Source organism: Elaeis guineensis, chromosome 4 (assembly GCF_000442705.2).
Source record: "Elaeis guineensis isolate ETL-2024a chromosome 4, EG11, whole genome shotgun sequence".
NCBI lineage: Eukaryota > Viridiplantae > Streptophyta > Magnoliopsida > Arecales > Arecaceae > Elaeis > Elaeis guineensis.
Window position 1 is genome coordinate 132424391 of NC_025996.2, and position 72089 is coordinate 132496479.

Genomic DNA, 72089 nt, shown 5'->3' on the forward strand with positions numbered 1-72089 from the left:
AAACAGTTTTTCTTCTCTTTAATTGGCATCAGAGTAGGTTTTGATATATGGATGCATATCTAAATTTTTTTGAATTATTTATATATTGTACATAATTAAAATTTTTGTTAAATATTAAATCTAATTTAAATCTATTTAAATAAAATTTTTAATTTGATTTTGATTGGATTAGATGATCCTAATCAATGATTGATTAAGGTTGTTATAAGATTGTAATAACAGAATTTTGTTGTTGCTGAATTTTGATAGAATAATAACATGAATTAAAATTTATTTTAAATTTATTTTAATAAAATTTTAATATTATTATTTTTATTAAGAAGTAAAATTTATTTCAGATCTAAATTGGATCTATTTTGATGGATATTTAGATCTGAATATTAATAAAATTTAGCACTATACCAAAATAGATTTAACCAAAAATTTAATCCTTATACATCCAAATTTATATCTAATTAATTTTTTATTTGATATCAGATCTAAAATTAATATTTTATTATCAGTGTAAGATATGTTTTAGATCTGATATGATGTATATGATATATCAAATTTAGTTAGATTAGATGAAAAATATGATTGACAAGATTAAGGATATATTCATGACATAAATTATTTTATCAAAATTGTATATTGATGTGATTGCATATAAAATTAGATTTCAGATCTTAGTAGCCTAATACTTGGATTGATGAGATCATCAAATCGTTTGATCATAAAAAATCGAAGAGATTGATTTCTCTCTCTTACCTATTCAATAAGTTCTCTTATGACATGTAAGGTGTCATTGTGATCTGATTTTATGAAGAAGAAAAATGAATAAATTTTTATAAATTATTTTAATCATAAATATATTTAAAATAAATTTAAAATAATTTATAATTTATTATAATAAGATAAATTCAGATATAAAATTATTTTAGAATCTAAATAGTATGTTACTTAAGATGTAATCGATATTGATCTAAAAATTATCATGATGCATGAGATGTATATACGAAGTTTAAATCATATCTATATATATTTAATTATTAAATATATTATAAAAATTTATTTTTTTAAATTGAAACATATGGTCTACTTCATCTGAAATCCTGATAGAATAGTTCTACAGACTGAAACATATGTTTTACACAATTTTAAATTAAGTTTGAAAGATCTAGATTTGAGAATCGAAGATCATTAAGATACCACATAAATTGATGGACAAAGGATTAGCTTGAATCAGATCCTTCTAATGGGTTAGATCTAGGGTTAGAAACACATATAGACCAAATAGAGAAATTGATTAAATCTAATTAAGTGTTGAATTAGATTAGGTCAAAATTTTTCTAAATCAACATCAATAGTTGAAGTTTGATCAAGTCCATGTGTTTGACCCTAATAAATGGACCATGATCATGGCTCCATGGTTGAGCCTGAATCTTCTGATGGATCAAATCGAAACTAATTAATCAGTTGGTGTCTAAGGTAAGTTTGACAGTTTTGATCAAGTAGTTTTTAATTGGGAGCTACTCATCTAGATGCATCTACGATGAGTTAATGGTACATCTCTCCCACTGATCTCACTTACCTGACCGACATGGTAGATTATGTTTTGATTAGATCACTAGTCGATTCGTACTGACCCATGCGATCAGAGTTAATCTATATGATTGATTTAGGTATCTTTAGACTAGCTTGTATCTAATCCTTTACATGACTTAGTGAAGTCAGTGGGAGGATTTACAACTTGCAGATCAACTTTTTTTCTTATTTTCAGATTAATAAAATCAAATTCTTTACATTATTAGGTCTATAAAATGATACAGTTATAGGAATAACTTGTGCATAGCCTCTCATTAAGGTACGTGATAATGAGTCCAATATTCCACATAAACATTGGAGGTGCCACATACCTAGCATCTATTACGTATTGAAATTATCATCCATCATATAACCATCATGATATACTTTCAGATCAATGCTTAGGTTGGTCGAGCCACACTCGGATCTAGATATCCATTTGTTGGTTGTACTTGATGTTGTCATATTAATGGTTAGACCTAATCAAAATTTTCAGTGGAGGCGCCACACGCCTGCTGAAGGGATGCTTGGGGCAACACCTAATTGCTAGAAGTTATTTGGAGAAATAATTAGTTATGAACCTACCCATAGATGCACTAAGGTTGGCCAAGCCACACTCAGATTCGAATACAGTCTATGTGGATTCTAGTACCCGTTAAAAAATTAATGTAATTCTTCGAGTTGGAGGTAGAGGCTACCAATTTGTTAAAATAGTGAGAGAATCTTTAGACTAAAGTCTATGTCTTTAGGATTAAAAAATAATTTATATACTAATAGGTTTGTATTTTTTTTAGTTATGGCCAACATATTGTCCCTCCGTATGCTGTTGGATAGTGACAAGCTCATCAAACCTAACTTCGATAGCTGGTATCGAAAGTTAAAGATCGTCTTGGAGCACGAGAGGATTCTATACGTCTTTACGGATGAGGCACCTGAAGAACCTACTACCAACGCTCCTCGTATCGCAAGAGATACTTACGTGAAGTGGCTCAATAATCGAACGACTGTGCGTTGTATGATGAAGGCAGCTATGAACGACGAGCTTAGCTGTAAATTCGAGGATGCGCAGCCTCAGCAGATCATTCAAATGTTGAATGAGTCCTTCGGCACCCCTGAGGATATGAAGAGACACAAAACCTCTTGCGCAGTGTTCAATACCTGTATGCGAGAGAGGGCTTCAGTCATCGATCATGTATTGTACATGATTGAGCAGATTGAATACCTAAGCAAACTTAACTTTTCGTTGTATGAACAGTTAGACAAGGATGCTATCCTCAACTCACTATCGAAATCCTACCTATCCTTTCTCAGTCATTACAGAATGATAAAGCCTGCAGTGAACTATCATGGTTTGCTAGGGTTACTGCAAACTTTTGAGAATGACCACTAGCTCCAGAAGGAGCCAGTGAATTTAGTAGGAGGTTATCTGCAGGTCGTCGATTTTCTAGGAGAGGAAAAGAAGAAGAAGGTGCAGAAATTCCATGCCGTCAATCCTAAGCAGAGTAAATCATCAAAAGTTGATAAGAGCCAGGCAAAATACTTCTTTTGTAAGAAGCTGGATCATTGAAAGAGGAATTATCCTACTTACATAGACACCCTTGATCCAAATAGACCTAAGAACAAGAGAAAGAAGCAAATGATTGCTTCACAAGGTACCTATATGATAACTCCTTGTAATTTCTCTATTTGTGATATCACTATCTGGATATTGGATATTGAAAGTTTGATTAATATATGCAATTCGTTGTAGGAATTGCAGATAGGTAGAAAGTTTCGAGAGGACGAGCGGTTCCTAAATATTAGATATGGAAGTCTTGTTTCAATTTTAATTTTAAAAATTTTGCAGTTTATCTTCGAGTCCAGTAGTGTTATGTTAGATGATTGTCATTATTGTCTCTCCTTTCTGATGAATATTATCTCTGTAGGTCTTTTGGATAAATTTGGTTTCAAATTTATAATAAAAGATGATTTTTGTGATGTCATTATGAATAATACTATAATTATGCATGGACAATTAAAACATGACATATATATAATATCATGGTCTATTGGTGTAATGTATACATACAGTAAATATCCTAAATTAGATAATATCAGTGAATACTGCCTTTGACATTATAGACTTGGTCATGTAAACAATAGTAGAATTGACAGGCTGGTCAAGGAACGTATCCTTGAGATAGATGATTATGAATCATTGCCAACCTGTGAATCTTATCTGCTTGGTAAGATGATTAAGTTATCTTTTAAGAAAAAAAGTGAAAGAGCCAACGATGTCCTAGGTCTAATACATACTGATGTATGCGGATCTATGAACATAAATACTAAAGGAGGATACTACTATTTTATTAAATTTGTAGATGACCTATCAAGGTATGGATATGTCTAGTTTATGAAACATAAGTCAGAATTATTTGAAATATTTAAACGATTTCATACTGAAGTAGAGAAACAGATTGAAAAGAGTATTAAATTTTTTTGATCAGATCAAAGAGGTGAATTCCTTACCAATGACTTTCTGACATATCTAGAAGAGAATAAGATTCTCTCACAGTAGACCCCTCCTGGAATACCACAACATAATGGGGTATTTGAAAGAAGGAATCAAACCTTGTTAAACATGGTTCGATCCATGATAGACTTTATGAGTCTGCTAATCTCTTTTTGGAGATATGCTCTAAAAATTGCTTGCTACATTTTAAATAAGATGCCGAGCAAGTTTGTCGATAAAATTTCATATGAGATATAGACTGGGCGTAAGCCGATGCTCTCACACCTTAGGGTCTGGGGGTGTCTAGCTTATGTTAAGTATTTAAAGATAGATAAGCTTGGATTTAAGTTTGATAAATGCTTATTCGTAGGGTACCCAAAGAAAACTAAAGGATACTACTTCTATCTCACTGCAGAATAAAAGATGTTTGTCAGCAACAGGACAGTCTTTTTGAAAAAGAAGTTCTTTAGAGGAGTTAATACCTGTAAAATTGAACTTGATGAAGTTCAAGAAGTTGAAGGACTGACACACACAGAATTGGATTTGATTGGAGAATCAAATCTAGAGCAAGTAGAGGCACCATTAAGGAGATCCGGTAGAGTACTGTATCAGCCAGATAGATACTATGGTTTCTTGATCTAGAACGATGATCCCATTGAACTTGATGAGAATGATGAGGATCTGATCACCTATATGGGGGCCATGCAAAGGCCCGACTCCCAGAAATGACTTGAGGCCATGAAGTCCGAGATGGAGTCCAAGAAGATCAATAATGTATGGACACTAGTTATCCACCCGAAGGGATAAAATCTATAAGGTGTAAATAGATTTTCAAAAAAAAAGAGGAGTAGATGGAAAGGTAGAGACCTATAAAGCCAGTCTAATTACTATGGGTTACTGTCAATGTTATGGTATTGACTATGACGAGACGTTCTCTCCTATGGCAATGCTCAATTCCATCCAGTTTATGCTTGCTATAGCTACACACTTATTATAAGATCTGGCAAATGGATGTTAAAATCACTTTTTTTAATGAAGAGCTGGAAGAAGAGGTGTATGTGATACAGTCCGAAGGGTTCACATCCACAGATGAGTCGAAAGTGCGCAAGCTGAATAGGTCTATTTATAGATTTAAGCAGGCGTCTAGGAGTTGGAACATACGTTTTGATGAGGCGATCAAAACGTATGGCATTGTTAGGAATGGAGAAGAACCTTGTATCTACTAGTGGGCCATCAATTCTGTAGTCATTTTTCTTGTACTATATGTGGATGATATACTATTATTGAGAAATGACATCTCAACCTTGTAGAGTGTGAAGCTATGGTTATCATCACAGTTTTCCATGAAAGATTTGAGAGAAGCATCCTACATCCTAAAGATGAAGATCTATAAGGATAGATCTAGAAGGTTGCTTAGAGTATCCCAATCTACATACATCGATACCATGTTGAAGCAGTTCAACATGAATAATTTTAAGAGAGGCTATCTTCTGATAGACCAAGAAGTTACTCTCTCCAAGAAAGATTGTCCGACAACTCCTGAGGAGAGAGAGCATATGAGTAGAATATCATATGCTTCAGCAGTGGGATCTATTATGTACGCTATGACGTATACGAGATCGGATATGGCCAATTCACTAGGGGTAATGAGTAGGTACCAGTCTGATCTGGGTGAGAACTACTGAAAGATTGTGAAAGTGATCCTTAAGTATTTGAGAAATACTAAAGACCAATAGTTTATCTATGGAGACACCGACTTGAAACTTGTGGGATATACTGATTTCAGTTTTCAGTCAAATTGTGATGACAGCAGAAGCGTGTCAGGCTACGTATTTATTTTGAATGGAGGCGCTGTTTGCTGGAAGAGTTTCAAACAACATACTGTAGTCAATTCTGTATACAAAGTGAAATATAATTCTGCATCGGATGCTGCAAAGGAGGCAGTGTGGTTGCAAAACTTCATCACCCAGCTAGGAGTTACACCTATTGATGGCTCTGTCCTGCTGTACTATGACAGCTCCAGTGCCATAGCTCAGACAAAAAAATCAAAATCACACCAGCGCACCAAGCATATTCTGCACCGCTATCATTTGGTATGAGAGATCGTAAATCGAAGTTATGTCGAGCTTGAGAAGATCGATGAAAAGAAAAATCTAGCTGACTCCTTTACTAAAGCTCTCGAGATCAAAGAGTTTGATAACTTCAAATAGAAGATGGGTATAAGATACTGTCCTGATTAGCTTTAGTCTAAATGGGAGTTATTAAAAATTATATCCTAAAATTAATTGTGTGACGATTGAGTTTCTCTTTGTATATGAATTATTGATAAATGAATAAAAATTATTTTGATATTTTTCATCACAAAAGTTATATTTTTCTTATAGAACTCTTGTGTTGTGATGAAATCCTTAGAATTATATTAGTGAATGATATGTCATTATAGGATGATGATGTTTATCGAGTGGAGGTCATTGTGTGCCATATAGATTGGTTGTTCTCTTAATCAAGGAGTGTGATGACACTGGTATGGCATACAGATGAGATATAGGAGTACATCGTCATTAAATAAGTGACTCACTTGTTGAGCATTCTGCTGTCAAGAGCTACTCGTGAAGCATACGAACATAAGTATCCCTCTGATGTGAGATCACCATAATGACTTGTAAGCAATTCACTGTGCTTTGATTCTGGACTATCTAGATTTTTAGTGCAATGACGGAAGGCTACTGGGTATAGTCAAGTACTTATGAAGTCTATGTGTGGATTAAGATGGGATTGACCCCTCCAGATTATAGGAGCTGATGTATCACTATATTTCAATTTAGTAAAATCTTGACTGGGATAATCCATGAGATGGATTTGAAAGGTTGAAATACAATGTGGATGGAATACTCTCGGTTGATAGTTAACCTAAGATCATCCTAAAGCATTCAAGATCAAAGAGATAAATTATATGGTAACCATGTGCATAGATTTTGAAATATTTTTTTGCGATAGTTTGACCTATCTGGATGTCGAAAATTATTGCTAAATGGTATCTCGAGTAGTGCAGAAATTAGTTTCTGTGTAACTGGCTTAGTGTTTGAACCTATAGAGTCACGCACACAAGTCAGACACCGTAGAAAAGTATTAGCCTATATTTATAATATCCAATTTGAAAGTACTTGATTTGATTGAACATATAAACTAACTTGATTGAGAATTAAGTTATGGGTCAAACGAGATAGAAGAGTTGACTATGTCTAGTTAGCACTACATATGAGGTTCAGGTTCAATCCTGAGGATGAACAGTTTTTGATTTATGATCTATGGAGCCTATGAGAGATTGAATTTAAGTCATAATTAATTTTATATTAGATCTGATTTAATTAGACTTAATTAGGTTTAAAATTTTAAGTTAGACTTGATTCTAAAGTCCTAAAGAGTTTAGGATTGACAGTCTTTCGAAATTATTTCGAACCAGCTTTAACTTAGATTCGAATCGGACCCTTTTGGATGAGATATTAAGAATCCTACTTGCACTAAAATTCTCTCCTTTCTTGAGCTGACCAACACCTGGCATGGTGCTGGTTGTGGGCATCCCATGTGGGTGTGGAATTAGGTGCATTATGGGCACCATCACCATTGTGGACACCATATGTGATCGCAATTCTATCTCATGTAGGAGTTCTTTTTTGAGTATTGGACTGATTCAAAATATATTTAAATTAGGAGTCCTATACTTATTGAATCATGAAAATTATCTATAAATAAAGAAGGCCTCTACCTATGGATGCATAGCAATTAAATCAAATTGAGAGAACAGAGAAAGAGAGAGAGAGGCATGAGAAGGGGGGTCCCCTTTCCTTCTCCTTGGTGTCTCCCTTGTTGTTGCCCATCCTCTCCTTGCCGTGGGGCCTACCTTGGGTGTCCTCCCTGCTGGTGTGAGGCATTACACCAGTTTCTTTCCTCTCTCATTTGGTTGGGTTGCGAAGGTGATTTGATCGAAGTTTATCTCGATTTTCTGCATTGTCTGACGCACATGCGAAGTAGAAGATCTGCACTTTCAGATCTTCGCAAAAATTGATTCCAGATTTTTAGAGATTTGATCTCCTATTTTGCTACTATCCAAATAAAGATTTGATCCTTATTCATATAGATTTGTAGAAAATTTTTAGATACAATCCTGATTGTCCGAAGAGAAATAGTTTCCCTTCCCTTCAAGAGGAAGGTGAGAGAAAGAGAGAAGAGAGAGAAAATCTCTCTCTCCTTTTTTTTTCTTCTTTTTTTTTTCTTCTTTCTTGCAGAATGGGAGTCCTTCTCTTTCCCCTTATTTCTTGGAACGAGGAAGCTTCTCCCCAATGGTGGTAGTGATCGGAGATGCAAGCCATGGAGATGCAGTCGGAAGATCACTGACCGATGGTTGGTGGTGATGACCATCATCAAAAATCAAGAAAAATAGACAGTAGTAAAGAAAAAATAGAGGAATCAATCCAAGCCACCTTTTTGACAAAATCCGATGGTTTGTTGATCGAAATCTAAGACTTAGTGGTTAAGGAACGTATGGAGAAGGACAAATCAATAGATTTGGGAATTTTTACCTTTTTTTCTATCGATATTTGGCCCCAATTTCTGATGAATTTGAGAAGAAAAGATGGGTTTCTTTCAACAAAAATAGTAGCTGATGGTGGGGGTTTCATTAGGGACTGGGTCCATTTAAATAGAGGTGGAGGGGGAAGGAGTTAGACTCCCTTCCGCCCTCAATTCCGGCTCCAATCAGGAGTCCAATAGAAGAGAAGACGGGAGTCTTCTCTCTATTTTGTTTTATTTTTTTAGGAATGCTTTAAGATTCATGTAACTGGATTTTGCTAAATTAGGGTATTATAGTTTGGTTGATGCTGTAATTGATAGGTTGGGATTATATTTGGCTGCAATTGAATTGTAGGCATACAAAATAAGTGTTTGGATGTTTATAATTTGTAATTATAGATTGTATTTCAATGAAAAAAATATTCCAAAACTTATTACTACAACTATAACCAAATTTAGATGTAATTATGATAAATTTTATAATTGAAAAATCCCTTAGGAAGTGTCCATCTCACCACTCTAACCACATCCTTTCTTCTTCTCCATGGTGTCCTTGTAATCAAAATAGTAACAATATTATTATAGTTTACTACTAAATTAATATAATATTATGTTATTATAAAAGTAATATTAATATCATATTTTTATAATAGTAATAATATATTTTATTGTTATTATGTAATAACATTGTTATTTTCCAAATATTTACTATTATATATAATTTGTATTACTGTATTATAATATTAGAATACATTACTTTTGTACTAATAATATATTAGTATACTATATATGTTAATATGTCTATTATCATAATATCTAATTGTTTGATATTTATAAATTAGTATAGAAATTATTCTTATACTAATCTAATAACAATTTAATAGTAACATTATTTTTATTATATTTTTAAAAATAACATGATAAATATTATATGTGATTCACTATTTCTCAATGGGTAATTAACTTTACCGGCTCAATTATAAGATATTGTATCTTTTTCCATATCAAACAACCAAATGGGTGTAACTATGTATGTAGTTTCCAATTACCATATAACTACTAGACAAGGTCTCCTTTTACAACTATAATTTCATTTATAAGCAATTGAATTCTAGCATGTAATTGGATTAGAGGCAACCAAACAAGCACTAAATAGATCCGACTTTTCTAAGGGATATATCCATTGGATAATAGAATGAAACTTCTTTGACACACTATTCCCTTTTATCCTCTTGCAAGTTTATAGAAGCACGGTTGATTTGATCCCTCTTAACTCAAGTTCCTAGGATCTTATTTTTCTTTATGATAAGTTCTATTATCCAAAATAATGATTACATATCTATTGTTATTTATTTTTTATGCTACTTATTAATAGAATTTGGATATTACTTATATGAGGACAAATATGGAAGAAGGTGACAAGTAAAGAAAAAGGTCACTTTTTTTTAGGTTGGACAATATGCCCTTCTAATGTTAAGTTGCCATATTAGCATTGTAATTTTAGAAAATTCTGAAAATTCAAAAAAAACATTATTATAAAATTTTATTATACAAGGTGCTGAATCATGATAACAAGCAATATAATTTGTATATTATAGTAGATTAGCACATTTGCACTATCTTTATAGATTTGTAGATGTCAAGAGAAAAATTTCATAGTTTGGCACAATATACTTGATATCCTTCTAGTTGATTACTTGAATTTTCACATATATCTTCTTTACCTTTTGAGTTCCTATAACTAAGAGAATAGTTTTAAATGAGTATTTAGATAAATTTAAATTTATAATTGTAGGTGAATAAATTGTTTACTTTCTAGAATTGGATTCATATCAAATTTATCAACTATAGTGATAAAATACATCTTAAATATGATAGTAGGTCAAAGAATTACATTTTTTTGCCATGCTTAAAAATAATAAAATAGAGAAGGAATGCGTTGCAGAAAAATTTGAAACACAATTCCAACTAATAAAGCGGACCCACATTGTTTGGTGATATCATCTATTTCTACGCCAAAAGATATTGTTATATATGACCATCAATTTTAAAGCATCACAATAGAATCATTTGGTGCCTACTTTTCATGCACCAAACTTGCAAATCCATCAATCTCTATTATTTTAAATTTAGGAGATGCAACATTAAAGGATGCTTGGAGCTCAGCATGGAGATTACTTACTTTGATAATAATTATTATTTTAATGGCTACAAGTAAATTCATTTGGGTATTGCAAAAAGTAATTCAAACTAAAATATCCATGTGCACTTACAATTTCAAGGATGAAAACTTATGATGTGATATACAGATAGCTTCAATGATATTGGCACAGCCAGCACATATAAATTAATGATCCCATCAGATTAAAATCTCTTGAAATAATCACGAAAATAATTATAAACTATTTGAAGATTTTTAATTTTATTATGAACTCCAATTTAGTACAATCAGATCATCAAATTTTTAAATAAATTCAATTCAGACTCTGAGTATAGATTTTATTTCACTGTCATTATAGAATGATCACATAAGTTCATGTGACATACTTATGTGGTAGAAGGGGCTTATGTGGATAAGATTTTCTTCCCCATTTATGCCCATCTTCATTTAGGATATCTCTTTTCGAAGACTAAATATTCGTGATGCTTGTTAGAGTGGTGGTTTGCCAGTTGGCAAGAAGTGGCATTATGCAGTGACTAGTCCTCCATTTTTATGATGAAAGTAATTTCTTATCTTGTATTAGGGGTATTAGGGTTTAACTTAGATCTATTTTATAATCTATAATTCTTTTATTCTGAAAAGAAACAATAAAGATTGACGTAATATCAAATATAACTAGTGATTTTGAGTAGAAAGTGACCCAAAAAAGTCTGTTTTTGTTATATTTGTATATGGTCCCAATGCATTATTGGAGCTTTGTTATCTCACACGGAATATGGTTCCAAGATGTTTTTTGTGTGCAGTCCCAAAGCTTTGTTAAATCTTTTTCTATATCATAATGTGGTCCTAAGTTGTCTCTATATCATAATGTGGTCCTAAGTATTCAATAAAATAGAATCTCAATTTGTCGTCTCCATGTGGTCGCACATCTATGTTAAAGCTTTATTATTTAATGGTTACCATTATCATCTCTCTATTATTGTCTTGCTAAGGCATCTACTTTTTTGGAAATAAGGAAGGAACCCCATTTTATTTTCAGCAATATATCTTACTGCAACAAGAGAGGATACTTTACTATAATAAGATAGTTTACCTTAGTGAAGTAAGATAAGCAAGATAACGATCATCTTACTTCATAGACATAGATTTTTACTATTAATAAACTCTCTGTTAATAGCTAATCTATTTTGAAAAAACTCTATGTCTACGGTAGAGATTTTGATCATAATTTTTTCTTAATAATTTCATTTCAGTTATAAGCATTTTCATATATCATGCAGAATGGATTGTGTAATTATTATTGTGCATCATGGTGGCAAGTTTATCAACAAGAGTGGATGAATGGAACATATTGAAGGGATGTGCTTATTATGATATCCATGATACAGAAAGCTGATGCTATGAGAAGTCACAAGATATGGCAGAGAAGTTATGTATGAATAAGGTTGTAAGGTTTTTTTGTAGGGTTTATATTCTTAATAACAAATAAGGAATGAGGCTAGTATATAAAGATGGTTAGCTTAAAGAAATGATACAGCTTGCATTGGATACAAGAGAGTATCTCCATATTTATATTGAGCACAAAGAGCCAGTCAATAAAGCAGTCATAGAGAAAACAAGGACTAAAAATCTTGTTAAAAAGATTAGTGAGAAGCAAAGTCGGTAACTAAATGAGAAATGAAAGAATTGGTCAGCAAGTAGTAAAAGACAAAGGCAGGAAAGTAGTTATTGAGTAAAGTCAGCAAGTAGTGATAAGTAAAAGAAAAAGAAAGTACTAGTTAGATCTAGAGGTCAAAGGATTATTGAGTAATTTTTCGAGGATGAAGAGTACACCCCATATAGTGATAGTGAAGAGGAAAAGAGTGATGACAGCTATTATACAATTGATGAGCTATTAGTTGATGATGAGTTGATAGCTACAAGAGACAAACTGAAGGAAGCAAGAGAAGAGAATAAGAAAAAGGATGATGAGGTGCAAAGAAAGCAACCACCATCTATGGATAAGATTATAGGACCAAGCATTGCTCTTCTATTGGATAAAGTTGAAGAGTAGAATGGGTATGATAGTGACTATCATGATTCATCTAAATTTGATATGCCTAAATCAAGTTCTGACCATGAGATTGGTGAGCTTGCAAGGAGGAAGAGGTGGGTTCATTTTAACCCTAAAACTGACATACAGGATGTTAGATTTTATAAAGGTATGATATTCAATACCATAGAACAATTTAAAGATGATGTGATTAAGTGTAGTATAATACAAAGGTATGATGTGAGGTTTATCAAGAACGTGGCTACTAAAGTAGAGGTAAAATATACATTCAACAGTTGTCCATTCAAACTATGATATTTTTACAAAAAAAAATATTGATAAATTTTAAATTAAGATTTATATTAATGATCATAAATGTGCAAGAAGTTACAAGAACAGTCAAATGATAGCTAGGTTGATTATAAGAGAATTTCAAGAAAAGCTTAAAGTATGTCCTGATTACAAGCCTAAGGAGATCGAGCATAATATTAGGATAAGATTTTAAGTTAATGTAAGTGTGACTAAATGTTAGAAGATAAGACAAATGACTTTGGAGACTATTAGAGGGCCTCATAACAAACATTATAGTAGACAACCTGATTACTGTGAAGAGATCCAAAGGAGCAATAAGGGCATAACAAAAATCATGAAGGTTGAGAGGTCTATTGATGGGTTAGAATTTTAGAGATTATATATTGGTTTTGAAGCTCTTAGAAAAGGCTTTTTGGCAGTCTATAGGTAGCAGGCTCATATTTGGACTTGATGGATATTTTTTGGAATGGATTTGTAGAAAATAGTGTAGAAAATCCGGCAAATTCTTTGTGCACCGTGGGTGGTGTAGAAAATCCGACATGGAGCACACCACCTTGTCTGACTGATCTATATAGTCACCACTTTTTAATACATATTTAATATTTGTAAATCGACTTTTTTATTTAAAAATTTTGTATGACGAAAATATTCTGTCCAAAAAAATATAGTTTTTATCTACAGAATATCATAATATAATGCAAGATGTCATAATATGCACGGGATGTCATAATCTTTTTCAAAGAATAGGGGTATTTTCATCATTCAAAATTTAAAAAAAAAAAAAAAAACTGCAGGCATTAAATGTGCATTGAAAAGTGGTTGGACAAAAATGCTCCTTCTATATTATGATATCCTAGATCATGTTATGACATCTTGGGCTATAATACGCCATAGGATATCATATTTTTTTAAAAAGATAAGGATATTTTCATCATATAAAATTTTTAAACGAAAAAGCCGATCTGTTGGTATTAAATGTGTATTGAAAAGCGGTGACTACGTAGACCAATCGGACAAGATGACGTACTCCATATTGGATTTTCTACACCGTCGGTGGTGCATAAAGAATTTCTCTTTTAATACCTAGGCCTCAAGTTCTCTTATATGGAGAAACCCAAGAGAGTAGAAAGATCCTAACAGTCGATCAATGCCATTAAGGCCCATTATCATGATTTAATAATGGCATCCCAAACATCAAAACCCATTAACAAGAGTCCAGCAGCTTTGAAGGGTCAGAAACTCTTTGTGCACCATGGGCGGTATAAAAAATTCAACATAGAGTACATCGATTTATATAATTGGTCTACATAGCTACTGTTTTCTAATGTATATTTAATATCTACAGTTCTGCTTTTTTATTTAAAAATTTTGAATGGTAAAAATATCTCTATTTTTTGAAAAAAATTATGACATCTTATAGTATATTATGACATCTACGTTAAAATATGACTTTCTGTATGTAGAATATCATAATATGGAAGGAATATTTTTATCCAATTAGTTTCCAACATGCATTTAATGCCTACAATTCTGCTTTTTCATTTAAAAATTTTGAATATCGAAAATATCCCTACTTTTTAGAAAATATTATGATATCTTATAGTATATTATGATATCCCGCGTCAAAATTATGACTTCCTGCATATAGGATGTCATAATATGAATATAAGATGTCGTAATGTTTTTCAAAGAGCAAGGATATTTTCATCATTCAAAATTTTTAAATAAAAAAATAAAACTGCAGGCATTAAATATGTATTTGAAAATAGTAGCTATATAGATCAATCACATAAAATGATGCATTTCATATCGAATTTTCTATACCGCTCACGGTGCACAAAGAATTTCTCTTGATGGGTCACACTGGGCCAGTAAACTTTATTGGGCTCACCGAGCTCCAATAATGGCTAGACAAAATCAGAAAGAAACAAAATATCAACAATTATTAAAGATGATAAGATATTAAAGTGATTAAATATCAAGTCAATACAGTCACAAGTAAAAGATAGGGTCTCAGGCTGGTAAACTCAAAGTTAAACCCAAATGAGCACATGCACTCGCACCAATTGATGATATTAGCGATGATACCAAATCTTGGAGCCCTTTTGATCCACCAGAAGACCTACAAAACATGGGGATAAAGTTAGGCATCTACCGTATAAATTCGGGTTAGATTTGGTTACCTCTAAACCCAATCTGAGCTTACTATAAGATCAGGTTGACTTGTGAATCAACACCACCCCAAGTAATGTTAATGTCAGTCCAGTCTAACTAAAATTAGGCATAACCCAGTCTAAGTTAAAACCTTGACCAAGCTATCAGCTTGTTCTGTTTGAATGCCCAACACAAACAAAACTTGCATTTTTGCCAACTTAGATCTTGGATGACTCATTTTTCTTTCGTGGGCATCAAAATCCAAAGCAGAACTGGATTTTTTTATGTAGGTTGACAGGCTTGGTTGGCATCCTGGACAGGACAAAGAAATTTGAGGCTAATTTCAATGTTCTCTTTGGACATACCAAAATTTTGACTCTCTAGATCCCGAAGCCATGTCTAAATCATATATTTAGGCCAAACTGGGTATAAGATGACTGAACTTTATTGAGTTATTAAAAAGATGATACCGCTCAAGTTTTTTTTGCAAGTAGGTTGATGTCAAATTGTGGCACCTTGCTAATTATGACTAATCAATTGTGATTTTACTCTTTGAAAGTGCAAAAGACAGTATGAGTTATGGTCCCTTCAGTTAATGTCTCATGCTCATAAATCTACAGAAACCGTAGTGATCTAGGATCTCAGCTAGTAAAACTAGCTAAAAGATTACTACTTGAGGTCCATGGCCCTGTTTGATCCTAAAACATCCCAAATACTTTGGATTTTTTTTTTTTTTTTTTGGTTGAGAAATGCTTTGGGGTCTTTGGCCTTATTAATTAAATACCCCAATACATCACCAATGATTATTGAGCCTTCTTAAGTATCCAAGACCTAAGCTATGCAGGACTAAATAGATGTGCATTTGCAAATCTTCTATTTAAGTCCTAATATTTTTCTAAAAAAGACATCTAATCACAAACACGGGGATCATAGATGCTGTTCTGTATCCACACGAGCTATAGACCAAGTCACTATGATACTATTTCTAATGGTTCAAGATCTCACAAAAAATAAATAGCCGTAATTATAAAATTGGGATCTTTGCCCCTACTCAAGTGTCCGAAACCTCACTAATGCACACCCATGTGGGACTAAATACATGCCCACATGAGCCGCCATAAGACTATACAAGCATATAATTCTTTATAGCAGCGTATATTTGTATATTGTTATTTCGTTACTTTCTTACTATGGACATTCAGTGGTAATTAAAATGGTCAAAGAATGAAAATGAGAAGCACCATAGAAGGGGGATGAGTGAGAGAGGGAGAGAGAGAAATGGAGGTCCATTTTCTGTCAAGAAAGTATGCAATCCCTCTTTATTAGGAAATGGAGCAACCAACATTAAATTGCCCTAACTTTCAGTGGGCTGGAGCATTGGCACAAAAGAAAGAAGCCCAAGCATCTTCAGTGCTGCCCTTCCCTTTCTTTCCCATGTGGTTTGCTTTGTTCCTCGTGTGGCATTCAGTTCTTCCTCTATGTTTACCCCAAGTCTTTTCCATTGTTTCTTAACAGTGGGGAACCTGTAATGGCTTTAGTACACCTAAATGCTATTTCATTGATTATTTTTTTTTTTTTAAGAACAAGTAGGAATTAGCAACAACAAACATTAAATGGTGCTCTAAGGCCCAGCATACAATCAAAACAACAATATTATCGGCGTCTATTTAGGATCATGGGTCTACCTTCCGCATGGTAATTGCACATCTTACAATTTTAAGAAAAGTTTAGGTTTAGCGAAGTTAAAGAAGTTGGTTTTAGGACATGGATTTCAATGCCTAGGGTAAAGCTAATAGTGTACTCTTGGAGGTGATGCCCATTTTAGTCCTGAGTGATGCTAGCTACCCGAAAGTTCTTGCCATGAAAGTTTCCTTTATTTGGTCGTTTCACCCTTAACACAGTAGGTTAATGATGTAGGGCATTCACTCAAAGAGATCAAAGAGGCATGGACCAGTCAAATAGTCAAGGCAGTGCAAAATAAGGATGGCAATTTAATCAGTCCCATCAGAAAACCAACCTAACCTAACCCTAATGGAGTGGGCCGGTTTTCGTTTGACCCATAGTGGATTTGGAGTGGGTGCAATAATGGTAAAACGCACTCCAAACCTAATCTAGATATATATAACTTGTCAATATGACTTAAATTTTGAATATTTTCATGAGCCTGAATTATGACCCAAGAACCGACATTGCAATCTGAATGGTATATTTTGTAAGGTTTGTGGTGGTAGCGACCTGGGCCGAAGCCCACCATTGATCTTGTTAGGAGATGCGGGGGACAACGCCCCCACGATACGGATCAGTATAAATATTATATTTTTTATCAATCTCGATAGTTTTTATGAGAGATTTGGAAAATCACATTAGGACTAAGGTTTGGAGAGTTCTGAGTGATTGTATCTCTCTCTTTTCATTATATTAGAATTTGTTTCTCGTGTCTTGCCTGTGGACATAGGCTTTACAATCGAATTATGTAAATCTTGTATTCATTTTTCTTCTTTTCTCTATTCTGTATGATTGCATGAGTTTGTGTGCCTTATTTTGTGCCTGTTATGACATAACTCTTCACAAATCATTTTCTCTATTTCGCTCTGGTCACTCCAGTTGTGAAAAAAACTGAATATATGAGATTACATTCCATGATGCTCAGTTGTTTGTTTTTTTAGTTGATTATTTTTCTTAGTTTAATGATTATTTAATTTTTTAAAGAATCATAATTTTATTTGTATTTTCTAATATTGTTGAAAATTTAGTTTGTTATATTCTATATCTTCAATTCTTATTTTATTTAATGCTATATGAAGTACTAATATTTATTTTTATATTTTTTTATTTATTTAATTTATATAGAAAAAAAATTTCAATTTCATCTAACTAAATCCATTTAACCTACCTCATCTAACTCCCGCCATCGCACCTCGCCTCAAGATGCGCATGGGGCATGCAAGTAAGAGTAATGGTCTATCCAACTCATATACCCGAGCTGTTACAAGACGATCACGTCGTCGTGGAGGCTAAGAAATTTTAATCTTTTAAAATGTTATTATTATGGTATGCCTTGGCTGGTTTTTTGCTTCATCAAAAAAAAAAAAAAACAAAAAAAAGGAAAAACGGTGCATATCGTATTTGATCGGTAGCAACGGCACCAACAACACCAACAATAGTACGTAATAGCGGCAAGAACAGCAACAACGAACAAAATCACTTAAGAGATAGATATATATATATATATATATATATTAAAATAAGATAATTGATTCGCATAGTGAATACCTGCAGGCAGTATTTATTTATAAATATGCTAATGCCCACAGCCTTGACCGTAATAGACTGCAAGGTTTAAGCGAAGGGCCTTTGGTCACGGCAAGCCAAGTTCGGTCCAGGGTCCACTCCAAGCATCCCACAGTACCTCTTGTAAAACCCAACACGGTCCTTTGCTCCAGGGGTGCCGGTCCCCTTACCACATTCCAGTCCCCCGTTGATGATGTTGGTGATGACACCAAATCCTGGAGCTCTTCCAGCAGCTCGGTCAGCAGCCGATTGTTGGTGATCACATCATGGCATGAAGGCTTTGGCCCTTGTGGGGTCATCCAAAACCATATGGCAGTCTTGAACGAGATGACTGGGTCTTTGTCCACCAATCCTGGATGGCTGAGGAGGTCCTCATTAATGGCTCTCCCAGCTGGACCATAGTTGTAGTTACTGCAAACATTGGAGTCCAAAAACCAACGAAAGAGTCAGCAATTGGATGCTAATAGTTGTTACCATCCAAAGTACATCTACTTAAGTTAAATGGATGCTTGATAAATACATCAATGAAGGACCGAATTGCATCCTGACAGCTAAATCTCAAGAATTTTAGGGATGCCAATAATCACTTTTTAGATAAGGACTGCAATTGGGCTAGAATAGGCATGATTCAAATCCAACATCAGCCATACCGATCGATACTATATCATATCAAATGTGCCATATCATAGAGGCATGCAGTCTCATACCATACCGATATCAGCACATCTTACTATCTCATATTGTACTGTATATCGATATTGTAATGGAATGATATTAGTATGGGGTTTAATACCAAGACAATGAATCTTGAATAGGTTAGATATAGGTTAAGTCGAACATCTATTGATCCAAATTTAGCCTGTTTATCAAATAGATCAAAAAATCAAGACACGAACCTGGCCGTTTTATTAAGGGTTCATTCAAATATTTCTATAGAATTGGACTACAAATCCTATAGAAATCGGGCTTAGCCCATTCAGCACATATGTGCTAAACTATGCATACAGATCGTGTCTATATAATATGAGACCCGGTCATATCCATGTCACCTGGATCTCTTCTGGTCTATTTATGTAGGGTGGAAAAAGATTTGGTGAGGTCATTATTTTCTTTCTCCATAGGATTCGGGTTCATCCCTTAATGAAATTTTTTTGTGAATATGGTGATCGAAATGGGTAATGTCTTCCTGCATTTTTGTGAATCCTATGGGCTTCCACGGGATTATTGCAAACAAATCCTAAATAAGTAATCTAACATAACTTATAACGGGTTGAATCAACTTAAATAGATTAAACAAGTTAAGCACTGGAATCCCTATTCTTAAAAGGTTTGTACAGTAGTTCATAGCAAAAAGGAGGAGGAGGGTCACGATAATATCGTGAAGATCTTAGGATGCAAGATCCTGTGCATGGCTTTAGTTTTTTTTTTTGGCCTCCTTCCCAAACTAACCATCCAAAAGATGAGAAAACAAGCAGGGTAGCGAAGGATCCATGCAAACCCTCATCAGGTGGCTAATCGAACTTACTAGGAAATTTGCATGGGTCCACGGCCGTAGTACTTTCTACCGGGAACACATGGCCATTTTGCACCGGCCGGAGTGCTTTCGTCGCAGAAGTTGTTCCCCCGATCATTCTCCTTTTTTTTGCAGTATCCCCAAGCGTAGGGGCCATCTGGTGCAGTTGCCCAACCCCCTGCATTAATATAAATCATCATCCAAAGAGGCATTGAAAATAACATTGAGATTTAGACAAGGTAGTTTGAAAGACATTTGTTATATATACATCTATTCTTGTGTTAAAGATATAATTAATCTCACTCATTTGCAAATTGACTTGGGAGATGAAGCATGTCCATGTCTTTGTTTCAACGAAGTGCTTGCTCCGAAGGTCTCTTCTTTTATGGTACTTGGACAAGAGGGCAGGGGTTTTTTATCTGAGTGGCTCTTGTGCTCCAGGCTTTGGTTTAGATGGGTTGGGGTGGAGTGGATATTAGTAGCGAGCCGGGATACCTCACTTGGTTAAAAATAAAAAAAATAATAATAATAATAAAAACAAATACCTTTTCTCCCAGAGGGACTTTCGTGAATTCTTGTACTTTGATGTAATAGGTTGTGTTTATACAAAGATTGTATGAATTATTCATCTCAACAAAGAGGAAAAAGGAAAAAAGAAACAGGAGGGTGCATCTGTTTGAGAAGACACATTTTTGTCCCAAAAATATTCGATAACCTATGGATGGACAAGGAAAAAATAGAGGAGGGGATCAAGGAGATCACCCCAGACCTTTTTTTTTTTTTTAATTTAGATTTATTCTATCACTCTATTGTAAATACATACATGAGAATCAGAAAATAAAATATATGAGAAATTAATGAACTACAAACTTTGAAGATCCAAGATTCTCATAAAAATATAATTTTTTGTTTCTCAAAAACTTTGTGCCCGTCTAACTGATAAATAAAATAATAATGTTCCAACTTTATTATAGAACTACTGGAGTTGATGTTTTAATTAATTATCGGTTTTGTACAAGGAAAAAAAAATAGTATCTTAAATAAACTTTCCGACAATAGTATCTTAAGTTTAATGGTGTCATAATTTTTTTTGGATTTAAGAAAAATACTGTTGGTCGGTGTGTGTGTGTATATATATATATATATATGAAGGTCAGTGGAAGCAAGTTTATTTTCTTGATTCTGTATGTTGATGACATTTTGCTTGCTACTAACAATTTTGGTTTATTATATAAAATCAAGAATTATTTCTTTAAAAATTTTGAAATAAAAAACATGGGAGGCAACTTATGCGATAGAATTTGAAATATGCCGTGATAGATCACAAGGATTGTTAGGGTTGCCTTAGAAAGCTTATATTAACAAAAAAATTAGAGAGATTTAGGATGGATAAATGTTCATCAGGCATAGTTCCAATTTAGATAGGGATAAATTTAGTCTTATGCCATGTCCAACGAATGAATTGGAACCTCATCAAACTACCTTTTAGATGATTTTGTCCAAAATTTACGTTTAGGAAGCTGCATGGGCTCCAATCTTACAGCAAATTGCCTGGGGGTCCCAACTAAGAAAAAGAAATGAACTAACCAGTGGTTTCATGGGAGGTCTGCGCAAAGAATGCTGCAAGCTCCCTTTTACGCACATTGATGTCACCAGTGGTCCCAAATTTGCTGAAATAATTGGCAGCTGTTATGAAGGCATGGTAAGTGTAGAAGCCCTTGGCCTCACATTGTGGATCATTTCGATGCTTCAGCATTTCTTTGAAGAGAGATGGGGTGATGATGGAGCTCACATCCCCACCCTCAACGAAAGCAAGGAAGCACAGCACTAATGCCAAGTTAATGATGGCCACCTTGGAGACCCTCATTTCTTTGTTTCAGTGAATGGGTCTCAGCTCTAAGGGAAGGGGCTAGTTTTATAGAGGAAGAACCCTGCATAAGAGTCTTCTCCTAATCTTGAACTCACATTATTATTATTCCCTTCTCTGTCTGCAATTTGAAATGGTACGAATGGGGGAGGAGAGGCTGCAGCCATTGGTTTTGTGGTGAGAGGATGCTAAGCCTGTGTGGCGGTGATCATAACCAGTCCAACAGATGAGTGGTGGAAGACTTGGGTGTGGGCTAGCTTGCGTGAAGACTGGGGTGTTGGTCTTTTGTCGACCAACTTGTGAATCGTAATAATATTGACATGACCCAATCTAACATGTTTCAAGCAAGTGAAATGGACTAGACTGTGTCCTTTCTCTTCTTAAGTCACGGTGTTGTCAATAATGTGCACATCAACACTACCTACCAACGATATACAACGCATTCATCACCTCCTAATATCTAAAATAATAGACTTATCAAATTTAATAATAAGACTTTTATCAGATGCAAGAATGCGTCTATTTTCAACAAGTTTGCTTCTAGATATTATATTTCTACAAATATGTGGTTTGTATGAAGCATCTTTCTAAACAAGCACCGATTCCTGTAGAATCATTGCAAAGAATCATAGACATGAAGAGTGGACTTGGAGTCTACAATTTTGGTGTTAAGTGGTCCGTTCAAAATATTTACCTCAACTAACATATATACATCATACAAACCATGCATGTTATGTTCATCTATAATGCATCGGGTTGCCAACATGGTTGACACCGTCCATATCCCTGCATCATGGCATTCTATTGCACTGCTCGGTGAGTTTTCACCTCAAGGGTGGATATCATGGATCGTTCGGGAATTGCAATCTTAGATAGCAGTTCTAAATTGACTCCAAGCTAACACCGACATCTCATGATCATACCTTAGACCTTTGAATTGGCTCTTGATAGATTCTCAGAGCATGAACTAATTGGCTTTGGTGGCTGGCTCCCATATATCCAGCACCTCAGAGACACCTTCATTCACAATAAGACCCATAGTCTTTTTATGCTTGGTCTAACCAAGTGATCATCAGTCATGGTAATCATACAATGCCCATAATTGCCGAAAACAATGTAACCAGACAAGAAAAAAAAAAATATGCAATCAATAAAAGCCAAATTCAGGAAAAGTAAAAATCATGATCATAGAAACATGTCCAATTGAATCAGGCTGTTCCATTTAACAGTGCCGTTATACAATCTGTCAATGTACCGACTCGATGGTAGAACCTACTGAGTTCTCCATTTCATGAGTTCAAGCAAGGTCAAAAATTGGACCCGATCTAAATTCCGGTTCCGGGTATGGTCTAGTTCTGGTATTTTTCAACTCAACCCTGTCGTACATCATCTAGCTTTAGATCAATAAAAAATGGGCCCAGCCTAACTTGAACTTGATCCACTCAACCCAAAAATCCAAATCATATAAAGCTCCCTCCCTTTCACTTTAACTATCTTCTTAGTTTCTTTCTCAATAGTTTTCAATTCATAAAATGAGCTCTCATTTAAACTAATTCCTCTTTTTGATCTCAACAACTACATTTCTTGTTCCTTACTTTCACTTGGTTATATTTAATTATATTTTGATACCCACATTTGATTGTTTGATTTGATAGATTCTTATTTATAATATGATCAAGTACATATATGTGTGCATGTATATTGCATATATGTATGTGTATTTGTGAATTTAAAAATGATCAATTATTTAAATAAAATTAAAAAATTTTGAATGAAAACTCAAGTGTAAGTTAACTCTTCAAACCCAACCCGGTCTAACCTAATTTGCTTCAACCTCAGTAGAGCGTGCTTCTTGATAGTAAAACCTGCCAGCGTTACTTGTTTAATATTCAATCCCCACAACTTTGACTCCAGAGGCTGCATTTAAACGAACAGCTTTGTTTCAATGGCATGGCAAGTTCAGTCCACATTGATAAAATCATTTAATGATCTTATTCCAGCATTCAGATGTCTACCGCTTCATTTGGGCTTATGCCAAGCTATGTGTTTCAAAACCAGGCACTGATGGATTTATAGCATCACTGGCAATCCATGGATCTAAATTATGGGTTGCTCTTCCAAAGTTATTGCCGGTAACTGTCACTATATTCTACATCAGCAGCATAACTGGCATTTCTTGCTTTCCTCCTGCTTCCAGCTTCTTTGGTGGTCTCCTCAGATGCAGTTCCAGTGATATGCTTCTAAGTTATAATTTACAGGAGCAAAGCCATATTAAAGTCATTGTGGGCCTTTCTGGGTTGATGCTAACTTTCCACAAGATTGTTCTCTACGATTACATCGTTTTCTTCAGTAAGCTTTTTTCCAGGGGAGTGTTGTTTTGGTGTACTTTTCTTATTTTATCTAGGGCTGTGGATGAGTGTTGTTTGTTCTCCACAGGCTCACCTTTTTGTCACTGCTGTTACTCTGCTTCTTACGAATTATAACATCTTCCTTTTACCCAAAAAGAAAAAAAAAACTAGTTCCCGCACTCAGGGCGCAGGTACCGGTACGCATCTCTCACGTTGGAACTAGTCCCGGCAATGCGCATGCAGGGACTTGTGGATATCTTGCATCGCCACCGGCGCCGGGCAGGAATAGCCTATAGTTCAAGATTGATGCTAGTATTTCAAACCCAAAACGCAGACACAAAATTGTAAATAAATCTCATCTTATGCTTGAATTAGCTATGGGCATGCTGGAACTATTTCAAGCCTGATGAAGGAAATAGTGCATATAAAATCCTGTAGAACTCACCTATTGTAGCTAAAGTCCAATCAGCCAGGTTGGGGCACATTAACAGGTCAAATCCAGAATTGCTAGCCAAAACATCATACTTGTTAATGAAGCCATCAACCAAGACTAGTCATAATTTAGGCAACCTGGTGATTCACAACCATGATCCTATCAATGTGTAGTTACAGGCAAATGACAAAAAAGGGTATAAGATTGGATAGATGCATCTCTGTTGCAGTTTGTTTCAGAAACAAGTCCTACAACATACACTGGTGGATGCTGAGGTGCGAGAGATTATAAAGATCGAACAAGGCACAGTCAAAATCAACCAGAAGTTTCTATAGCTTCTCACTGATGGGTTTTCATGAGCCTGCTCAGGAGTTGCATGACCAAACAAACAAAATTCCCTTAGTACCGACAGACTTGATTGTCTGTTCACATTCCCTTAGTGAGTCCTGAACGATTTGATTCTGTTCATATACAAGGGCCCAAAAAATACACCAAACAATTGGCAAACCAAATGCATTAATGTAATCCATGGGCTTTCTCTATAATACATTTTTCCGAGAGGCCTACTAATCACAGTTTTCACACATGAAATTAACATTGTTGGTCAACAGAGACATGGGGAAAAGATGGCCGTCGTAATTTACCGTACTGTTTCATGGACCTTTTCCACCCTTTTGCCTCTTCTCTTCTAGCCCTGCTGCTTCATTCAGCATGTCCATGGCATCATTGTTCATCTTTAGCTTGGCTAGGGCAACTGCTTGCATGTAGAAAGCTGTGGACCATTCAGGGTAAATACATTGTGCTTGCATTGCATCTCTAAGGGCAGCATCAGGTTGATCGCACATAAGATAGCACAGGCTGCGCCTTGCATATACTGTGGGCGAGACCATTGTTCCAACATCAATGAACTGCAATAAAAGATATCACATCACGATTAGTGGTTGGTGAAGGATTCACAAACCTGAGCATGATACAGTGAGGACAACCTTCGATGATCATGGTTAAGATTTATTCTCAAATTCCTAGTCTCAGGATTAACTGCAGAACACAGACACATATGCATATGCTTTGTGATGGCCTGGTCCAGTTGGACCAGCCTGATAGAAACAACCCAAAACCCCACCCAAAGGAAAAAAAAAAAAAGGACAGAAAGAAGACTCCCATCAGGAGTCTTCTTCTCTGGTGAATCCCGAAAAGAATGGGAGTCCTAGGGCCACCGGAAACCCTAGGCCTCTCTATAAATAAACCCTCCCTCTCTCTAAGGCCCTCCATTGGTGATCTTCAAGCCTTCTTTCTCCCATCAAAGTGACGGCGTCCTGCTCTTGTGCCCGCCGGAAATCGTAGCCGAAGTCATCGTTGGTTGTGAGGTAAAGGTCCTTGCCTTTCTTCGCTTCCTCTTCCCTTCCTTCCCTTGGCCCCAGGCCTCGCCGCCGGTCGCTAGCTTTGCCAAAAAATCAAGAAAGAAGAATCCCCTGTTTTGTGCTTTTCCCCATAATTTTTCTTAAGCATGAAACAGGCTGTCCTCTGCTCCACCACCCCAGCCACACGCCGACGCCTGTTGCTGGACCTCCAACCGTGCTGCTGCACCTCGCCGGAGCACGAGCCACCAGCCCCCACCCATGTTCTCCTGTTCGGCCAAAGAAAGAAGAAAAGAAAAGAAGAAGAAAAAAAGAAAAGGGAAAGAAGAAAAAAAAAAAAGAAAAAAATTCTCTCGTCTCTCTCTCTTCTAGGATTTCTCTCCTCTTTTTCTCTCTATCTAATCCTTGGACCCACTATGAACCTAAGATAATCATTTCAAATAGACCTGGACTCGCTTTGACATCCATGCAGTTTGTCGATCTGAGACCGACCCTTATCATATATTTATAGATCTAATCACTATTAATCCCATTGAGCACCCTGATATGACCCCTGATGATCTTGATCATGGATTCCTCTTTTCAGAGATACGAAGATTTTCTCCCCATTTTTTCTCTCTACTCTCTCTTCACCCACTCTCTCTAAAAAGACCTATGGATCTTGTACTAAGTCATGTTTTCTTCTTCAACGGGCCCATGTACGAACCTAAGATGATGTTCCCAAAAAAATCCGAAATCGCTTCGATATATGTGCAAGATGTCGGATCCAAATCCGACCATGTCGAATATCCTTAAAAACCACTATTGATGAATCCTATTAATCGATATTGATCTTGATCCAATCTATGCTTTATGATTCCTTGAACGAGTCATTTAGATTTGACCCTTGTCTAGGAGGCCCTGAATTGCTCCATTGCTCGGATAGCCTATTGGACCGACAATCCTATCTACAATTTTCTTTCCTTATGAATGAATTTATCAAATAGAAATTAATTATGCTTTTAATATATTAAATAGGTTGGATAAATTCATCAAGTGAAGTTTGAAGGGCTAGGACGAAAGAGGTAAGAAACCCCGACACTACCTTTGAAATTATCCACTATTTTATCATGAAAAGAATTATTCTAAATTTTCATAAAATAAGGATCGAGCATATGCATTATGAAATTTATGATTTATCGCAATATAGTGATTTTATGAATATTTTATTATGAATGACCTATTTATGAAATATGAAATCTATATTTATGAAATTTATATTTTGTCATGAAAAGAATGATTTCAAGATTGTGTTACTGTTAAAACTTATTTATGGACCATGAACTTTATAAAATTATCTAGTGTTTTATTTATGTATGATTTAAAAAAATGTGATTCGATGAAATATGATTCAAGAATGCTTATTTTAAAAAACATGAAAAAATGCTCTCAGATAGCTATGTATGACCCTGCTAATGGATAATAGTAATTAGCATATGATTCTACCAGTGGGTAATAGTAATTGGCATACGACCCTATCAGTGGGTAATAGTAATTGGCAAACGACCCTATCAGTAGGTAATAGTAGTTGGTATACGATCCTGTCAACGGATAATAGTAGTTGGTACATGATTATGACCCTGCCACGGATATAATAATGTCCTTAGCATTTAGTCTGAGAGAACTATTAAGAATCATGATATGATATAATGACAGATGATATTTATGACTTTAGATATGAAGTTAACATAATTTATGAATTTGTTTATGCTATGCATTGAAAACTATATTTATGAAAATTACATGATTTATGCATATACAAGAGTATGATTTATTTATGATATATGATTATGAAAGTTTTATGTTCCAATAATAATCTTCTTCTTTAAATGATTTATTGATACATGTATAAACTTATTCTTGATCCTGATAAGATAGTATAAAGTTTACTTATTAAGTTGGTGTAGCTTATATCATTTTTTTTTCTTTTTTTGTCCCAACGAATAAGGTTAGGAACAAAGGATGATCCAGGCTTGAGGGTTTATGCTAGTGAGCTTGGAGATTTTGTAGCTGAATTACAATTTATAAGATGATTATGGACTTATAGTGAATTATTTTTATGAAATTTAAGACATGGATTGATATTTGATTTTGAATTTAGTCGCTCTGAACCAATTTTGATTTATTTGCTGGATAAATAATAGAATTGAATCTTTTATTATATATTATTTATAATGAATTTTAGCAAATTATGATTGATAGACTTTGTGTTATCTAGAGCGGTATCCCTTGGTAGCATGGCCGTGTTATGTTCCAAATTTGGAACGTGATATTTTATGATATCAAAGCAATAGGATTGATCATGGATAGAACTTAAAGTCTAGCAATGGGATAATTAGGTCTTATTTAGCTAGATCATGTTTAATTGAATAAGAATAGATAAATTTTCTTGAAATTCTTGTTGCTCATTTAAGAAAGTTAATTAAGGCTAGTTTTTTTTTATAGGTGACGATGAGCAACAGAGAAAATGAGGTCTTGGTGAATCATGCCACTAGAAAGAGAGGAGCAAGGAGTACTATGGGAGTTGCAAACCAACCGATTGAGCAGGTCCCTAATACACCGGCCACTCAGGCAGACATTACTGAAATATGCCAGATCGTAGCCCACCTTCAGCAACAGCAGACAAGCCACTTCTCGACCTACACCATCTTTCGAGTCACATTATGAAGGTTTAGAAGGCTTAACCCACCATTGTTTGAGGGTGGATCTGACCTTTTAGTTGCGGAGATCTGGATTAGAAAAATGAAACAAATGTTTGATACACTACAGTATCCTGAGGATGTAAAGATTAGACTAGCCATTCTCATGCTAAAAGGAAATGCCGAGTTTTGATAGACTGCAATAAAGGTTGCATATGAAAATAATAATAATCAACTGACATGGGAAGAGTTCAAAAAGATATTTTATGATCAATATTTTTCAGAGTCAATTAGATTACTAAAAGAGAATGAGTTCTTGACCTTAAGATAAAAAGACGATATGACAGTATTGGAATATGCAAATAAATTCAATGAGTTAGATCGATTTTGAGCATGGTCTAAGATACAAAATTCGCTCTCATTTGTCCTCTCACCTTTTCAATGGCTACAAGGATGTACTATACCGAGCTTTGAAAGTTGAATTAATATTAAAAGATCAGAATAAGAAAGAAAAAATAGGAAGAGATCTAGACCAATAAAATCTCGGAATAACCAACATGACAACTTAGAAAATAATTCTAATAAGAATAAAGGAGCAGAGACTTGTGAGTATTGTGGTAGAAAACATAGTGGACCTTGCTGTAAAAAACTCGAAATGTGCTTTGAGTGCGGCAAGAAGGGACATTTGGCACAGCATTGTCTTAACAAAAAGAATGGCTCTAAGTCTACAAAACTCACTGATCAGAACCAAAAAGGGAATGCACGAGTATTTGCTTTGACTAAGCATGATGCCAATGCAAGTGATCAAGTCGTTACAGGTACGATTCCAGTCAACCTATAGATGCTTATATATTAATTGATTACAAATTTTTTTCATTCCTTTGTCTTCCAAGTCTAACTACATACTTGAAGAATTGAATAAACCACTATATATTATCTCATCTCTTAAGCAAAGTTTTTCTCACCGATGCCTTATTTTAGAATGGCATCATAAAGAAACTAGGCTTGATAGAAACTGATTTAAAGATAAAGATGATATGAAGATAAAGTATCCTCACTTAACTGAAAATGAAGATATATCAAGTTTCGAGGATGCAACATTTTTTGAGGATAGAATGTAATGGCTTGGTCCAGTTGGACCAACCCATTAGAAACGACCCAAAACCCCACCCAAATAAAAAAAAAAAAGATGGGATGGGAATCTTCTTCTTTGGTGAATCCCGAAAAGAACAGGAGTCCTAGGGCCACCGAGAGTCCTAGGCCTCTCTATAAATAAACCCTCCCTCTCTCTAAGACCCTCCATTGGTGATCTTCAAGCCTTCCTTCTCCTATCGAAGTGACGGCATCCTGTTTTTGTGCCCACCAGAAATCAGAGCCAAAGTCGTCATTGGTTGGGAGGTAAAGGTCCCTGCCTTTCTTCTCTTCCTCTTCCCTTCCTTGCCTTGGCCCCAGGCCTCACCGCCAGCTACTAGCTCTGTTGGAAAATCAAGAAAGAAGAATCCTCTATTTCATGCTTTTCCCTATGATTTTTCTTGAGAAAAAGCATGAAACAAGCCATCCTCTACTCCACCTCTGCCACACCCTGCCACCCATTGCTGGACCTCTAGCCGTGCTGCCGCACATCGCCGGAGCACGAGCCACCAGCCCCCACCCATGTTCTCCTGTTCAGCCAAAGAAAGAAAAGAAAAGGAAAAGAAGGAAACAAAAGAAAAAGAGAAAAAAATCTCGTCTCTTTTCTAGGATTTCTCTCTCCTCTCTCTTTCTTTCTATCTAATCCTTGTAACCTACTATGAACCTAAGATGATCTTTTCAAAGATATCCGAACTTGCTTTGATATCCGTGTAGTTTGTTGATCTTAGTCCGATCCTTATCATATATTTATAGATTTGATTACCATTAACCCCATTGAGCACCCTGACATGACCCTTAATGATCTTGATTATGGATTTCTCTTTTCAGAGATATAAAGATTCTCTCTCCATTTTTTCTTTTTACTCTCTCACCCACTCTCTCTCTAAAAAGACCTATGGATCCTGCATTGGGTCGTCTTCCTCTTCAATAGGCTCATGTACGGACCTAAGATGATGTTCCCAAAGAAATCCAAAATCACTTCGATATCCATGCAAGATGTTGGACCCCACCCCGGCCACATCGAATATCTTTGAAAATCACTATTGATGAATCCTATTGATCAATATTGATCTTAATTCAATCTATGCTTTATGATTCTTCGAACGAATCACTTAGACTTGACCCTTGTCTAGGAGGCCCTAAATTACTCCATTGCTCAGATGGCATATTGGACCGACAATCCAACCTACAGTTTTCTTTTCTTATGATTGAATTTATCAAATAAAAATTAATTATGCTTTTAATATATTAAATAGGTTTGATAAATTCATCAAGTGAAGTTTGAAGGGGTAGAACGAAAGAGGTAAGTAACCCCAATACTTCTTACTTACTTTTGAAATTATTGACTATTTTATCATGAAAAGAATTATTCTAAGTTTTCATAAAATAAGGATCAAGCATATGCATTACCAAATTTATGATTTATCGCAATATAGTGATTCTATGAACATTTTAATATAAATGACCTATTTATGAAATATGAACTTCATATTTATGAAATTTATATTTTGTCATGAAAAGAACGATTTCAAGATTGTGTTACTGATAAAACTTATTTATGGATCATGAACTTTATAAAATTATCTAGTTTTTTATTTATGCATGATTTAAAAAAATGTGATTCGATGAAACATGATTCAAGAATGCTTATTTTAAGAAACATGAAAAAAAGCTCTCAAATAGCTATGTATGACTCTGCCAATGAATAATAGTAATTGGTATATAATCCTGCCAGTGGATAATAGTAATTGACATGTGACCCTACCGGTGGGTAATAGTAATTGACATACGACCCTACCAACAGGTAATAATAATTGGTATACGACCCTGCCAAAAGATAATAGTTGGTATACGACCTGCCAACGAATAATAGTAGTTGGTACATGATTATGACCCTGTCATGGGTATAATAGTAATCTTAGCATTTAGTCTAAGAGAACTATTAAGAATCATGATATAATAAAATGACAAATGATATTTATAACTTTATATATGAAGTTAATATGATTTATGAATTTATTTATGCTATGCATTGAAAACTATGTTTATGAAAATTACATGATTTATGCATATGCAAGAGTATGATTTATGATATACTATTATGAAAGTTTTATGTTCCAATGATAATCTTCTTCTTTAAATAATTTATTGATGCATGTATAAATTTATGCTTAATCCTGGTAAGATAGTGTAAGATTTACTTACTGAGTTGGTGTAGCTCATAACTTTTCTTTTTCTTTTTCTGTCCAGACGAATAAAGTTAGGAACGAAAGATGATCCAGACTTGAGGACCTATGCTAGTGAGCTTGGAGATTTTGTAGCTGAATCACAATTTATGGGATCATTAGTGTTATAGTGAATTATTTATGAAATTTAAGACATGGATTGGTATTTGATTTTGGATTGAGTCATTCTGAACCAATTTTGGTTTATTTGTTTGATGAATAATAGAATTGGATCTTTTATTATATATTATTTATGATGGATTTTAGCTGATTATAATTGATAGACTTCATGTTATCAACGGCAGTACCCTTTGGTAGCATGACCATGTTATGCCCTGAATTTGGGGTGTGATACGCTTAATTTGGCGTAAGGTTGGGCACTGGGTTCTTTGATTGGCCACCTTTGTCCCTCCACATGGAATTAATGCGTTGAAGTTGGATTCATCAAGCTATGGAAAAAAGGGTGTTACCTGAGAATAACAATCAATGGCTGTCTTAAAATCCTTATCTCGAAATGCAAAATCTCCTCGCTTTCTGGCGTCCAACATATCCCTCATTTGCTGTGTCCACTCCTGGAAAGACAACTGATAGAAGAAAGAACATATTAGCACTTGTTAAATTTCACCATTTATACCTCCATAACTGTACTGATTTCACTTCCTAACTTACTACAAGCAGACGGCAACTATTTCTAATCAGGGCATTCCCATCATACCTCATTGGTTCCTTCATCATCTCTGTAGTGTGCCATAACTAGAATTTGATGGATGGCTGTGAGGTCCATTCTGGAACAGGCTTCACCCATAGGAGAGAGATGGCGCTGTGGTTCATGCTTTCGAATCCCTAGCATCACACAAGATGGTACCTGCATCCCAAGTTTACTGTCAAATTTCAAGACAAACATCAATACTACCGCTTAAGAAATCAAAAGCATATATTACGTGCTATGCATAATTATTTTATACTACATTGCTCTTTCATGAGGCCTTTGATGCAAACAGCAAGTCTTTTGTGCATATTTACATAAATAAGTATTTCACGGCCTAATTGGTGATTTGGATAGCTCACAAAGTCAATTTGTGACGAGAGGCATTGGGTCCCGGTCAGATTCAGTTAGGTTCCCATCTGAGTTGAGTCCTCAGACACCACTTGTGATAAAATCATCATTTTGGATGTATTTGTATTTGTTGATGTGGAGTTGGGCGAAAAGTTATTGTGTTAGCTTCTCCTAGAAACCATCTTTTCACCGAAGCTGTGGTTCTTTTGGTTGCTGTATTTTTTTTCCAGGAAAGTTTCTAATGCACTGGAGCTTCACCTAGCAGAGGCTTTCACATATTCGGAGCTTGGGTTTTCAGTCAACCTTGTGGCAGCTCCCAATCCATCTGTGCCGCATTTCTGGGCAAGAGGCCAGCCTAAGCTGCTGTTTGCTTGCTGGAGAGACCTGAAAAACCAAAGATCTCAGGTATTTTCCTCGGTTTTCTGGGAGTTCTGAATCCTATTCTACTATCCTATCAACTTAGGTCTGCCGAATCCATCTGGGACTAAATCTAGATCCATCAACTCAAGTTTGCTGAGTGTTAGTACTATTTTGCTGTGACTAGTTTTAGTAGCACTATTTTTCCTCAATATTGTTATCTGACAAACCCCCCCCCCCCCTCTTCCTTGTGGGAGGGGAAAAGAAAGAGAAAAATAACTTGTTTCGCACCAAAGTGGTATCAGAACAAATTCCTTAACTGAGCTTGCTTTTTTGAATTCTTCTTGGTTTTAGGGCTGACAAGATATGGCTACAAGAGGTGGAGAGGCGGTCATGTCAGGTATGCTAGAGAACCACGTTCCAACACCATGGTTGCCTTTCAAGAGGCTATTTACAGGCTATAAAAGCAGATTGAGTCATGATTAGTCCCTCGGAATCATGCTAGAAGCAGTGATATAGAGAATGATTTGGGTCTGGAAAGGAGGCGCTTCCCAGAGAGAATGAGCAGCATGGCAGCACAGCTAGTGGTGATTCTAGTGATGATACATGCGAACAATTTGATACAGATTGTGCAAGGAATAATAATCAAAGGTGGGATGATCATACTGCACAGGCCTTACAGTCAAATTAGGATTGGATTTGACTCCATGTTAGTGAGTTTGACGATGAGCTGGAAATGGATGAATTCCTGGATTGATCGGACAGCATAAATAATTATTTTGATTAGAAGGAATTAAGTGAAGAATGGAAGTAAAACTGTTGACTGCAAAAAGATGCACACGACAGCCTTAGATTGGTGGAAAGGCTACCAGCAGGATAGATAAAGGAAAGAGAAAAGGAAGATCGACACATGGAGGATGAAGGAGAAGCTAATATCACAATTTCTGCCAGCAGATTATGAAAAGTCCCTTTATCTGAGCGAGCAGAATCTAAGATAGCGAGAAAAGAGTGTGACGGAGTACAAACAAAAGAGTTCAATAGATTAGCTCTTTGAAGTGGATAACTGAAAGGCAGCGAGTTCGAAAATATGTCAATTGCTTGAGGTTACAGAAGAAGATCAAATTAGCCTCCACAGTGCATGTAAGGTGAAGGATGCTTACCAATTTGCCTTGAAAGTCAATCAAATCGCAGATTGAGAAGGAGAATAATAATCTATTGGTGCTAATTGGGGCTCATGTCACTCGCCAACTGCGACCAGCAACAAAGGGGAACATGACTCCAATAAAGGCTGGTCAGGGACAGCCCACCATCGGATGTTACAGGTGCTTTGAAGTAAGCCATCATCCCAATGAATGTTCTAAATGAAAGGGTGAATGGCAAGTCAACTTGGCAGATGCGACGAAGGTGAGGATATCTATCCCGAAGAGGATCAGCTTATAGCTACAGTTGCTGGAAATGATAGGAAGTAAGAAGAATACTTGGAAAGGGATACCACTGGGGAGCAATAGTCATACAGCATTCAGTGGTGACCCCACAAGCAGCACATTCGGCAGACTGGCTGCGAAAGAATATTTTAAGAATTTTCTGCAGAGCTGGTGGAAAGCTGCATAATTTGATTATTGACAGTGGTGAGTGGTAAGAATCCTGTTTCTCAAGAGATGAAACAAGCTGAAGCTTAAGACAGTCAAGCACCGACTAACTTACAGCATTCTACAGTTCAACAATGAGAGTGAGGTAGTTGTTTCTTCCACAGTGCTTAAGTGCTTGTGCTAGCATCAGCCTTTAGTTCTGTGCAAGTCTAACACCCTATCACCTACAAGGACACCAACTTCTAAGAATCAACGTTTGTAAAAATCACCAGCCATAGAGTTGTTAGTGTCAGTACCGATGACTTGATGGAGAGTATGTACCCAACTCACAAAATTAGCATTATTTCATGCTGCAAATAGTACTGATATTTAGTAATGCAAGTCCAACTGGTATCATAATCACCACTAATTAATCTGCTGCTATAATCTTCTACATTTTAATTTTTTATAAACTAAGATGCAATTACTCCATGGATGCCCCTACATACTTCATGAATTTGTATACATAAGTATGAAATTGGATTAAAGGTTTATCCCTTTTTAACATTAAGGGACTAGACAGGTGCCCAGGTGCCTATACAGTCAAACACCTTTTGTAGAAATTTGCATTCTACAAGCTTGGCTCTAACCAGAGTACCAAACAATCATCTTTAATTCCAAACACCATTTACGAGCATCAAGAGATGAGTAACTGTTATGTATGTTCTGAAACAACAGAAAAATTTTACATATCAATGAACGTTTAATGACTGCAGATTATTCAACACAGACCTAACAAATGGAGGGCTCATAGGTTTAACTACCTAAATCTTATGAAGACATAAAATTCCAGAAGGTAATTCCATATACATATGTAAGAACAATAATAGAAAGAAACTGTACGACAATGCATTGCAACAACGCATGCATTAGCAGTCATGTTCATGCACGAATAGATGTATGTTACTCTCAGGCCCATAATGAGTAATGAACAAGTCATGATCAAATGAATGATCTTGACGTAGTCATTTTCTATATTGAATATGATTAAATATTTGGCTGCACAAAATTATTAGCATTTGTATTTTAAGAATAAGCACCATGTTATGAGTACTGGAGTGTTAGCCCTTAGCCACTCATAAATCCTATTTTCGATTTCCTCACTCCATGCAATGTCACTCAGATGTATAAGCACCAGCCCCAAGGATGCATCTGGTCCATAAAGCATCTGAGGTGCGAGCTCATTTGTGATGACAGGGACTGAACTCTAAAAATATGTGCGCGCTTCATAATGATATTCATAAGAGACCAGGTATCCAGGTCATGCATCTTGCTATCTGTACCGATAGTTTGACCAATAGTTCTATGTCAAGGTATATATAGATTGACAATTTTTTATAATCTTTTTTCAACATAACCAATTCAAATGAGAACCAACTTCATCCTTTAAATGAATGTCTAAGAAATTTTGATAAAATGATTCTTGTAGAATTTCATAGTTATAACATTACATGTAGAACTAGGCAGGTTATCTCAGGAAAGTTAGCTCATCTGTATGGGTTGATAAACTATTATCAAAAAGCCCTTACATCTGATTTGGTTTGCAATGGTGCAAGTGTTGCAACTAGCTTTTTTGTGTTAGGGCGATCCCTTGGTTCATATTGCAAACACTCAGAAGCAAGATCCACTAGTGTTGTTGCCTCTTCTGTTGAGAATTTCCCCTCCAAATGTGAATCCATTAAGAGTAGAATGTTTTTGCCTCTTATCATATCAAGAGCCTGCATGCATAAAAAAATAATCAACATTGAATATATGTGCGCAATGATTGGAATGATGAATGGAAAAGAGACATGGATTTTTATTAAGTGAATATAACTAGGACTGATGCAAAAATAGAAGCAAATTGATCTTCATTCTTCACTCTTTTATTACAAAACAGTAAGGTTTGCCATCTTGGTACTAGATCCCGTACCAATACCATCCTATCACAGTATCGGTATGCAGTATAATATGAGATAATGAGGCATACCAAATGTCGATATGGTATGAACTATGTACAGGTTCACTGTCGATATGGTACAGTATCAATTAATATGACAAACCTTGTAGAATACATTTCCATTTACATTATTCTTCTTGTAGACTATCTACTTATCCATTGAAATATTTTGGAAACACCGAAAAAAGAAGGGGGTGGCAAGTGGTTGGGATCTCTTATTTGGTGAGCATGGTTCGCTGAACCGCCCTACCGATTTGGGGCATGCTGAACCATATCGACGGCCGATCGAGACAGTTCTGGCATTAGAAACGAGATATCGAAGAGGAGAGAGAGAGGAAGAAAGCAAGAGAGGAAGAGAGAGGGGAAGGAGAGGGAGAGAGGGCCTCCAGAGGTTGTTGAAAGGCAGCCAAGCTCGTTGCATACAATGGAAGCTGGAGGATGGTGGAGGGAGGGAAGGAGAGGGAGAGGGAGAGGAGGCTACTCCGGAGGGCTTGCAAGGCTGCCTTGCCACCTCCGAGGTCAGTGAAAGGTGGAGGAGGGGCTTTGCCTTCCTCCCGATTGAAACAGGGGCTTTGGTTCCTATTTTGATTTTTTTTTTTTTTTGTGATCTATCGGATGAAGCCGGAAACTATGTTGCAAACTTCAACCGAAAATCCCCCCCCTCCAAAAGATAAAAATAAATAATAGGAAGAAGAGTGGAGCCCCTCCTCTAGCCTTCACCAACCTCAATAGCGGTGAGGCGGCCCCGCCAGCCCTCCGAAGGCCTCCAACAGCCACCAGCGACCTCCTCTCCCTCTCCCTCTTCTTTCCTCCCTCCGCCCTCCAGCTTCCATCATGTGCAACGAGCTCGACTAAACTCTAGTGGCCTCCAAAGTTCCTCTCTCCCTCTCTCTCTCTTTCCCTCCCCCCTCTCTCTGCTTCCTCTCCCATTCTCCCTCCACTCTTTCTCTGTGTCGGTTCGGGCCCGATATAAAATGGCATGAAAGTACCGAACCATACCATGGGCCAACCGATCCGAACTCTAGTATCGTTACAGTGAACATTGCTGGTGAGTATAACAACAAAGAGATTTTTATAAGAAAATAACAATTTTTTCCTTTTTAAGTCACCAATTTATCTTAAGTGATTGTGATGGTACACAATCTCTAGTTAACTTCCATCACTCAATCTAAAAAGTTAAAAAGTACATTATTCATCTCAAAAACTATTCTTTCATCATCTAAAAGTATGTGATTCTTTTGGAGGTGAGTGAATGGGGAACTAGGATAATATCCTATCAAGGTAACCCAAATATATTCTGCTCATCAAATCACCCATTTGCCAAGGTCTGTGACTGTGATGCAACATCCAAGTCCAATCTTAATTCTTTAAAGGCTATGACAGAATACCCTATTACTAATGGCTAAATATTAGGAAAAGTGGTGTCCACTGGTCAAATAATTAGAGTACTAAAACTTATCGAACACCCTATCTTCGTACAGCTATTAGATTGCATCAAGCTATGCTTAAAAAGTGTCATATAAAAGTTTCACAACTTAACTAAAATCCCATCTTAACATGCAAATGGTAAGAAAAATAAAGAGGAGGCCACACGATACATTTATTAAGAACTGTCAGAAAGATCATAATATTCCACTTCATGCCTCACATATCCTGTATCTCCATGGATAAAGCATGCCCTTGCCACATCACCCCCACTTACAAACACATGGAATGGCGTTACACTACTCAAGACTTTGTCAGCATCTTTCTGTCCTCATGCACATATGCATACTTCAAGCACTACTCTTGTACCAAACAAATGTAGTTGGCCAGAGGAACCCAAACTTGGAGTCCTACACACCCTAACTAATTTTGTATAGAAATGAAAATCTAAAGAAAACAGAAAAAGCTTCTCTATTTGATGAAAATGTAAACATTCAAATTCCGCAGTCCTATTCTCAAGTGAGTTTCACTATGGTCACTTGTGGGAATGAAAGAAACAACCAATGGTACCTCTAGCTTGCTGTGTTCGAACATGGATGAACTTGATTGGGAGGCCAATTGATCGAGAATGGATTTAAGACCTTATCAAGGCTTTGTGACCAAGATCAGGAGAAGATTACATTCTAAATCTTCATTCAATGGCCAAAAGTGGTCACTGATTTGAATTTCTGGAGTTTAATTGTTTTGAGGATCTTAGACGGAACCTTGATTCGTGGAACCATATTCACATAGGAAAGCAATAGGCACCTAATGGAAAGTTTTTTATATATTTACTGTAGCATGTACTAGAGCACATTACTATAGTGAACACTGTAGCATGATAGTGTTTTTATTCTTTTTTTAGTTTTTATTGCAGTTGGACTTAAAAGTGGAAAGGATGGGGCTTCGTTATAAAGGAGGATTTCTTGGCTGGTTAGAGGATTTGATCATGAATTATTTTGTAGAGAAAAAGTAATAAGATACAGCCAGGCTTGGGTGCCCTTCCTCTACCACTATTTATTCTTATCCTCTTCTAGACTCCGTTCTTTAATTCTTTGTCTAGGCTTTCTGTTGTTTCTTCTTTGCTTCCTGTTTGCTGTTTATTTATCTTTTGGGACTAATCTGATCATAGATACACAGTCCAACATATTGTTCTTATAATCTCAATCTCAAGCATCCAATTTAAGGTGATCTAAATCTACAGTCTACAGATTGCTAGGATTGTAGAAATTATTTTCTTTTCTCTGCTGAAAATCTTTTATTTGACCTGAGATTTAGTTATGAGTCAAACAGCACCTTCTCTTTATACCTCAAACCCTAAGTAATCCTTAGCTGAGTCATTACCTATTCTTGAAACAGGAAATCAGAACGTTTTATCCTCCAGTTTTCATCCCAATTATCAGAAAGCACCTTTTCTGTCCTGTTTTCAGTGATAGCTAAGCAAAGTAATAGATTGAATTATTCTCTGATTTCTGTCATTCTTAGGTCCTCTCAAGCTTTTGCAGGTCATCCTTAAATGGCCCACATCAGTTGTTTGTTTGTCTAACAATGGTTGAAATGACAGCATTTTTGGAAGTCCATTGCTCACTAAACTTGGCAACACTCATCCCCAGCAACAGGAAACTTTAATGTGTCTTCTCAGATAGGACCAAAAAGCATATTTTAGAAAGACAGTATTGCATGCAAACTCAAAGAGTAAAAACAAAAAGATTAATCTATGAAGATGTCATTACAGAATCCCTTCAACAACAAAGAAATGCCAGAGTCCTGTTTTACATATTTCATTTTATATGCACTTGACTGATATCATGGAAATAATTAAATGAAGAATGAACTTTGACCTCAGTATTAAATGTTGGCAGCATCTCTTTAGAAACTCCAATGCATTGAAATGAGGATTCTATTGGAAGGAAATTCATTTCTAGTATGCATGCATGCATGCATACATAAATACATACATATACACATGTACGTATGTACGTACGTACGTACATACATACATATGTATGTGTGTGCGTGTGCGTGTGCACACGCACACGCGCGCACAAATATATAAAACTCTATTTTTAGCAGCCCAAATATTTTTCCTTGCAAAACATCATATGATTTTAACTAAGAGTCGATCAATCTATGCCCAAATGATCATACTCCTATGTTGCCCCAACGTACTCTTCCTAATTTATTTTGTTTAAGCATAAATTTATCTGCTTAGAGCATATTTCCACCAGATACTCTAAACCATAAAGCTTAGCAAGTCATATTTTTGTCTCAAACATTTATTTAAGTCTTCAAAGCAAGTCAACATTGCAGCACCCTGGAAGTACATCGCCATCTCATTCAGCTTGATGTAATTTATTCGATGTTTTCATCTCCCATCTCTTTAATGCATAATATAAGAAAAAATGGTATCTTTAACTATCATACAGATAGAAACGACATTGTCTGAAAAGATCTGGGGTAAACTAGGAGGCATAGAGCTTGAAACAGGCATAGCTGCTCAATTAAGTGAAATGTGAGGGAACTGATTAAAATGGCATTGGCCTGTCCAATGAAAATCAAAGGAGGCACCAATGAGGAAAGAGGCTCAAAATTACAAGAAGAAAGAACCAAGCTTTAACATGCAAAGAAGTCACAACAAGATGTGAAAAGCTTACAGCAACACTAGAGAGAACCCTTGATAATAAATCATTAATGAAGTTGAATTACAATCCTTATGCCAAATTGATAGAACAAGTCCTTGGTTTTATGACTAACAGTAACACTGAAATACATGCACAATAACAGCCTAACATAGACAAACAAGGCTAATGAAAGTACATGAAAAAAACACAAGATATTATCATCTTGCAAAGGCATTATCTATATGACCAATTTAATGATGCCACAACAACATACAAATAAACACTTAGAAGCAATGATAATTTCTAGCTTCTATTTTTATACCAATTTTGAAAGAACTATGCTATGGAAAGCAAAGAGTAGGCCCCTGCTCCTTGTTTTAAAAGGAAAGAAGAGAAGGAAAGGGGAATATGTTAAATAAATATTTGTATTACAACATACATGATAGATAGAAATACTTACATGACTTGGAGGGATGTGCTTTCCACTAAGAAGATCCAAGAGGACAGTGCCAAAACTAAATATCACACTTTCAGCAGTGACCCTCCCTGCAAAAGTGAGATTAAGATCATTCCAGGCATTGTTGTTTCATTTTCTTCAGCATTATATCATGTTCTTTCAGCAGAAAAACATTATGATACTTTCTAAGTCATACATGTGACAAGGACATCTATGTAATGATACATGAAAAAAATACAGACCATGTTCTAGAAAATTTTGGAATGTTTGCCTATGGAACCAGATTAGTTGTAGAACTGATAAATATTTCATATAAATGCACAGGGAAGGCAAGTGGTAACCAATAACAATTACTTTCTATAAAAGCCACACATGCCAGATGACAGGCTTTGTCACTGTCACATGGAAACATAAGACGTGATATTTCTGGTCAGCCAATGAGTAGATGGAATTCAGACCAGTAGTGATAGCAAAAGCCCGTTCAATCTTGAAACTAAAACCAGGAATTTCATAAATATATACAGTCCCACATGAATATCATTAGAAAATAAAATCAGAGTCTGTTAGTTACTATAAATGTAAACATTACATGGACTTTTTAGCAATCTTCAAAGCTGCTAGATCCATTGCAGCAGATGTATAAATTAGATTAAGGTTCATGCAAGGAATACCGAACATCATCATAGTAAGACAGGGATGACCTAGTCAATGTATAATGAAGCAGTTACTAATGCTGATCTGGCCTTTACCAACTACTTGCAAGGTATATAACAGTGAGCACTGCAAACAGAAAATGGACTCAAGGATATGATTAATTGATCAGAATTTGACGCCCACTCCAAAGTATAGTAGTACCATAATAATCTATCTACTCAATTACACTTCATTGTACTCTCACTATATTTCAGTATCTGTGCAACTGTTCACCTATGAATGCTGTACTTGTTCCTTTTTGTCAGTGTTATCCAGCCCCCCATGTCATATGGACTCGATAACATGTATCGGGTGCAGGTGCATGTCGAAGTGCAGATCCTCACTAATTTTCTTCTTACAGAACAGGGCCCAAGTCATATGGATCTCCATGTTTAAGTATCGGGTGCAAGTACTTTAGACTAAATGAAGGGTCCATATGACATAGAACGCCCTCATCTTTCAGCTAAGATCCCTCTACTTACAGACCAATAAGCATGTGTTCCACGCACAGCTAAATGGCAGAAATATAACAAGGAAAACATAATAGGAACAGAATTTTGTGTGGTTCACCAAAAACAGGCTACATCCATTGGAATGAAAGATATCCAGCATATCAAATAATACATGGCTTTAGATTTAATATTACAAACAAACAATCCTTCTCAAAGTTCAGCTAAACCTTGGCATGGTGTCAGAGAGAACAATGTAAGGAAAAAGTGGCTCAGAGCTGCCCAAAAGAGAGATCAAATCCAAGAGAAGCAGACACACAATCCTCAAAAAGGAAAAAAAAAGAAACCTATGACACACCAGCATGAAACCTGAAGCCTAAACCAAGATTACAAGATCAAACACTGTCTCCTTATCTTTCCCCTCTCATATCTTATATCTTCCCTTTTCTTTTCTCTTCCCTTCTTCCTCTCTTTCTTCATTCTCTTCTCTCATTGCAGCTCTGTGTCCACCATGCTTACATGCCTCATCATCACCCCTTGCATGCTCTTGCCTGCCACAACCACAAGGCAATGCCCATGCACCTGCATGTTCATGCCAGTGCCCACACACATGCCTGCACGTTATATATGCACTTCACTCCCTACTTTCAAAACTAACCATGCGCTGCTTCTTTTTTTCTTCTTTTGCCAAGAACCATGCCCTGCTTTCATAGTTGAGATAAGACTGCAGCCTCTCACTCCAATTCCTGCAGGGATTTTGATCCTTTTCTGGTGGCAGGTCCAAGTTCAAGTCCAAGTGGAGCTCAGCCTAAAGGCCGGCCATAGAAACTATAAGGTCTGACCTATTGAGGTGAAATAGTTCGATCATGTGGCAGTAAGGGACAATTTTTGCTACCATGATACAAAATCCTTGCTCAGATTTACAAGACGTTTGTCTCTGATCAGCAATATATATCACATTTTCAATTTAAAGCTGGAGAACTATATTTATGTAAGATGAAGGACCAAACAAGTGCTTTGAAAAATGGAACAAAATGAAAAGAAAAAACTTTGAAGTGCAAACAAGTTCTTTGAGCAAAAACAAGAAAATGAAATGACTTCTCCCACTACCACACATTGGTAGAAAGAAGTTATTCAATGGTTATATCACCAGGGCATGGATATATTTTTGCTTCCAAGTAAAACAGAGGATTAGAAATTAATGATTCAAAACTCAGAGCTGCCCTAACATTCATTAAAATCCCGAAGATGAAGAAAGCAAAGAGAGATGTATTCCAGATGAAACAACATTCTCATGTATGGTCTTGGGATTTGTATTTCCAGGTGTCTGGACCATTGTCAGTTTCTAGACAAAGCAATACTAATCATTGCATAGAGAACAAATCTTAGGTATATGGAAATTTCATTCATGCATGTTTTCTACCCTACTTAAGTTAATCAATACTTTAATTCAAGTCTTGTTTTGTGATTTTGATGGGTTTAATTCAATTTCTAGACATAATGAGTTAACTGCCTCTTTTCTAGGCAGGCTTTGGCTTATACACTTTGTTTGGAAATCTAACTACTTATTCAACCACACTCGAGACTTAGAGCTTTTGTTTAGTAGCTATTGTCAACTTTTGTCATCATTGTCTGTATAATTTGGTCAAAGTATGGTTCTTGAGTCAGTCTAGTTATCAAAGTTCATATATGCATCCTAGTCAAGATGCCCTACTAAGTAATGGTATTAGAAAATACTTAAAACCTATTTACATGCTAGTTCATACATTCTTTTAAATCCTTCATGCTCACATAATGCATGAAAACAATAGTTCATAGTGAAGGTGCCAACTTGTCAAGCTAGTGAAGTCCTTGGCAGTTGGACCAAGTGACCTGGGATCGGATCCCACCTTCACAAGGGTTTGGGTGCTTAGGGGTATTTGGAGGAGGGTAACCTTGTTGCGTAGCTCATCGCCTACGGGTCCTTCTATCACCAACAAAAAGAAGAAGAAGAAGAAGAAGAAGATGAAGAAGAAGAAAAGTCCATAGTAATTGGATAAATTTTAGAATTATATCTCTCTTTATGGACTTGCATTGTTGAAAGTGACGCAACCTTGTGTGGGAACACAAGTCGGCCCTTGGGACGGGTTACGAAGACATAGGGTACAAATGGTTGTTAACTATGTGCATTTATTCAATCAAGTTCGCCCAACAAGTTAGTTTTTTTGCCTGTGAATTCTTGGCTTCAAAAAAAAAAAAATGTTGAGGAACCACCAGAAGAGAGATTTTAATTTAAGAACTAGAAATCTGAAGATACTAAAGTAAGCTTAATTGAATACTTGCATGGCTCAACAAAAGAAAATCAGCTAAAAAAAAAAGAAACTTTAAGCAGTTCAAGTCCTCAGCCCATACGGTCCTAATATCTAACCATACCAAATGCTAATAAATGCTTATCCAGAGCACTAATCATTTGCTAACTCTATACTAGCCATGATTGATTTTATAATGAAAATAATCAAGGTCTGCAGTACCGAAACCGGTACTCATGCCAGTAGATCCGCAATATGGTACAGTACAGTACCATGCCATCCTATCCTGGTGCATACCAGAAAAGGAAAGCCAGAGGGGGAGAGGGAGGGGGGGGGAGGGGGAGAGGGAGAGAGAGGGCACTCAAAAGCCCCACTTTCCTCCTCTGGTCATCCCTTTTTTCATTTTTTTCACTTCTTAAGTGAAATCAGCACATGTGTTGACTTTACTTGAAGAAGCAAAAAAAATTTAAAAAGAAAAAAGGCCAAGCCCTTGTCTCGTTCGAAACAGGGCTTTGCCCAACGGGACGACTAGAGGAGAGGAGAGCTTCCAAGCACCCCCCCCCCCCCTCTCTCTCTCTCTCCCTCCATCCCTCTCCTTCTCCATCCCCCCCAACCCCCAAAATCGCTACTTCTCATTTTGCTTGCCACAACTGTCTTGGTCCATTGTCAATACGGCTTGGCACACCTTGAACCGGATAGTTCAAGACAGTTTCTACCATCCATAATAACAATAGTAATAGTGACAATAATAAAATAGCAAGCAGAAGGCACTAATATAGTAAGATGTTCCACAACATAAAGCCAGGCTAGCCTTGTAGTTAATGCCATTGATTTAATACCAGAGAAATAGAGAAATTCTGATGAAGCACTTTTTAGTCACAATAAGTAAATACCATTTCTTAAATATTCTGGTGGTGTGTACGCTAGGTTTGTGCTATAACTTTTTCCATCCCTGCTATTTTTCATAAGACCAAAACAAGAAAGCCTTGGATCACCATCCTGTGAAGAAAGAAGAAAAATTAAAAAGTGTTGTTCTAATAAATAACAGATTGAAAGTAACTTATATTGTCAATATTATCTGGTCAGCATGGACCAACACAAAAAAAAAACACCATATCAATATGTAATAAAAAATTAAAAAGATTGGATGGAATAAATTCTTGTAGCCCAAAAATCTAGATGGTTTGCAAAACACCATATTTCAGCAAGAATCCATCAACATCTGTCCCTCTCATATTACACAATGCATCCATCCATTAGAAAGAAGGCAAAATAACAAGAGACAAAATAAAAGGTAGCATAGATCTTTGTCAATTGTAATCCAATGAACCTCCTTGATTCTCCCTCTCTCATTGTCACTTTCTCCTATATCTATTTGAATAGTGAGACTTAAAGTTAATATATGCTGCTTTAGTTACAGATAACATGAGCAAAATTTTACAGATTTATCCAATGTTAAAATAAAATGCTAAAGTCCTGCACAAAAGATCATCATTGAGCAGTCAAGACCAAAGTTTGTTGTTCATTCCTATTATTTTTCTTGCATGGTATTTGTCAATTTCAAACACCTAAAACATATCAACATTGTTTCCTCATCTTCTGGGAAATGTTCTCTAACAACTTGTACCAAAATCTGGGTGCCTGAATGTAGGTGAGAAAGAGAAGCTGGAAGAATTGTCATCCTAAAAATACATCTAACTAAATGTTGGCAATCACCTCCAATTGTGAGATATCAAAGAGCATAGCTCATCCTATTAAAACTGTTAAAGCTTCCATTTATATCCTTTACCAAGCTCTTGACATGGCTCGGTAAGTTATATTTCACTGATATCATTTATGAGTAACTTTCTGCATAACTACCAAGTAGTATTGCAGAATAGAAGCAATTCCTTTACAGAACAGCTTTAAATGTAACAACAACTTTAGATACTTATCTATCACTTAAAGAAGAAACCAATTAGTATCTGAAAGCTTTCTCCACATTTTAGATAGGGGTCTTTGTTACCTCGTCTGCAATCTGATTGCAGCATTTTAACTACTGCCATTCCATATTATGATAAAGATAATGCTTTATCCACATAATCAACAACAAGAGCTTCTGCAAGAAGTAGAAGCATATCAAGATTAAGATTCCACTAGCCACCTTTTGCTTAACTTTATTTGATATATTCTGAAATTCTTCCTGGAGATACATGACATGACATGCACCAAGCATCAGATGGGCAAACACTCAATAAGTGATACACTATGTTTTCCGCAGGTAGAATGTTATAATATAGATTCACATTATGTATTCATGATGAAAATTTTGGTTGGCTTTGTTGGTACATAGACTGTAGGCCTGTACATTACATGCTTTGACAAAAAGAATGGACATTTCTTGGGCCAATGACTATTTTCACCATATGTAGTCATGTCATGCATGAAATCATCTATGTACACCACAAGCTTGAGTATTGCAAATGAGGTTATACAATATAATCCAGACTTCACATAAGGGGTATGGCCCCTTGGCCATGGAGAAAGCATGGCTCTATTGCATCCTCTGACATGTGTTTCCCACATACAGCCAATGATCTAAAAGGACATGTACCGGCAAAGATATTCTTAAAAATAGGTTTTATTAGTAACATTTCACCTTTGTCATTTAGCTATTTTTCCTTTTTCTTTGTTCATAGAATTTGTAGGTGGGGAAAACACTAAGGAGCGAAGAAATTATGCAAAGTGCATTGTCAAAGCTTAAAAAGTTTAATGCGTACTATATATTCTAGTTCTTATACATATTGAACCACAGAAGAATAACTTCCCAAATTTTATTAAATGGACCAATAATACTTCAAAATACCTTAACACAAATCAACCATATTGTTTAATTCAGTGATTGATGAGTCGACCTGAACCGGACAGTTTGGCTTGTACAAAACCGTATAGACGCCAGCCTAGGATGGTTCAGCCACTCAGGTCGATTCAGCTCCCATTCATAAAATCCCTTTCTCCAACCCTCTCTGTTCGGCTTCGAGGGCTTTGTTTCTTCACCTCTCACTGACTCGCACTCTCTCCGAGAGTCTTCTCACCAAATACCTCTCCATCTCTCTTGGATAAGCTCCCTATGTCTCCCCCTTTCTTTCCCTCCCTCCCTCCCTCCACCCTCTCTCTTCCACCTCTTTCTCCCTCTTCCCCCTCTTTATAGTCATCTCGTTGGACACTGTCCATCCCGATCTCATGACCTTCCTCTTCCCATTTTCAGTATTTTCCAGCATGATACAATATGGACCCATACCATATCGAACCAATTGCCAGCCAATACGAGCTTTGGTGTTGATCTGGCATATCTAGGTTTAATTAACCATTTAGTTCATAAATAAAAGATAATGATGACAATGTTGATTGTTTATGATTTCCAATTCCTTAAGATTCACACCTCATTTTAATGTAGACGATGTATGGCATTAAACAAAAAGGCTGAAAACAAATATAGTGGTGCAAAAACTACTTACTATTGGACTATTTCTAGCTAGATGCACCTTGCCAGACTCAGTCATAAAACAGCTTGCTTTCCTTCACAATTCGCAAACAAATTTACCCTCAAAATATCATGAAAAAACATGCAATCTTTTTTTTGTTCTACACCAAAAGCCCTTTGTCATGCATGATGGATTATAAAATGCATAATCATGTATATAATTTTTAAGGATTTCCAATGCAGTAATTACTAATAACAAATCCCACATACAATCAAAATAGAGACTGTTTTCCAAGTTATTAATGAGTTAAGGTGTAGCCATATACAAGTAAATGTGCAACCATTCACAGTTATAGTCCATATTGACAATCAGTAAAATAGTGTAGTGTCATCTAATAAACTGCAATTAAACAAATAAGAAGAGTTCAATTTTTTGATTTTGTATATGGTAACCAACATTTCATTAAGCAAAGGAAAAGTTTGAAAGTCAGATATTTAACCTCATCAAAAAGGACTCTATATGCGTTTAGGTCATGATATAAAGGTCGCCCTTCATTGCTACAATATTCCAAAGCTTCAGCAATATAAAATGCAACCCTCAAACGCATAGCCCATTCAATAGTTTGATTTTCCCCTGTCCAAGATCATCGATAAGCATATAAACAATCAACACACACATGTGTATGTATGTGTGTGTGTGTGTGTATGGATATAGATATATGAAGGTATGTATGGATGGATGTATATACATAATACGTTTACATGGAAGTTAATTGAAATAAGGTCTAAGTGGACTACTAAAAGAGATGGCTTAAAAGATGACTAACAAATTGGAATATATATGCATGCTGAAGAAAGAAACAAGTTTTTGCATGAAAAGAACTAAGAATATAAGTATAAAAAATTTTTGCCAATTCCACAATCTGCATTGAAGACATAAGCAAGAGGGCTCAACTATTGATTTTACATATGCATAAATTAATACAAGAAATAAGTAGCTCAGCAAGAAATCATTAGAGCATGTAATTAATTCATCTGCCCTATATGCTACCCAACTAGTTATAGTTTCCTTGCTAAACATGCATATTTGAACTGTGTAGCAAAAGCACTGTGTATATCTGCTAGTGAACCTTTCTAATTATATATATCTGTTCCATTTTATTTTTTAAGCTCATTAGTGACAACAGATAGTAAACCTACGATGTTTAACATTCAACCGACACCAAAACATCCATTCCGCAAGCATCTGTGATTCATCAATGAATAATTTTGATGATGTTTCCCGGTTGTATGAATCTAAAATTATCTAATACGGAACACCCAGTCACATCATTTCTTAATCAGGCTCATTGGGCATTATGTCCAGTTCTAGCTTATCACAGCATCCACATATTGGCTACTTAAGAACGATTAAGGTTGAATTTCAGGTTAACCAGTGGCAAAGGACAACTCATTTAGCTAAGGCTTGTTTGTCATCAGCATGGTTACTGCCAAGTTAAGCATCCAAAAAAGTGAACGGTGGCAACAATGCCATACAAGGTATAACCAAATCATGCGAGGACTTTATGCAAATAGAGAGGGGGGAAAAAAGGCAAGAGCTTTGTTCATAACAAGGGAATTCCCAATCCCTAAAGCTGCCTGCCTTTCAGATAACCAGACTACAGTCCTAAATGAGGGAATTTCCAATTGAGTAATGCCCATTTCCTTCTCTCTAAATATTCCAGCCACAACCAAATGATCATATAATGTCTAGAGCAATAGCAGAGATTCAATTCAAGAATTAGGATAGCTAAGGGGGCACATACAGTGGAACAGATGTTTGGCAAGGGTGTCATTGGGCATATACTCGGCTACAAGAAGCCTCTCATCGCCGTCACAGCAGTACCCGATCAAGTTCGCCAGCCTCCTGTGCCTCATCTTCCCCACTCCCCCAGCCTCGTCCTGCAATAAACCCAATCAATTCCATTCCTTCTCTTCGGCAAAAAAAAAAGAAGAAGAATGAATTAATTCAACTAGGTTAACAAAAGATTTAAAAGATTCCTCACGGCGAACTGCTTGGGATCAGGCCAAGCCATCTTGGTGAACTTCTTGACGGCGATCCATCGGCGGTCCTGGAGGCGGCCCTTATAGACGAGGTTGGGCGCCTTCTCCCCGCTCTCCGACACGATGTTCTCGGAGCCGAACCCGTTGGTCGCCGCCTTCAGCTCCGCCAGCGAGAACTCCGAGAACGCCAGCACCTCCCCCCCACCACCGTCCCCTCCCTCCACCGCCGCCGCCGCCGCCCCCCGGCCGCCCTCTGGTGCAGCGAGAACGACGGCCTCTGGTTCTGCTGCTGCTGCCGCTGCTGGTGGTGGTTGTGGTGGTTCTGCTTTTCCGGGTGGGTCTCCGCCCGCAGACACGAGCAGCAGCACCCCATCCCTCTCCCTCTTATCTGTTACCAACCTCTCCCCTCTCTATATAATACCTTTCTTTCTCTGCTCTCTATACTGACCTCTGTTATCTATTTATCCAAGTAATAGTTGTTGTGCGTTATTATTGGTTGTGAGATGATGGATGGAAGAGAGAAAGGAAAAGGATGAATGGTAGTAACAATATAATTGATGGATTGATAGATTGGGGGAGGGGAAGTGGTGGCAGGAAAAGAAAAGAGAGGAAAGGTTATGGATGGATTCCTCTTTTGCCGCTGTGCGTGAGGGAGGAGAAAAGGGAGATCTAATCTATTGCTTTGTTTGTAGTTTGTGTACACGAGCACGGTACCAGCACTCCAGGGCCCAACTTTATTTCTTTTCCCCGATGTGTATGAATGGGAGGAGGGTCTTAGAATTGATGGATTATTTAATATAGAGGGGGAAGTTGTGCTCGGTGCGTTGGATGGGGAGTTGCGAGAGAGAGAGAGAGGAGAGAGGGAGGGGGGGGGGGGGGGGGGGGGACTGGGAGTCAATTAGAGTGCGGTAGGGGCAGGGGGTGTATAGATTTCTACGTATTTAGCCATTTATTCGCCGCGTTTTCGACGGAGGATGGGATTGGGGCACACGGACAGGGGTTGTACCTTTCGCGCGAAAGAAGGATTCCCCCATCCTTCTCCCGCATCCACCGTTGGATTGAATAAAACGATGGGAGTGCTTTGAGAGCTGTGTCGGACGTGATCCAATGGTTGCTATCTCGAAAGAAGATACCCTAAAAACTGATACTTAGCTTAATTAATGCTTTTGGTGTCAGTGATGGTTCCTACTCTCCACCTGGCTCCTTCGTACATGCTGCGGGAAAGAGTGTATTTTAAATGCTAAACTAATCTTTAATGAACTACCGGTTCGAGCTGCTAACGGTAACAAAACTATGAAAATTTGAACATAAAAAAACTGCCATGATTCTCATTAAATATATATATATATATATATATATAAAAGTAAAACTCTATCAAATAAATTTGAATTAAATTATTTTATTAAATAGATAATATATTTTATTCTATAACAAATTAAAATAAATAAAATAGATTAAATGATTAAGCATTGACATCGTTAATGATAGTTGGAGTTCATTTTGAATAATTAAGAATCACATAAAAATATAAATATAGAACTCAGATATATAACAATAAAGGATCACATAAAAATATAAATATAAAATTCAAAAATATGACAATAATTTTTTTTAATTAAATAATTATATATATATATATATATATATATATTCTCGATCTAACTCAATTAAGTTCGTCATCTTTCTCAGCTGGAGGGGCTCCATCAGATGACAATATAATTATACTTACATCATTAACCTAATGTCCGGAGTTCGATCATCTATCAATGTTAAAAGTTGGAAGGTCCTGTCGTAACTATCTACTCAATAAAAATAAAAAAAAAATTAATAAAAAAAGGTAAAAAGTAAAAAAGATGACCCTATCAGCGGCAGGAGAGAGGAGAGAATTGATGATGATGACGACGACGATGTCGTCCATCCAGCGGAACTCAAAAGACGGACACGGCGAGTGGCCGCTGGGGCGAAACCAGCGGCCCAGTTTGGTGAAAGTATGACAGGGTTTAATCCCACCCCACGTCCAATCATTGATTTCACCATGATCATGCACAGGCTGTGACAAGATATGCCGTACGTTCCGGTGGACCCAGGCCTACTGGGTTTTACGTGGTTATGAGAATAAGATAGAGAAAGAGAAAGAGCAGTAGCAGTGGCATTAGAAAGAAAAGCCAAAAGAAAGAAAGGAGGGAGAGAGAGAGGGTAGGAGATGGACGGATGGTGGGGTGGGCAGAACGGCCGCTGCCTCCGTGTCGGCTGATGGTGCTGCGTTTCGTGCGCAGCGCCGCTCCACTTGGCGGGCCCGCGTTGCACACACACACGCACGCACAGGACCTCGCTGCTTTTTTTTCCTACAGGGATGCATTGAATGTTGACAAGGGCGAATCAGGGCAGGGCACCAGCTTGGTGACTTGCATCGAGATGCGTGCGGGTGATCCCTGTTGCGGTACTTGTATCTTATATGTACCTGCACGCATCTCAAGATGGTGGGCATTAATAGTCTTCAGCTTGGATCGTGCAGCACGTGCTACCTGCAGAGATTTCATTCAAAATGGGCTCGTGTCTGGTTGGAGATTTGAAGGCACAAAAGTGGCAACGGGTGCAAAAGTAGTGTGGTGATTTAATCCGAAATTTGTACAACGTACAGAGATGACAATATATGGGATGATTGGACAAAAATAAGGGACATTAATGAAGCTAGTATTTATTTGGAAGACGCAATCCATTTTTATTTCATTCTTATTTATTAAGAAAGGAGTTTTTTTTTTTTTTTTGATAAACAGGAAAGTGGACTTTAGGAGATATTTGGTCAGAAAAAATTAGGATTCGAAATAAAAAATGAGAATGCATGATTTTTATTCTAATTATTTGGTCAAAAGAATCTCGTTTCGATTCTGATTTTGAAATGGAATGGGATGCCTCAATCTTTTTAAAATTCAATCTCGATTCTTCCATAAAGATTTAAATCTTCGTTCTGTTTTTTATTCCGATTTTAATCACTAATCAAAATTAATTTGTAATTAAAATTAAAATTGAAATCAGAATCGGAGTCGGAATAGTTTGAAATAGAAATCGAAATAGCCATATCCTCGAAAGCATTTGATTTGTGACTAGAATCAAAATTGAAATAAGAATTTAAATCTTTATGAGACCAAAGATTGTGCCATTCCCGTTCTATCCCGAAATCAAAATCAAAATGGAACTCTTCTAAATTAAACGACTAGAATGAAAGTCACCCATTTCTATTCCTATTCTAAGTCCTACTTCTCCTAAACAAACATTCTCTTCTAGAACGTTTGATTCACAGGAAGAATTTTTCTTTCTAAGAAGTAAATTTTTAGAAAATAATAAAATTTCCTCGGTAATTACTTTATATGAATATGATTTTCACCTATTTGGTTAACTATGAGAAAGTGACTTATTCTAGAATAACTTATGTTTAGTTAAGCATTCATTTTTCTTGAAAAATTATATAAAATATTTATTATACCCTTAATAGATATAAGACTATACATTTTAGCTCTCAAATTTTGCATAAATAATAATATTATATTTATATTAATATAAATATAATCTTAATATATTATAAAATAATATTAGATCATAATAATTTATTATATATATAATACTAATATATATTAAGATTATATTAATATTTTAATATAGTAAATTTATTAATATAGATATAAATATAATATTTAATAAAATATTATATTAATATAAATATTAATAGTATAATTATTATAATAATATTAATAAAAATATTTTATTAGTATAAAATTAAAATAATATTAGTATACTATAAATATTATAATATTTATATTAATATAAATATGATGTTATATTAATATAAATATTATGAATATATCACTTTTAATATTTCATCTTAATCATCTATTAATATTTTACAGAATTTCAATCCTTGATCTTAAAAGGATGTTTTGGAAAGAAAAAAGACCATCAATTTCTATCTCAAAGGAAGTCTCAAAATCTACCTCTCTTATAGATTTCCACTAGGGATGTAATCAAGTCGAGTCGAATTGAGTAGCTGAAAGTTCAAGTTCGATTCAACTTAAAATATTCAGATTCGAAACTTGACTCGAGATCAATTGAACCTTAATATCTTAAACTCGAGTTTAGCTCAACAAAAAATACATAAAACTCGAGATCGACTCGAATTGACTCAAATATCAAGTGAGCCATACTCGAGCTCAAGTTTGAGCTTGAAATCGAGCTTTAACCTACTGATAATATATATATTGATATATATTATAAATAAAAATAATATTATTAAATATATATATATATATATATATTTGAGTAGATTCATGAGCTTTTAAATCGAGTATCCTGCTGCTCGAGCTCGACTCGAAAAGCTGCTCGAGCTCGACTTGAACAGTTACTCGAGCTCGATAATAATCAAGTCGAGTCAATCTCGAGTAGCTCACGAGCAGCTTGACTTGTCTGCACCCCTAATTTTCACTTCCTAGAAATATGGGAAGTATCTTTCTATGGGAAGTATCATTCTATGAAAAAAAAAGATTTTCATTCTCTCTCCTTTTAAAATTTAAATAAAAAAAAGGGACTCCTATCCACTTCCTACAAATTGCCTTCCCCCTCTCTGCTTCTTGTGAACCAAAGCGGTCCTTAGTGTTTTGAAAGTTGATTGGAAAAAGATTGATAAGTCATAACCTCCTATGTTATGGTTATTAAATTGTATCCCTAACCTAACTAAAGGGCACTTGTGGCATTACACTTGGGAGGCCAAAAGTCACTTCCTAGAGAATAGAAGTGCTTTGAATGATTTTAAAATATATTTGATAAATAATTTTAAGATATTTGACAAAAATTTCAAAATAGCTTTCTAGCTTCTCTAAAAGCTGAAAACTTTTAATAGAAAATATTGTAATTTGTAGCCTTAGGGCATAATCTTTATTTAAGAGAGGTTGGAAATGTAATAATACAAAACTTTATCCAAAAGAGCTGGCCAAAAGATTATTTAGGTCTTTTAGTCATGTATAAGTATCCAAGATTTTCTCGATAAATAATTGATGTGGGACTATAAACACTTACCTACACGGATCCCATATACTCTCTCCATTTAACTCTTGCCATCCTCTCTAGGTTAAAGATCCAAATTCATTCAAATCTAATCATAAACAATATGATGAGCTTGTAATCAATCTAAATGGGCCTGTGCTATAGTATCCATTAATCCACATGGGCAATGGATCAGATCTGCTCTAATACCATTGGTAACAATCTAGAATCTTACCTAAAAAGCTAGTCAAAAGATATTATTAGGTTCCTTAGTCTATATATAAGTATCTAAGATCTTTTAAGCAAATAATTGATGGTGGGACTAAACATATGCCTACACAGATTCTCATAGAGATGTTATTTTTTAGGTTTGTCAAAGAAACCTAGGTTCGAATCCTAACAAAAGATATTAGAAAAGATTCATCAATGTTCGAATCCTAACAAAAGATATTAGAAAAGATTCATTTAAAATATTTTTTATTATTATAATCATTCAGATTAGTGTCTTTTTATTTGTCATAATCATACAGTTAAAAATTTTGAGTTTCACCGTGATAATGACGAGGTGGATCTACTTAGGAATGTTTAGTTCACGACTAAAATCAAAATCAAAATGGATTAAAATATGAATTGGAATAGCCATATCCCTTGAAGTATTTGGTTTATGATAAAAAATGGAATGGAGATTTAAATCCCTAGGAAAAAGTTGGGATTGGATTTTTCAAGGATCGGGCCATTCCCATTCTACCCCAAAATTGAAATCAGAATGGGATTCTCCTAACCAAATGTTTGAAATAAGAGTCATCCATTCTCATTTCAGACCCCAACTCTCCTCAACCAAACATCCTCTAAGTATATAGAGATTGGTGATCCATAAAAAAAATAAAGTACATAATAAAGTGAAACGTTTATATTGTTATTAGAATTAAAGATTTTTTAGTTTGCTACTATAATTTTATTTACATCATATCCAGATTAGTTGTGATCAAAAGGTCAATACACCAAAAAAATATGCAGGTTGAAACATCAAAGGTAGGCCATGTGAATATGGTGGACATTCACTATAAAAATTTAGACGGTTAATGATGAAAATTTTGGTCACATATACTTCTACCTAATTTAATTATTAAAAATTTTTAGCAACCAAAAATATTTCATCATTAGATCGTTCCCAAAGATACCATGGTTGAAAGTTGTAGTGACCAAAATATAAAGTTATCAGATAAAGCTACTATGTTAAGTGACAAAATATAAATAATTATTAAAGGTAAATATTAATGATGATTATATTTGTGGCAAGAGATTAAAAAATGATTGTTAAAGAAAAAATTGACTTGATAAATAGTTAGTGATGAAAAATAAGTTTTAACAATGATTTAATATCGTCACTAAAATCTTTTTATTCACAAATTTTTATTGGGCATAATAAGGTGACATGAAGACAAGCATCTGTGACAATTATTTTTATGACAAAAAATTTAAAAATTTTATCAAGAATCTATCAAAACAAAATAATTTTATTATATATAAGCTCCTACAAAAGATCGAACCTAAAATCTATAAGATATTTGCCAACTAGTTAGCTACTATAACAATATTAACTTCTAGTATGAAGTCATGATTTATTATACTTATTTAAAATTTTTTATATTATAAAATATTTTCATTTTAAATATATTATGATCTATTTTATTTTTTATTAATTAATTAATGATTTAGTCAACTTCTTTTCTAAAGTCCTTTAAAAATAGATAATCCATAATTCTTTTTATTTATGCTATAATTAATAAATAATAGTATTTAATATAGAGTACTTTTAAATATTATATATATATTATTTAAGTTAGATTGGTGATCCAAATCCTTGATTAAATTAGTGTCTATTTAAATTTTTAATAATTATATTTTTAAACTACCACCTAATTTTTGTGCATTGCTTGTCATATTGATAGTGTATTTTATAGTAAAAATTATTATTCTTTAATTATTAAAATATCTTGGCTCATATAATTTACTCAATAAATAGATCGAATCAAATCAAGTCGAAAATAAATATTTGATCCATCAAAAAATTTTAGCTAAATATAAAATCTATAATCAATTTTATTAAATTGAATCCCGATATGACAGTGATGTATCGAATCAAAATCATACGATATTAAGTATATCTTATTATTTTCTAATTTTACTCTAACTTTCATGATGATTAGCTTGATTTTAACAACATATGAAATACAAAATCAAGGTCTCATCTTATTTTAGTGATTAACGTATGCATTATTCAAATATCATAATAATTAATATTTTTATTAATGATAATACTATTTCATCATTAATATGTAAGATTTTAGTGATAACATAATGATTGATATATATTAAAAATAAAAATTTTTAATGATTACTTTATAATCTCATCATTAATAGTATATATCTATGGTGATTATTTTAAAATATCATCAAAAAAGATATATTCTTTAGTGATGAATCATAAAAATTATTATTTATATCTTAATCAATATTCATTTTAATGACTATTTTATCAACTTATCAATATAATATATATATATATATATATATATATATATATATATATATATATATATATACAGTGATCATTTAAAATATCATAATTAAAGACATAAATTTTAGTGATAAATTATAAAATTATCACTAGTGATTTGACTAACATTGATATTGACATTAAAATTATAACAATATAATATATTATCACTAAAAATATAGATTTTTAATGACTACTCTATAAGTTTCGTCATTAAAGATATATATCTACAATGACTATTTTAAAATATCATCACTAAAAATATAATTTTTTGTAATGAATTATTTTATGGATAAATTATAAAATTATCATTAGTAATATTGATCAAAATTAATTTTGATGTTAAAATTATTTTTGTACCATAAAAAGCTTTATTTAATGATGAACTTTTTATGATAAACTAAAAAATAGTCATAAAAGATATATATTTTATGATGAAACCTCATTTCGTTATTAAAGATATTAACTAAAATGATTTATTATGATAATTTTTTAATGTCATCACTAAATATGAGGCTTTGATAACTAGACTTATGTTTCATCGCTAAAAGTTCATCAATAAAATTATTAATTATTACAGTGATTCAAGAGAGTGAGAGTTCTATATCTAAAATAAAGTTTTAGTAAAGCAAAGTCTATAGATAGTAGTTGGCCAACAATTGCAAATATCCATATTTGGGACAAATGGTCAAACTATCCACTTTGCTGGATAATAATGGCCTGTATAGCACATAATGATAAAATAGGTATCTCTAATGAGTAATGGTACCTAATTTTTCTTTACTTATAACATGAGAGGTGAAGTAATATTATCTATCATATATAGTAATAGTAAGCCATTTGGTATAATAGTAAGAATAAGTATTCAATATGAGTAGTGGCACCTATCTTACTAGTTAAGAGTAGCTATTTGTAAATATTTAATTATAATGTGAACTTGAAACTCTTTAATAATTTAAATCAAAGCTTTTCATCTTATCAGAGATCTTAATCTACTAGTAATTTGCATTCTAGGAGTAGCTATAAGTTAGCATAACCTAATGCTACACCCATATCTCTCTCCAGATCCATCTGCTTTGAATTATGGTATAATGATGGCAAAAGTTCTAAAAATTCAAAGCACTTAAACCCACAATATATACTCTCTATCTTTTCTTTAATGACTTTCTATTTGATTGATCCATTATCGATGATATGCTCATGCACATAAGATAACCTTGCCATCCAAGTTATGCCAACTAATTCTTTAGCATGCCATTCTTTTAGATGATGTGAGAGAGACTTTGAGGTGGCAAATAAGTATTGTGGTATGCTTGGTGGGACACTGTATCACTCTATCATGCCATTGTGAAAGAAAATTAATAAAATAGTTATAGTACAAGTGGTTGTTGTACTAAGTCTACCCTTGGAGTGATATATGGCATTTGCGGTTTTGATACTGGAGTAGGTTGGAAGACTTATTTTTATCGTCAAAAGTTGATATTTTAAGCCTTAGCATGTTCTAATATGTACTATGATGAAATTAGCTAATCTTGTTTTTGTAATGGATGAATTGGCACATAAATTTTACATAAAAATATCAAGATTCTCAAAAAATCTGACTTTAGAATTTTAGCCTATCAGGAGAGAAGAAGTTGAAGACTATGCTATGGATCTCTCCAAAGCTACAGCCCGAGATAAAGAGGTTCTGTAGGTGATCATGAAAGAGTAGATTAAATCAAATAGGAGATCAACAAAGCTTCGACCAATATAAGGCTAGCATTTGAACTCAAGAAAGGCTTTGGCCATCCTAATTTGCGATCGCCTCTACTAGATTCTTGGTGGTTTTCAAATTGGCCAAGTTGAGTGATATCCAAGTCAATATTAGGCCGATGGATGTGGCGTCAAGTGCATTCAATCACCCTCTTGATCTTCGATTAATGGGATGTGGAAGGCATTGCTTACACCATATTCATACCGGCTCGATTAAAAGGTTGATACATCAATGGGGTTGTAGGCTGAAATACCAAGAATGCAAACCTAATGAATGTGGGGTACATGAAGCAAGAATTCTTGACTTAGGAAAAAGTCTTTAGCATAATGGAGCCCTGGAATAATAGTTGGCTAGTAGTTACAACTATCTATGCGTGAGAATAGTGGTCAAACTATCTATTATGTTTGAAAATGATAGCCCGTATGGTACACAACGGCAAAAACAAATATCTATAATGTGTAATTATACCCAACTTCCTATAATATATGATATAAAAGATGCAATAGCATCATTTATTATGTATAGCAATAGCAGATCATGTGGTCTATCATAATGATGACAAGGGTCTAAAATAAGTAGTAATACTCATCTTACTAGTTAAGAGGAGCCACTTATAAATTTTAAATTATAATTTAAATTAATAATGCTTCAACAATCTAAATAAATGCATTTGATCTTATCTTAATTTTTAATCCACTAATAGTTTCTACCCTAAGGTAGCTTCAATGTAGAATCTTTATTACTGTAGCCGAGTACTACACTCTTATCCCAATCCATATTTATAATTTTCAAATGATGGTGTGACAATAGTTAAAATCTTTGAAGGTCAAGGCACTTGGACCCCATGCTACTCTCTATCTTTTCTTCTATCAAAATCTTTTTGGTTGACGACTTGTGCCATCAAGTTCTTTGGCACACCTATTCTCTTAGGTGTTGCAAAAGGGACTATGACAAACAAATATCCTCTCTTGCTTGTTAATCATCCTAAAAAAATTATCTAACAATATTTTATAATAATATATTTTGATAATATAATTTACTAACAATATAATATCATCATATTATTATACTATGTTATTATCAGTATTATCATATTACAATAATCATATTATAATAATGTAGTAGTATTATATTATAATAATAATATTATAATATATAAATAATATATGATATTAAAATATCATTATATTTTAAATAAATATAAAAAATTATTAATATATTAGTTATATTAAATATATAAATAAATAATTTATAAAATAAGTGTGCTTAATAATTATAATATTATATAATTATTCTTTTGTAACTTAATAATAACACTCTACTTTTGAGTTTTATCTTTTTTTTAATTCTCTCATTTAATAAGAGCAAAAAATATAATTTAGATAAATTATGCTTTTGGTCTCTTAAGTTTAGGTGGGACTTTTAAAAGTCTCTGTAGTTTAAAAAGCTTAAATTTGGTCTTTTTATTTTCTTAGCTATTTGAATGTGGTTATTCCCTCAGATTTTGGCTACTTTCTCACCAAAATTTTCAACTGATAATAATTGATGCTTATGTGGCCGATTACCTAGTAGAAATAGTTTAAATTGGTGATTACATGGCTAATTGATGATAAGATGGCATAGGATAATGATATGTCATATGGATGATGATGTGGCATAATCGATAAAAACTTTTATTTTGATTATACAATATATGAGTGATGACCTAGTATATAGGTGATGATATGGCATTGGATAAAAATTTATACAAAAGGTACTATATTATTATCTATGTACCACATCATCAACTATATGCTGCCTCATCAAAATGAAAAATTCATTATCATCAATATGCCATGTAATCAGCTATATATTCATCAGTTCATCTTAGCTGGGACTTTTGGTAAGAGAAAATGGTCGAAATCTAGAGAAAGGACTATATTAAAATAGTTAAGAAAATATGAAGACCAAATTAAATTTTTAAATTTTATAGACTTTTTAAAAGCCCGTCCTGACCTTTAGAGATCAAAAACATAATTTATCCTATAATTTATAATTTTATTTATTTAAAAAATTAAAAAAGAACATATGGATTAGGATTTATGGTTGGAAGAGAAACATTCCTTTACCACAAACTTTCGAATTATTTCTTAATCCACCTCCCACCCACTTCTTCTTGCCCCTTTCTCATCTGTCCATAAGGACGCAAGTTGGGAATGGAAATTGAAATGTCACCCCTCGCCCCCCTGGGCCCCACCCCAAATCTCGTGTCTTGTTCTCTTTCCTATTTTAGGTGGTGCTTGGTTTGTGATCAGAATTAGAATCGAAATAAATTAGAACGAAAATCGGAATGACCAAATTTCTTGAAGTATTTAGTTCATGATCGAAATCAGAATTAAAATGAAAATTTGAATCCATAGAAGAGAGTGGAGATTGAGTTTTAGATAGATTGGGCCATTCCCATTCTACTCCGAAATCAAAATCAGAATATGATTCCCCCCAACCAAGCAGTTGGAATGGAAGTCATCCATTCCAATTCTCATTCTAGACCTCTATTCCCCCTAACCAAGCACCCCCTCAATGTCTTTCCATATTAATTTTTTAAAATATTTAAATTAATTTTGGATATTATGATTATGTTCATCCATAATATCCAGAATTTTTTTCACTGAATAGGCATTATATATTTACCTTTTTTTTTGTTTGAATTTTCATCCTTCATGAATTGTACATAAGCATGGCAACAAGCGTCATTTGATTCTAGTTATATCAGAACATTATGCCTAACTCATTTACTTCATGTGGATCCACATCTAACCCACCATTTCAGAGTTGACTCTCCTTATCCATTATATATCTTAAAAGACTAAAAGGTGGGAAGGGCCAAAAAGAAATGGGAAATCTAGAGCTGGGTGTCAAAATAAAGGTTGAGAAGAAAAGAAATTAAAATGGTGAAGCACATATGATAAATCCTATACACATGTTTTGTTTCATTTTTCTATTTAGCATTTTCTTTTTCCCTTTAATTAATTGTATGGATCATTCGAACCCAGCATTGATTGGCTCATGATCCAAAGTACCACCACCACAAGCCTAGGGACTTAGGACTGAATTTTATGGATTTGCCCAACTCATACCGACTAATTGAGTTTGCTGACATGTAATTGGATTGTTCTCAATAAACCCAAATCCTAACTGATTATCCAAAAATGACATCCCTAACTATATTCCAATTTGCTAGTAAACTACAAAAGCATGGAAAGTAGGAACTAAAAGTATCCTTTTAGAGAGCCTACTATGTTAAAGTGAACTCTTGAAGTTTACTTGGGCAAAGCTTTACCATCCTAATAGTTACTCATCTAGGCTTAGCTAATTGGAAGTTTGATATGCTATGCCCCTAACCTGAAATGACAGGCTAGAGATCATAGGGCATTTCCCTATAAGAATGCATGGTATCTAACTTGTGATTAGGTCAATGTAAAGTTGATGACATAATAAATGCAATACAGGCTGTGAGATAAAATCCAGATCAACTAGATCTCTAAAGTTAATGATTAATGAGTCTAAAAACTGATAAAAAATCAGTAGAAAAAAATAATTCCCAAGAATCTAACTTAACAACTCTTCAAATGTTCAAAAATACAATCAAAGAAGGAAAATCTATAAAATAGTTCCAACAACTAGTTAAATGTAAAGACTAGTTCTAGGTTACATCAAAAATTTTGATTTTGCATCTACTCACACTTCCATAATGGTTTCCTGTAGATTTCTAATCCTCTATGTATGGGAACAAGAAAAAAATAAAATATGAGCCTGATGGCACATAAGGAAATATTATATATTTAACCAAAATAGGTTTTTGCAAATAAGTTTTCTATTTTGAAAATTTCGTTTGACCAAACTCTATCAGTCCGCAGATCATGTTCAACACAATAGCCTTTTAGATTATGGCTATATTTATATCCTGTGATAGGGCTATTGAAGTGCACTTATACCTTGTAGAGTGATTAGATGTATGGCACTTATATCCTATATATCCTATAGAGCGGGTCAATACTATCACATTTATACCTCATAGAGTGGACTGGTATGATATAAGTTCCAGAATAATCAGTGATGCGAATGTATAATCAGATTGAGAGTCAAAAATAATATATTTTTTATTTAAATAATATTATTAATATGGGCATCGATGTGGAGAATGGAGAGCTCCACACAAGCTGAGTCTCCACTTTGGTATATATATTATATACAACAGATATGCAAGCATTATGCAGATATATATCTAGAGTATTTGCATGTATGTATTCATGTTATATATAAATAAAAAATATGCCACAATATACTGTATGTATATGCATATAAGTTTTAGAAAAATAATTTTATGTATAATTTAGCAGTAAATTTTGGGAAGAAGAACTAGAACTTTAGAAGTAACTAAGCAGAACAAGAGCAAAATACTTTTATGTCAAAATTCAGAAAGAAAGATTGAAAGAGAGTTGAAGATCAACTAGAAAAATACTCCAGCTCAGAGATGGTGAACGTGTCACCTTTTCTAAAAAGTGGGCTGCTACATGTACCCCATGAGGTACCACTAAAAGCTATTACTTGATTTGGGATTCAAAAGCTGAAAGAGATCCAATCTCCCCATCATAGTTTTTTATATATTGTACAGTAGCAATTATTGAGTAATTAATTAATCTTTAAAGAAACTATATATAGATGTCTGTGATAGAAACAATATTGAACCTCTGTACTTCGATCCCAGTTTGGAGAGGATCTAAACTTGTCTAGATGATTCACAAATTGGTTGGGTATTTTTTAATGCTTAAATATCTATTTAAGTCTGTTATATTAAATATATTACCAATGGGTGACAATAGTTATTGGACAACTACGGCGTTATAATGACCATTATTATAAGAGAGAATGATTATCATTATTTTGTATTGATCCTTCAATAAATAGCACTTCTCAAAGTTCAAGTTCTTTCTTTACCAAAAAACATGTTCAAGTTTTTTAACCAATTTTCTTCAAATATATATATATATATATATATATATATATATATATATATATATATATATATATATTCCTCAAAAAATAAATATTTTATTGAATGCAAAACAAACTCGAATCACACGAGTGAGATATATAAACAACATCTCTAACCATTATAACAATCAATAATGTTTTATAACTATTTTAATAATTATAAAAATCAATAATATTCTTTTAGAAGGCGGAAGAGGACAAATTGGCTTTAGTGCTGCACACTGGTATAGTTCACTAAGAATTATTCCTCAAGAAATTCTATATGTTATAATTCACATAATCCATCATCTATCCCTAAATCTATCCCACTGCATGGTCAACCCCTTGTGCCCCTTAGTGTTTCAACAAAACCGGTATATAATGAGGGTTTAAGCATCTTTTGCATGAAAGAATAATTGATCTTTTTTCATAATATCAATTATTGGATCGCATTTCATACCAATTTCAAAGAGATCCAATCTTTTTTTCACTCTATATCTTTATAAATCTCGGTCTGCCGGTTCACATTGCGAAAAAAAAAAAAAAAAAAGAGAATCATTCTTCGTGTGAAAGATACAACCCAAACCTATAAAAAGGTTCTCCACCAAACAAAGCCAACTCACGTGGATTCCCTTTTACTCACTTCTATATGCATCCCTTCTTAGAGAAAGTCATAAACAAATCTGGTGGAAGACAACAATATTAGGTTGGTGGAATAGATTCCAAAAGAGACGTGCATGACAGAAAAGAAAAGCTCAACTCTTGAGAGCATAGTGGACAACCAAATCAAATGGGTACAAGGACCTCTACTTTTGAAAGATGTTGAGAGTTGCATCCCTAAGTTCCTCCTATTCTTTATAGGTGTCAGTACATTGCTGCACGTGTGAGTGAGCTCTCCCCCTTTTGGGCGCCTTTCTATCTAGTGGGTGAATATAAAAAGGGCTGTCCGAGAGGGACCAGACTGGCTTTTTTGGGATCACCGGAGGCTAAACTAAAGAATCCAAGGGCCAGATAATCTTTCCTTTTGATCCATTTGGGGGACAAACCCAGCTATTGTTGGTGGTGATTCCCAATTGATGGTAATGGTGCTCATAATTAAGGTAGGTCGGACCTGATGCGGTATTCCTTTCTTGGAGCTGGATTTGGCACTACCGACTCCACTTAATTTGTTGGTAGGTTTTTCCTTTTTCTTGCTTCCCAAAATTATTATGAACATATTGTTTAGAAAATAAATAAAAAAAATTAAAATAATTGTTAAGATGCTAGCTACTTTGAACATGGCCGTGTAATCGTATATAATCTTTAGATCTTGCTGTTCATGTAAGATGGAGGATCTGTTATATCAAGGGCCGTCCTGCCAATTGATGAACAGCTGTGATTGGAGACTGAGCTTCTCTAGTCCATCCCCTCCTAAAAGGTTTTTTCAAGGCACACATCAAAACAAATATCTAGGTTGATAAGAAAAAAAAAATATATATATAGAAATACTTCTTAAACTTGAGGCCAATTTCAGTTACATCCACTCTACTCTGGAAAGTCATAGATTAGCTCTTTTTAAGTTTTCAAAATGTTTCAAAATAGTATTACCATTCTCTGGCCAGCAAGCGGTATAAGTTTGCCATTCTAATTAAAGAAAATGTCTCCTCTCTCTTTTAGCCCACTTCAACTTTAAAATTTGTGCAGATGAATCCTTTTTCTTTTAGCCTATTTCAACATTAAGATTTGCGCTAGCGGATGAATAATTCAAATCATCCATATAGCCACTTTGAGATTCGTCTAGATGAATGAATATTCAGATCATTCGTGTGGTTGCTTTGAGATGTACCAAACAAATGAATAATTGTATAGATCTCAAAATACTCCAAACTTTTTATTCATCCATCTGCACGGTTCTCAAAGTGATCAGTGCATGACCAAGATCATCCAACCAGCCACATGGATCTCAAAGTGACCGCAGATGGATCCAGATATTCATCTATCCACACAAATCTCCAAGCAACTGTGGAAGATCTTGATATTCACCCATCTATATAAATTTTAAAGTGACCATGAATGATCTAGATATTCTTTCATTTGCATAGATCTCAAAGTAAGTATGGATGATTTAAATATTCATCTGTATATATAGATCTCCAAGTAATCATGGATGATTCAGATATTCATCTGTCTATACAGATCTCAAAGCAATCATGAACGATCAGATATTAATCTACCTGCATAGATCTTAAAGCAACCCCACATGATCCGCACAAATCTCAAAGCAATCATTGATAATCAAGATTATTCATTTGTTTATACAGATCTCAAAGCAATCATTGGTAATCAAGATTATTCTTTTGTTTATACAGATCTCAAAGCAATCATGGATGATCCACATATTTATCCGTTTACATGGCTCTCAAAACAACCATAGATGATTCAAATATTCACATGCTCACATAAATATCAAAGCAACAACAGATGATTCAGATGATCATCTGCTAGCACAGATCTCAAAGCAACCGGTGGATGATCCATAGAATATCTACATGATCCATGGTTGCTTTGAGAGGTCTGCGGTCCATTCATCTATCGCTGTGAACAAAACCATATACATCCAGCTTGCATCCAAAACCATATACATCCAGCTTGCAGCCTCCTCTCTGAGGAATAGGTTATTGCAGCTAAACTTATCTCAGACCGTCAAAATTCCTCCGATCATTAGCATGCCAAATTGTCCCCTGTCATTCCATTGGGCCTTAAATTGGAGTTCTCTCTAGGTGCTTGTAGAGTTGCTCATAAGCTTGCACAAGAGTAGCTGTGAAATATTCCGAGGCTTCAAAGAATTGTCTCAAACCTAATGCAAGCTGCTCACTTCAGATGTTTGGCCATGATGCTCCTACCAAAATAGGGGAACCCATTCTGGCCAGGAATTAGGGATGGTTTCTTGTTCAATGTATCCAAATTTTTGTGAATCTCTTGCATCTATTTTGCTACAGCCTAGAGCCACTTGTCCAAACCCCTCCTTGCCATCATGCATTGGTGTTGTTCAGCAATTGTGCTGCTCCCAGAGATCATGTATAGTAGTGGCAAAAGCCTAGAGTACTTCCCTTTCACAAATCTAGTCCATAACATATGACTAGCAAATACAGATAATGAACACTGGCAGTGTGAGGAACCATGCAAGCATTTGTTTAGTCCTATGTCACTTATGCAATGGGTAGATTTTGAATATCTAAACAGAATCAAAGAATCCAAATGATATCTTTCCGCTAACCTTTTGAAATAAAATTCCGAGAGAATGAGAAATCCCATCAATTATTTCTTCGAGCTCGCAATGAAAACTTGTGCTGGCCATCTGTTGCGGCCAATCCCCTTGTCGTCTGATCGCCGGGAACGAGCGCCTGCAAAAAAGAAAGTCCACACTGACCGGAGGCGGCTCCGGCGGGGACCCTCCGACGGTCAAGTCAGAGAGGTGACTGGGCAACAGTGAAATGAAGACAGAGAGCTCAAACGAGAGAGAGAGAAAGAGAGAGAGAGGGAGCAAGCCTGTGGTTTCCCCGTCCCCCTGCACTGTTGCCTTCCCCGATATTTATAGTGAGGCGCGGCATGGCGCCGTCATTAATGGCGTGGACAATTGAGGAATTGTCAACTCACTGTAGACTGTCAGAGTCGCCGTGAAAGCGTCATATCGCCGCGGGGCTGTCAAATCACTAGGGTTGACAATGCCCTAGGCGGGATAATGCCCTTGGGTGGCAGTGCCGCATATTGCTGTCAGGACTGACAGGCTCCGACGGCTGTACGGCGATCGGAGGAGTCGACCGACCCTAGGTCGGTGGCCATCTGTGTGGCGTCGGGTGGAGATTCGGGCCCCTTTGACGGTCAGCCGGGTATGTTGTGAGAGTCGGCATGTTGCGAGAGTCGGCCCGGAGAGTGGAAACCCGACCGACATACCCACGGACGGAAGAGGGCCGTTAATCGACCGGTCGGTCGGTCGGTTCCTCCGGCAGTCGGTCGGTCGGCCGGTCCCTCCGTCAGTCGGTCGGTCGGACGGTCCGTTAGTCGGTCGGTCGGTCGGTCATAAGTTGGCCCGAGGGTGGGTCGGTCGGTATTCCCCAACACCATCCATTCAAGAATTTGACATATATAGTTGCTCGAAGCATCAACACAAGTAAAAAAAATTGCCGATCCACTTCAAGCTCCAACATTGATTTGATACAAGCTTCATTTAACTTCCACCTCGTGCAATGGAATCTAAACTTTCAGCTTCTGATATCGGTTCAAGCATAACTTCCCACATTCTCTCAAACCTATAAGAAGATATTTATTCATTTAAGATATTTTCACAACTGAAGCACAAGAAATTTTAACAATGCCTGCACATGCATGTGCAGACAAGCTTGTATGACACTCCAGGTACTTGGAATTTGTGGAACCTTTGCTTCAGGAAAAAAATTTACAACACAGAACTGAACTATCTTGCAGAGCATAGATATGGAAAAAGGATTACAAATGTTGAATACCGAAAGGGACAGATTTATTGGTGCAATCAGTTATTGTCATTCTCGAATTGGCATGCAAAAATTATTATCATGCAAGAAAAGCCAGAGAGGGCACAATTCTAGTCAACCAAAAATGGAAGGTATTGCAAGTTAAAAGATTTCTTAGCACTTGATCAAGTACATAATTTGGGTTGTATCTTTCACGAAAGTGATTGATCTCCTTTCATGATGTCAACTATCGACTGTGTCTCAGTGCAGAACATACCTCAGTTTTTCACTGTAAAAATCGACTTCAATTATACTTTAGCTTTCACTGTAAAAACCATAATACCGACTATGCCTCGGTACCAAACATATTTCGGCTTTCCATTGTAAAAGCCGATTATGCCGACTTAGTCTTAACTAAGTGGAATGCTATGTCAATACGATCAAGATCGTATTGAAATCATACCGACTCGACTACGATCGATCGAAGAATATTCGGCTTGCCATCGATTATCAAATAACCTGACGTACTAATCCGACTAAGATCGGATGGAGGGTATGGCTTATTACCATTTATCCTAATACTTAAAATACATTAAATGAATATGCGACTAACAGATGATCCTACAACTACTATCGAATGTTCGGTTCGTCGATTGAGGTTCGATAATTAAATGGTTACTCTATAACATTACAGACATACAAAAGAAAGAGTTTGGACTTAGAAAAAAGTTCTTTTCATTCATTATAAAATTGGACCGAAGTTCGATTACAAAATAGTTTGATTACAAAAAGAAAACAAAAAATTACACCGATCACCAGTCATCATCTCCATCTCTTTGCTCCAGTGTAGCATCGGCGATTTGAACAACTTCTGGTGTTGTCGGTACTGTCTGTAGTCAGTGCGACTTCTTCAGCAGCTCCACCTTCAGGAGCAAAAGGGATGATGCTGCTCAAGTCAAGATCCGGATACAACTTTCCGACTGCCTCATCTGGCCAACCACATCAACAGCCTGACCCACTCGTATGGGAACAGAGAAGGGCTTCAGATTTTTCATCCACTGTCATTAGCATCCTTGGCTGCATGGCTAAGACAAGGATATAAAGCATATAAAGGTAGCTCATTCACTCGCTACAAGTAAGATAGGAGTGGAATGTATCTGAAATCTAGTAATAGTCTTCGACCGTCCCGCCATCAATGGATGGTACCTCAGGGAGCATCGTCCAAGCCGACAGCACCAAAACTGGCTCAAGAACTGACACCGATGGTAAGTCGAATTTTCCCGACGCAGATGAAGCAGCTGTCCGATCCTTCTTTGGTCAGAAAGGTCCAGCTTCGGATGCTCCCCTCTTCTTGGTGGTATGCTGATAAATATCAATGCCCGATACTCTTGCCCTCGGCTGCATAGCTGCAATCAATACAAAGGCACTGCCATGTCTTTCAACTGGAGGAAGTCTTTCCGATCATCGACCTCCACCCGACTGTTCTCATTGGGGTCGATCCTTAGATCACCCCAGCGTGAAGGGAAGCCTCAAGAAAGACAAAAGACTTAACCTAAAAGCTAAAAACAAAAAGGCGAAGGAGGGTCTTCTGACACTGGGATGATCTTCCGACAGAATTTCTGCAGCAAAGATGAAGACAAAATACAAAGTAAAGGCTTGATTGAAAGCGACCTTATATATAGGATCCCTCAACGGCTAAGATGAAAGCGATCAAATCGAAGTCTCATCAGATGACGATACGTGGCAACATCCAGACCGATCGTAGATCGGATGGTTTGATGTACCTACTTCTGATCATGCCATCTCACCATCATCCGCATGAACAGCTCTGGCCTAATGTTGTTCTGACATGTGGACAAAATCTACTTGTCAGAATTGTATCATCCGACGTCGAGTCATCTTCCTGAAATGACATCTGATACGGACATCCGATACAATTGTCCCATCAACATGACAGTTTAATGATAGTTCTGCAGCCATTGAAATGATAAAACAGCCGACTCTCATACTCCAAAGAGACTAGCGGTCAAGTCGGGGCTCGATTCGACATATGATGACTCTCTTCGTCCAACGTAACAGACCACATAATGATATACACATCGGATCACCTTGGATTTAGGAGTGGAGGACAACTGTTGGGGCAAATCAACCGACCCCCGACTCCCGACTCTACAACGGCTGACTCTGACTCTATGACCGAATGCCGACTGAATATATTTCACCGACTTCGACTCTACATTGGCTGACTGAACATATCGCACCTACTCACAAACGGTTGATCGATTTATAGCCAGCAACTATTGATCAACAAATAAATGACTTGATCAACCTCCGACCTAAGACCATCGGTATATCAGAGTTACTAGCCGATGGTCACTCGGACGTTCTACTGACATATCAATATTACCAACATATAGTCGGTCAATTTGCTCAACATACTGTAACTGTTATGAACGGTTATCGACTACATATCACGGTAATTAGTGAGAATTAATGACCCACTAACTCTACAATTATGGTTCGATAATTTAGCATCATAAAAAAAGAGACCACATGCTTGATGGTTACATCAGAATCATCTATAAAAGGAGGGTAAGTGAACAGCACCGGTAAGAAACTTCGGGGCCAGAGCTCTGCTACTCTCAACATTCAAATCTACTATTTACCAATTTCTT

The 72089-nt window shown here is 35.4% G+C and overlaps 2 protein-coding genes across 2 annotated transcripts; both read right to left on the bottom strand.

Moving 5' to 3' along the window:
• Positions 1-18483: 18483 nt before the first annotated feature.
• LOC105042634 (endochitinase-like) lies at positions 18484-21986 on the bottom strand. Its single transcript, XM_073256816.1, is given in 4 exon segments — positions 18484-18824; positions 18827-18984; positions 20099-20264; positions 21674-21986. Coding segments are annotated over 4 exon segments (807 nt in total). The 5' UTR covers positions 21954-21986; the 3' UTR covers positions 18484-18621.
• Positions 21987-25042: 3056 nt separating this feature from the next.
• Positions 25043-51439, bottom strand: LOC105042633 (serine/threonine-protein kinase BSK1). Its single transcript, XM_010919918.4, is given in 10 exon segments — positions 25043-25642; positions 32597-32710; positions 32842-32991; positions 36698-36886; positions 41653-41738; positions 45973-46078; positions 49043-49176; positions 50348-50483; positions 50588-50907; positions 50910-51439. Coding segments are annotated over 10 exon segments (1539 nt in total). The 5' UTR covers positions 50959-51439; the 3' UTR covers positions 25043-25387.
• Between the last annotated feature and the right edge of the window lie 20650 nt (positions 51440-72089).